The sequence below is a fragment of the Schistocerca americana genome, chromosome 5 (genome assembly GCF_021461395.2).
Source record: "Schistocerca americana isolate TAMUIC-IGC-003095 chromosome 5, iqSchAmer2.1, whole genome shotgun sequence".
In the NCBI taxonomy this organism is placed as follows: Eukaryota; Metazoa; Arthropoda; class Insecta; order Orthoptera; family Acrididae; genus Schistocerca; species Schistocerca americana.
The window spans coordinates 318,481,606-318,553,694 of NC_060123.1; positions in this window are offsets into that span (position 1 = coordinate 318,481,606).

Genomic DNA, 72,089 nt, shown 5'->3' on the forward strand with positions numbered 1-72,089 from the left:
CTGCATCCTCATTTCACTGATCGTTGCTGATTCTTCCGCATGTTAGGGGCAGTTTCCCGTCGCAAGGGGAAAAAGTGTGCCCTGAACCTCTGTCGCTCCTCCGTCCTCTTATCGTCGGAACTGTGGTGGTTCAAATGGTTCAAATGTCTTGAGCACTATGTGACTTAACTTCTGAGGTCATCAGTCGCCTAAAACTTAGACCTAATTAAACCTAACCTAAGGGCATCACACACATCCATGCCCGAGGCAGGATTCGAACCTGCGACCGTAGCGGTCGCTCGGCTCCAGACTGTAGCGCCTAGAACCGCACGGCCACTCCGGCCGGCGAACTGTGATGGGACCCACGGGCTGACACAGACACTTGTCAAAATTTGTTAATGATGACGAGCAAGCTGAGGTTTAAGAAACTAGTCAGATGGAATAATGGCATGAAGAAGTGGAATACGAAGTAATAATAAATGACGGGATACACTTAAAGCTCTCTGAAGCTACATATATTGAGATCACAAATAGCACAATGGGCAGTTCAGTTGATGAGGAATGGATGTCTCTAAAAATGGCAGTCACAGAAGTTGGAGACAAAGACGTAGGTACAAAGAAGGTAAGGAACCACAGGTTGAATAGTTCAGTTGCTGGATAGAAGAAGAAAGTACAAAAACGTTCAGGGAAACTCGGTACTACAGAAACACAAGGAAATTGGGAATGAAAGAAATAGGAAGTGCAGAGAAGCTAAGACGAAATAGCTACAAAAAATGTGAAGAAAACGAAAAAGAAACAATTGACAGAAGGACTGACTCAGCTTACAGGAAAGTCAAAACTACTTTTGCTGAAACTAAATCTACAGCGGTAGCGTTAACAGCGTAATGGTGCCAGAGTAGCCAGCTTAAGAAGATAAGAAAGTAAACGTGTCTTCCGCTTTGTCTAGATTATTGTTATCCAGCTTATTTACAACTAACATACCACTGTTAAATGTAGAGAACAAAGTGGAAAGTTGAAAAAATGCTTTGCAGGCCCCTATGAGTAGTAGGATTTATCTGCTAACGTGGTAGTATGGTATAAGAAGGAACAGTAGTCTACATGGAAGAGACAGGGGATCCAGTATTAGAATAAGAATTTACAAGACCATTGGAAGACCCAAAATCAGTTAAGGCAGAAGGGTAGATAACACTCCAGCAGAGTTTCTAAACGCACTGGGGAAGTTGCATCAAAACGACTACTCACGATGGTATGTAGAATGTATGATACTGGTCAGATATTCGTAATAACATCGTTCCACATAATTCCCAAGATTTTAAGAGGGGAGAAGTGCAAGAATTATCGCAAAATCAGTTTGATAGTCATGTAGCTAGGCTGCTGTCAAGAATAATGTACAGAAGAATGGAAAAGAAAATTGAGGATGTGCTAGATTACTATCAGTTTTGCTTTAGGAAAAGTAAAGGCACCAGAGAGGCAATTCTGACGTTGCGGTTGATAATAATGGAACCAACACTGAAGAAAAATGAAGACATAGTCATAGGATCTGTCGACCTGGGAAAACCGTTCGATTATGTAAAATAATGCATGATGTTCGAATTTCTGAGATAATAATACTAAAGCCGAAGTTTTAAATTTCACGTTCGAGAAATCGTTCACGCAGGAGAACCGTGCAAATGTACCGTCATTTGACCGTCGGACAGACTCCCGTATGGACGACATAGAAATCAGTATACCTGGCGTAGAGAAGCAACTTAAAGAAATGAAAACACGTAAATAGCCAGGTCCGGATGGAATCCCAGTTAGATTTTACAAAGAGTACTTTTCGGCGTTGGCCCCTTAACTAAGTTGCATTTATCGTGAATCTCTCGCCCGGTGCATAGTCCCAATTGGCTGGAAAAAAGCGCACGTGACTCCAGTATATAAGAAAGATAAAAGAACGGACTCGCAAAATTACAGACAATATCACTAACTTCTGTTTTCGGAAGAATTCTTAAACACATTCACAGTTCCGATATAATAAACTTTCTTGAGGCTAAGAAGCTTATGTCCACGAATCAAAATGGTTTTAGAAAGCAACGCTCTTGCGAAACTCAGCTTGCCCTTTTCTTACATGACATACTGCGAACTATGGATGAAGGGCAACAGGCAGATTCCATATTTCTCGATTTACACATTACCCCGCTGCAGGCTGTTAAAGAAGGTACAAGCGTGTGGAAGGTTCACAGATTTGTGGGTTCTAAAATATCTTACCCCAGTATGTTGTCCTCGACAGCGAGTGTTCATCGCAGGCAAGGGAATCATCAGGAGTGCCCCAGGGAAGTGTAATAGGACAGGAGGGCAGCAATCTGTCGTTGTTTGCTGATGATTCTCTGGTACGCCGGTACACAGTCAGATGTCGAAGTTGAGTAACTGTTGGGGGACACGAGATGACCTAGACAAAATTTATAGTCGGTGTGATGAGCGGCAGCTAGCTCTAAATGTAGAAAGAGGTAAGTTATTGCGAATAAGTAGGTGAAACAAACCCGTAATGTTCGGATACATGTTCGGCGCAGTCACATCGTTCGTATATCTGGACGTAATGCTGCAAAGCGATGTGAAATGGAACGATCGTGTGAGGACTGTGGTAGGAAAGGCGAGTGGTCGACTTCGCGTTCTTGGGAGAATTCTGGGAGAGTGTAATTCGTCTGTAAAGGAGAGGGCATGTACAACGCTAATGCGACCTGTTCTTGAGTTCTGCTCGAGTGGTACGATCCTTACCAGTCGGATTAAAGGGAGACCTCGAAACAATTCAGAGACAGGCTTTTAGAATTCTTACTGGTAGATCTGAACAACCAGCAAGTGTTACGGAGATGTTTCGGGAATTCAATCGGGAATTTATAGCGCGAAGGTGACGTTCTTTTCCAGGAACACTATTGAGAAACCGGCATTTGAAGCTGACTGCAGAACGATTGTATTGCGCGTAAGGATCGCAAATATACGAGAAATTAGGGCTCGAACAGAGGCATGTTGCCAGTAATTTTTCCCTCCGTCTGTTTGCGAGTGGCACAGGAAAGGAATGACTAGTAGTGTGTGGGGTACCCTTCGCCACATTTGCTAAGGTGTATTGCGGAGTATGGTCGACTTTGGTTTGCTGGGATAATTTTAGGAAAGAGTGGTTCACCTGTAAAGGAGATCGCATATAGGACGCTGGTTCAACCAAGTCATGAATACTACTCGAGTGCTTGGCATTCGTAGCAGATCAAATTGAAGCAAGACAGTGATGCAATTCAGATGAGGGCTGCTAGATTTGTTACCAGTAGTTTCGAACAAACCGCGAGTGCTTCGGGAACGCAAATGGGAATCCGAAGAAGAAAGGAGGCATTCCGTCCGGGAAACACTATTAAGAAAATTTAGAGAACCGGCATTTGAAGCTAACTGTCCAACGATTCTGCTGCCACCAACAAACATCGCGCGTAAGGACCACGAAGATAAGATATGAGAAATTAAGGCCCATGCGGAGGCGTACAGACAGTCGTTTTTCCCTCGCTCTGTTTGCAAATGGAGCAGGAGGGGAAATGACAAGTAGTAGCAGATTACTGTGGCTTGCGGAGTGTTTATGTAGTCAGAGATGCAGATAGGCGGATAATACGCAACATGTGTGAGAACCAAGACGGAACAGTAACAGTGGTGGACCACGAATGAAGTTCTCGGATCGAAAAGGGAGGAAGACGGGGACGTAGTCTTTCACCCCTGCTGTTCAATATACAGGGTATTTTCATAAGAGCGTGCAAAAATCTAACAGGACAGCGAGAATGCTCCACTGAACAATTGGAGGTAGTGAACCTGTGGTCGGAGAAACCAGCTCAGTCTAAGGCGTCGCAGTCATGGACTGTGCGGCTGGTCCCGGCGGAGGTTCGAGTCCTCCCTCTGGCATGGGAGCGTGTGTTTGTCCTTAGGATAATTTAAGTTAATTAGTGTGTAAGCTTAGGGACTGATGACCTTAGCAGTTAAGTCCCATAAGATTTCACAAACATTTGAACATTTGAAACCAGCTTAGGGAGATATGGAAGTAAACTTGTCTACTGCTTTGTCTAGCAATACTGTTTTCCAGCTTATTTACAGCTAACATGTGTGCAAGCTTACACGTACTGTGTTCTTACTTACATGTACATTCTTGGCCGGCAATGTATTTGGGCCGCATCTTCTGCCTGGCCGCCTGAAATGCCACCTGTACTTGAGGTTCAGCGAAGAGTTCTAGCTGAGTTGTTGGAGAACTTACCCTTCGCTGTTCCCGATAGGATCTGAATACAACATGCCGGTGCACCTCCTACTTCACTGTGGATATCCACAACCATCCCAGTGCTCTATTTCTTGGTCTCTGGACCCAAGAGGAGGTCCTATTCCATGACCTGACAGGTCATATGACTTGAATTCCCTTATTTTCTATGTGGATGTCTACAGTCACTTGTGTATGAGACCTCAGTGCATACGGAGATGTGGCCAGAACTTTTTTTACCTGTGATGTGATTCGAAACACACCAGGGATATTTCTGAGGATGCCTCAGAATCATGTTCACCGATTTCATGCTTGCATTGAGGTCGATGGCCATTAGTTTTAGCACATTTTGTAAGATACAGTACAAATTGTAGTCATGGTATTTGCAGTTAACTGTAACTAATGTAAATAAAAAAGTACATAGTAATGTGATTTTATTCCTATTATCTCGTTAAGCTGGATCTATCTCAAATCGTTCAGTGGAGCATCCTCAATGTCCTATTACATTTTTCCGCGCTCTTACGGGAACACGCTGAATATGCTGAAGAAGCAATGACGGAAATAAGTGAACGGTTCAAGAGTGGGATTAAAATTCGATAAGAAATGACAACAATGTTAATCTTCGCTGATGACGTTGCTATTCGCAGTCAAAGTGAAGATGAATTACGGGATCTGTTGAATCGAGTTAACAGTCTATTGAGTACAGAATATGGTTGTAGAATAAATCGAAGAAATATGAAAGTAAAGAGAAGTTGCAGAAATGAGAACAGCGAGAAATCTAACATCAGAACTGGTGACCACTAAGCAGCTGAAGTTCAGGAATTTTGATAACTAGCCGGCCGGAGTGGTCGAGCGGTTCTAGGCGCTTCAGTCTGGAACCGCGCGACCGCTACGGTCGCAGGTTCGAATGCTGCCTCGGGCACAGTTGTGTGTGATGTCCTTAGGTTAGTTAGGTTTAAGTAGTTCTAAGTTCTAGGGGACTGATGACCTCAGATGTTAAGTCCCATAGTGCTCAGTGCCATTTGAACCATTTTTTTATAACTAGACGGCAAAATAACACATGACGGATGGAGCAAGGAGGACATAGAAAGCAGACTGGTACTGGCCAAAAGCGCACTCCTGGCCATGTGAAATCTGTTAGCATGAAACATTGGCCTTACTTTGAAGAAGATATTTCTGGAGATGTGCTATTGGAGCTCAGCATTGTCATATAAGTTGTGTGTATTTAATGCAATTGTTTCCATTGCCTTCTGCATACCGTTGATGATTGCTGATTATTTTAAGGGCAGTTTCCCACTCGAAGGGCACGAGTGGGTCCTGAATCTCTGTCTGTCCTCTGCCCTCTTTGACAACGCAGTTGGCAGACTGAGGGTGACTTTCTATGCCACTGCTGATGATTTTTCCTCAAAATTTAAGCAGTGGCAGGTTTCGAACCCAGAACCCAGTACGTTTTTTGATTGCTAACCAAAGACGCTATCCCTAAACTACGAGTAACCTCTGTCTGCCTGTATGCCTATATTTACGGGTTTGGATCCAGTAATAGTCAAATTATATGTGGTGCTGGGCACATAGCTGAGTCTAAATGAGTGGTGGCGCTTCTGCGAAAGATAGCATGTCCTGCTCTGAAGTATCCACACGTTGCTGTGACACGACGAGCGACACCACATCAGAATAATGTTGTGCTGTTGAATAAAAGCAAAATCGTAAGTATTTGTGAAATTATACACATTTACACAATGAATACTGATGGAAAGAGAAGTGCATTAATCTTTAAATTTTAGTTTTCGTCTCTCATTCTGCTTGATCTCATATGATGCTTGATGACGATGTTGTCACTAAGCGAACAGAATACAAGTGACACGAACTTGTTTTATACACAGAGAGGTGAGGAGGTGTGGGAAGGGGGAAAAACGATTACCACTATATTTGGACAACGAACCATTATAACTTGGTGTTAAATAACGATAATAGACCAATAATACTTATGATACATATTTTATGTCGTTAATAACGCTAAATGGACAGTAAATTATGGCACATCATTAATAAAAGTAAGGACAAGTGGCTGAAAGATGGACCTGGAATTCGACCCATGGCCTTGAAGGAGGAGGAGAACTGGTTCAGGACCGTAATACTTCACCTTGACCTTAGATCTTGACCTATGGCTGTCACCATACGGCTTTCCTCCATTACTCAAGCATTTGCGTTTCTCTTGATTTAGGCTATGGTATGTGGCTTTTGTGCTCATATTCTTACAAAGAGGGGGTTCCGTTTGCCTCTTAAATGGGAAATTGTTTCAGCCCTAAACACAATATGTGAAATGGGTTTCTTCTCGTCTCTACATCAAGAATGAACTGGAACAGCTATACATGCGATTGCTTACTGATGTGTTGGCAGAAGACCCAACACCGTGTTGCTAGAGGAGGCCGAAATGCACGCGTTTGAGCTCACGCAGACTGGCGTGAGGTCTGGAACAATTAAAGGAGTTGAGTCTAATAAATAAAGAACGTAGTTGATTGAATACTTTAATCCATAATTGGAGAACATCGCTCTTGTTGATACATTAATAACAATCTCAATATAAACTGGTAATGGCGCCTTGCTAGGTCGTAGCAAATGACGTAGCTGAAGGCTATGCTAACTATCGTCTCGGCAAATGAGAGCGTATTTGTCAGTGTAGCATCGCAAGCAAAGTCGTCTGTACAACTTGGGGCGAGTGCTAGGACGTCTCTCTAGACCAGCCGTGTGGCGGCGCTCGGTCTGCAATCACTGACAGTGGCGACACGCGGGTCCGACGTATACTAGCGGGCCGCAGCCGATTTAAAGGCTACCACCTAGCAAGTGTGGTGTCTGGCGGTGACACCACACTTACCATCTTCATCAAGGGTTTGTTGCAACAGAATCCCGTGTATTTTGGAAAACAAATACACGAGGCAGATACACGATGTATGGATAACTTTCGTGCGCTATACGGGCGGGAGGTGGACTGCCGACGGTACACAGAACCTGCTCTTCAGCCAAGGGACCAGTAACAAAGACGAAAAAACAGTAAGAGAAAGGCGAGATATTTACAAATGAAATTAAAAATTATAGCTGAAACTAGTTCGCGTAAAAGAAACTTGACTTCGTTTTCAGAGTAAAAAAGGAATAATGAAACCGTTAAGCTGAAACAATAATAACACATCTAAATTATTTAGAAAACGATGTAAAACACTGATCTTAAACAGAAGCTGTCGTTGAAACTAAAACAGGAAAGATTGCCCTGGGATTGATTGTCTGTTATTGAAGTGGAAAAATTTTGGGTGGGGAAGAGCGAAGGAGGATTGGGGTATAAGTACAGAGGACTGATCCGTAGTATCCATGGAGTAAGAGTGGATGTTAGGAGGGCACTGGGGGAGTTCGTAAGGTCGCAATTTGAAAGGGAAAAAGCGAGTAGCGAAAGGAGGGGGAAGGGGAAAAGGGATAGAGAAATTTGTGAAGAGAAGGGCAAGGGAGCCTTGATGAGACGGACAAATCAGTTTCTTGAAATTGCGACAACCATCGTCGATAGGCTTTGGCGGAAGAAGTTACAGTGTAGTACTCTCGACAAATATCACTCTACAGTTGTTGCTGAGTTCCAACTGAGGAAACGGAGAAAGCAGTATTCTTTCCGTTGATTTGTTGTCGCCATCTGTACTCGACGAACATTCAGTCATGGACGAGCGAGATAGTGAGCTGCTCCAGGGATACATCCTGGATAAGACTTTTTAAGTACCCTTAATCACAGAGATAAATTTATACTCAGTTTACAGTGGCAATCCCTTCGCTGCTGTAATGTCTAACTCAGCGGTCAGATACCGAGGGTTAAATGTCAGGTTGTAATGGACGAAAACGTAAGCCAGAGATTGTGGGTAATAACTTACTTCACTTCTAGCAGTAGTTTATCGTCGGACACTGGAGCAACGCAGAATACCTAAGAGTAGGAAAAAAGCGCAGGTCATTCCAGTTTCCAGGAAACGCTGCCGCAGGACAGACTCGCGTTATTATAGGCTAATGTTGGTGGAACATGTTTTATGCTCACCCATTATGGCGTTTTTAGAGCGTCTCCTCTACGTAAATCAACGTGGATTTAAGAAACCAGAGACCTTTTGAATAAAATATGAGCTACCGATTACCTCAGCAGATTTATTACGACAAAACTTCCTTTCGGATAAAATTCTCACGTCGTTCTTACCAACACAGAATTGGCGAATATAAAAGTAATTTTAGTAGCCCAGAGCCGCTACTGTTTATAATTTATAATAATGATATACTGGATACCGTTGGAGGCTTCTTGCAGCTATTCTAAAGCGAAGCTGTTATCTGTACGATGGCTGCAACGCGAGAAGTCTAGCAAAATGCGGGAAGGCGCTCAGAAGGTCGATGATTGTAACAGCTACTGACAGTTGACCACGAACGGGAACAGATGTAATGTACATCGCATCCATGACTGTTGGATTATACTGTTGACAACAAATCATTGGAAAACAAACAGAAGTGTCGAATAGTTCAAATGGCTCTGAGCACTATGGGACTTAACTTCTGAGGTCATCAGTGCCATAGAACTCAGAACTACTTAAACCTAACTACCTAAGGACATCACACACTTCCATGCCCGAGGCAGGATTCGAACCTGTGTCGGATAGTACCCGTGAGGAACCACCCGGAATAGCCTACAGTGGAGTGACCACATAAAACAAAGAGTAGGAAAGAGAGGTGCGAGACTGAGATTCATCAGCAAAACTAATTTAATTTGTCCAACAACGACACGGCTCACAAAACACTTTCTCGACTGATTCTTGAGTACTTTCTATCACTCTGGCACCTCTACCAAGAAGAATTACTAGAAGAGAGAGAGAGAGAAAATCGAATGAGCGCTGCGTTTGGTAACGGCATCTTCCGCTGACATGTTACTCCACACACAACGTTCTCCACAGACATATTTTACGAAACAATCGCTACGAGGAAATCGGAAAAATTAGACGTAATACGGAGTCTTCCAAACGCCGTTCGTGACTGGGTCGTTGCGAAGAGTTTGTGGCTCCTAAACTACCCTCCGCCACATAGCGTGATGTGAAAATGACGGCGCACTAGACTTTCTGTCACTGTTCTTCGCGCAGAGGCCGCCCGTCAATGAGGCTCGGACGTGTGAGTTCTGCGAACTAATTTTAATTTCAAGTCGGCGACGACACACGCACTACCAAAATTATACATATTCATCATTAGGGAGTGTCCACGATCCTCATTAATATTAAACAGCACAGTTTTTTCTGCAAACCGCTTCTCTTAAGTTTTGTAGTACTCGTTTCTTGCCGGCTGCCCATCTTCAGACAATTTGTTACAGCTACAGAGTATTTGGAAATAAAGAGGACCAGTACAGACCGTAACTCAAGGCGAAAGTAAAGCTTCAGTACCAAGAGGTTCCGGCTGAACCTCAGCGTCGTCATGAAACTACGTTTCTCCATGGCAACGCGCAGCAGCCTTCATGGATCACAGCGGAGGGCGACAGTGTGAGCGAAGTCGGCTTTGACAGAACCACTGTGCCTCCACTTGGGCCTACGAGACTCGTAACAGGCGTCGTTTGGGGGACGCACGTTCACGTCGCGTCTCAGATGAGTCTCGTTCACCACACAAAAGTCCACTGCTACTGCTGCGGTTGCCTCTGCGTTACACTCAAAAGCAAACGTTGGTTAATCATTATATGTCACACACGTATAGTTGTAGCTAACGAAACTCAGCGCTAATGACGTCACCATAGGCAGGAACGGGCCGAACGATTTAGAAATATCCACTCAATATGTCATTCATACGTTTGATCTTTCAGCAACCTCCCTCGAGAAGAAGAAATCGTTACAATATTTGCGCGCTCTCTGTTATTGCAAGTCTACATGTTTACATGCATTGATTGCGCAGTACACCAAGGCTTCATTTCGTATTGAATTTTTGAATTTAAAGATCAAATATATTCGCGTAATCCTAAGCCACTTGTATATTACCCCGAACATAACAAGAGGTGCAAAAGACCCATTTATGTATTCATACGTAAAGACATCTTGGTGTTCCATTTTCTTTAATGCGAGTGTTTGCACGGGAAACTAGACGATTTCAGCATGTAAAATCTCGCTAGAGTATTGTAAATACTGGAGAATGTTTGTGACCACGTCATTAGGTGCGAAGAAACAGGACAAGTACAAATCATCAGTAAGCCAACGCTCAATCTGTAATCGGAGGCATATTTTAGCTTACCTGTGACTGCAGCTCAGCTTGGTACGTACTAAATTTTACTATTGTTAATTGTTCAGAATCATTTAATTCAAGTTCGAAGTTAAATCTCTTACTTCTAAATTGCGTAGATTCAAGTAGCTTTTGAAATGATTGTTGAGGTAGTCCAAGACTAACCGTATTTTACTGAATTTCGATGTGCTTAAGAAAGAAAGCTTCTTATTAATAAATTAACTTTCAGTTTTCCGGTTTTATTAATTCTTTTGCTAAATTAAGTCAGAGTGCAGCGAAAGTTATTACTTCTGACAAACTTTCAGTTTTCACACTACACGTGTCAACCTTCAGTTGCCACGCTTCTAGTGCTAATTATATGTGTAATTACCTTTCTTTTTCAGTTACTATAGTAATTGTCCTTAGGACTGGCGACCGTAATTTCCCCCAAATCTCAAATATCTAATTACCGCTTGTTAATTGTTAACGTAACGGCCGCACATTTACTTTCTTCATTAACTTTACCCCGTTTCAAAATTAATTTCCACCAGTTTCATTTGCATTTTTCCTTTCATTTAGATGTAACCCTTTCCTCCCTCTTTACCGACAGATTAACTTCGGTGACGATTGCTTTTCCCAAATTTCCATTAGGTACACGCGGTTTAATTTTTCACTGTCATTAAGGTCGATAAGTGAGGGGGAGGTTACACGTGGCGACCTGGTGACAGGACAATCTTCAGATTTGAGGTTGTTCTGGACACGAATTTTGCATTGTGCAAATCTCGTAACAAAGTACTGGCTACGAAATGGTCGATACGTCGGCGAGAATATTAGTGTGAGGAATCCTAATTAGATTTGAGATTTGGCATTTATATTGAAAAATATTAAAATGAGTGAAGGCAACAATTGCCAAAATTTGGTAGACTTGGATACGGAACAATCGGTCGAACAGTGGGAAACGCGCACCACGGTACCCATTGTTCAGGGGCAGGCGGCTAGCATGAAAGACGCGACCGCCGAAACGCAACAAAGAGCAGAAATAGAATTCCAAACTTTAGAAGTTGTTTCGGAATCGGAAGTGAAAATCAAATCTGAATCCCTTGATGACGAATACGGGGGGACAATTAAAGAGGAAGCCGCTGCGGAAGTAAAACCGGTAGTTTCCGGGAATTTAACTGATTTATTGAATGTTTTGATTAACGAAATCAAGAGTCAATCGGCAGAAATTAAGGCTCTGTCTGCCAAGCAAGACGATCAGGCTGCCAAGCAAGAAGCTCAGGCTGCCAAGCAAGAAGCTCAGGCTGCCAAGCAAGAAGCTCAGGCTGCCAAGCAAGCAGCTCAGGCTGCCAAGCAAGTAGCTCAGTCTGAAAAAATTGAACGAATGCTAGACAATCAGAACAAAGCTATTAATGTTGTTAACAACAATGTTGAAGTTGTTAACGCAAAAGTTGATAAAATCAAAGACGATATTGTCGTGATTAATACCGAAATCGGTAATCTTAAACAGGAAATGATAGGCGTTCAGGCGGAAATTGCGAGCATAAATACTCGTTTTGATTCCGAAATTAGCAGAATCGAGAAAAGTGTAGGAGACGCAGTTGCTCCGATCATCGAGAATAAGGTGACGGAACAAATTCAATTAGTGAGAAAAGAGGATCAAAAGAAGGTGGAAACTTTAAAGGCTTTAGTATCCGAAGTAGATACCAAAGTGACGAAGCAGGCTAATACCTGCGAAGAGAAAAAGAGGGAAGTGGAAACGCTTGCGACAACCACTTGCCAAGTGATTACGAGGGTGTCGGAATTAGAAAGGAAACTTGACGAAAAACAGAGCTATGTGCCAATCTGTGCACATAGTTCGGAGTTGTTGACGAAAGAGGAGCGGTTCGACCCCTTGAAAAAAGGCGGTATGCACCCGACGGATTTCATTAAAAATTGTGAAAGAGTTTTACGCAGATCATGGACTAATGAGAGAAAAATTAATGCGGTTATTGATGTGTTGGCTGGTGATGCCAAGCGTTGGGGCTTAAACCTCAACATTACGAACCTGACTTTTGACGAGTTTAAAAATTTGTTTCTGGCTGAATTCTGGTCAGAGTAGAAACAGCAAGGTGTCTGGCGCGAATTTGTCGTATCGAGGCCTTTCGATGCGAATTCGCGCGGCTCGATGAAGGAGTTTTGTGAGGGCTGGATCCGCAAGTTGGAATATTTGCGTGATCGCCGCACGGAATCCGAAATAGTCTGGGAACTCTACAAGAAGCTTCCAGATGATACAAAACACTACGTAGGAAGCAATTACAGGACAATCAATGATTTCCTGGAAAGAGTTGAGGACGAGGACAATTGGCGCAATAATCGCGACAGTGGTAGAGGCCGTGGTAACAACAATGGGTACCACAACTACGATAACCATGGGAATAATGCATACCGCAACCATGGCAGCAATAACAATAATGGTTCGGACCGTAATAACAATCGGTACAATGCAAATAATAACCAGAATGACGGAAACCAGTATCATACTAGCGTGATACGGGCTGCGCAGAATAATAATAACGCCAGAGGGTGTGACCAGCCGCCTCAGCAGTATCCGGGGAGCGTATCTGCTGGGACGAGACAGGGAAACCATTAGCCGCGCCGGTGAGGGGCCGACCGGGCGTGGAGAAATTTTGGCGGCCCAATAACAGGAGAAAACCCAGGTGTCGTCGTTATGAAAATTCCGTGTGGAATAATCAACGGCGGGAGAGTGTGCCAGTGTTAAGAGAAAGGAGTGCGCCCACAAGTAGTAGATCAGCTGTAGACACGGCAGTAGAAAATACATTCACTGTCAGTGAGAACAATGTAAGTAGTGTTCCGGAAATAGATTATAAAGTGGCAGCTGTAATACCCACTGCGGAACTGGAGATTGAGTTTAAGAATAATTCGCAAGTGTTGAGAGAAGATCAGATGTCGGATAAAACGTCCGTCATCGAGCGAGGGGATGCAGAGAGGGATGAGGTGTGGTTAAGGCAGTTCAGTCGCTTATACGACGAACTAAGAGATTATAGGGGCCTGTACGGGAGAAGTGTTTATGGGGAGCGCGGGCAGGATTTGCCGCGTCTCGTCCCGCAGGAAGATAGTGTTTGTGAAGTGATAGAAAGTTCTGGCCCTAACCGGCAGACTTTACTAGAAATAGTTGATGTTAAGGGGGAGCACGAGCAAGATGCGTCGTGTTTCGTCCCGCAGGAGTTGAATGTTGAAGTAGTAACGGAAAGTTCTGGCCCTAACCGGCAGACTTTGCCGAAAGTTATAGTGTTAGAAGTGGCCGACCCACCCGACGCAAAGCCCCAGTTTAAACATTGCGAAAGTATTGAGGAGAAAGATTACGAGAATTTTAGTGACAGCCGGACACGATTGGTAGAAAAGCATGTGGATTACAGCGTGTATAAGGTTAGAGCTGACGTTATACGGCCAGACGGTAGCAGTGTGGGTTGCGCAGATCCAGAGGAAGTAATTTTAGATGCTACTGGGCACATTCTTCCAGGTAGATTGGCAGATGAGATCAATCTGACCAAAGTGGAATCAACGAAGGTGACAATTAGTGAATTGATAGCAAAGCAACACTCACTAGTTGACGAGTTACAGGAAAAGGTTTCGGTATTGGAGGCGAAGCTACAGACTAAGCCTCAGGACAGACGTGTTGAAATTAAAACTGTATGTGAACAGAGGCTGAAAAAGCCGCCAGATAAGCCGAATTTAGGGTCAAAGCCGGATGGTTTTTTCTGGAATGACCTGGATATAGACGAGGATTTACTGTGGGAAAATAATGAAACAGTCGAGGACAAGTGTAGACAGATAGTAGTGTCTGTTAATATGCACGACCTACAACAAAACGTGTTGATTGACAACGTTGCAGAATTGAGTGCTGTATCTGGGAAAATATTTGAGTTACTGAAAGACAGACCTGGCATCGTAGTTATGCCAGTAACAGGAGTGAAAATTATCGGTGCTACTGGGAAGGCCAGTAAACCGGTCACAAAACAGATTTTTGTCAACTTCGAGATATGTGGGGCACGATTTGAGCAAGAGTTTGTCGTCGTGCCAGTCTTAACTACGGAAGTAATTATCGGGTTAGATTGGCTATTAAAGTACCGTGCAGTGATTAATTGCGAAAGCAAAACTTTGACATGTACGTCACAACATAAAACAATAGTAGTTAGCTTTGACGAGGCAGGAGACGGTGTGCATAGGAAATACCAGCCTATACACATTGTTAACTGGCCGAATGGTATTGATGTAGGTATGAATTTGAACTACTGTAATGTGAGGAATCTCGGCATTGACAATAGTGTAGAAACTGAATTGGAAAGTATTGTAGACGGTACGTCAAACGTAACACACGAACAAAGACGAGGCCTGTATGAAGTGATAATGAGGAATAAGAGTGTGTTTTCAGACAAACCGGGTCTTGTGGAAGGATATAAATGCAAGTTGCATGTAATTCCGCACGAACCATTCTTTGTGAGACCGTATGCTATACCGCTGTCCAAAAAGGAAGCAGTGCAACGGGAAATAGATAAGATGATCGAATGGGGAGTGATTGAAAGAAGTACAAGTCCATACAATAACGGTTTGGTCATTGTAGCAAAACGGGATGGTAGTGTGCGTATTGTGATTGACGCACGCACGTTGAATAGGGTCGTTCAACGTGAAACAGACAGACCAGAGAGTATGGAGGAGATTTTGCAACGTTTTCATGACTTTAAGTTCATGACTAGCCTCAATCTGACGGCTAGTTACTGGCAAATAGAACTCGAAGAAGAATCTAGGCCATACACCGCCTTCTTGTTTGCGGGCAGGTGTTATCAGTATAGAGTACTGCCGTTTGGACTTAATATATCTGTGTCTGTATTCATCAGGGCCCTAGATAAAGTGCTAGGACCGGCTTTGAGTTCAAGATTAACTGTATATGTTGACGACCTATTGTTGGCCAATGCCACTTGGCATGACCATTGTGACCTGTTAGATGAAGTTTTTAGAGCATTGCGCCGTGGCGGAATGACTCTAAAGCTAAAGGAATGCGAATTTGTGAAGCAGGAACTGAAATTTTTAGGGCATGTAATTACCACTGCCGGTATTACGAAAGACCCAGAGAAACTAGAGGCAATAAGGAATTGTCCTCCACCCAAGTCTAGGAAACAGTTAAAAAGTTTTCTAGGGCTCACAGGATTTTACCGTAAATTTGTAAAAGGACAAGTGTTTAATGATGAAAATTTGAATAACCTCTTAGGCAAAAATGTTCCGTTTGTGTGGACTGACGGGTGTCAGACCGCTTTCGAGAGATTAAAAGACGAGTTGTTAAGATCTAACATACTATTTCATCCTGATTTATCGCTACCCTTCCATCTGGGAACGGATTCGTCGAATTACGGGGTGGGGGTAGAACTGTTCCAAGAAGTTGGTAAAGGAGAGGATAAGGAACACCGGACGATAGCGTTCGCGAGTCGAACTTTATCAAAAAGTGAGCGAAACTACACGATTTCTGAGAAAGAGTGTCTCGCTATCGTGTGGGGATTCAAGAAGTTCAAGCGTTATCTATGGGGCCGTAAGGTGATTATTCATACGGACCATAAGGCGCTCACTTACCTGAAGGATTGTAAACTACTTCACGAAAGACTGACTAGGTGGTCACTGTATTTACAGCAATTTAACTATGACATCTGTTACGTAAAAGGGACCGACAATTGCGTAGCGGATGCGCTGTCGCGGTTGCCCGAGTCTAATCAAGGTCTATTGAAAGATGAGGCAGATTGAGTGGTCAAATTGTACTATTTTAAAGAAGTTGAGGGACGTAAATTAATAATGAACATCTGTAAGTATCTACGTCGTCATCAGAACGAGGATGGTTATTTAAATATGGTGAAAACCCGATATGACGAAAGGAGTCCAGAAGGAGAGAAATTAAGGAAGTATTACAAGATATACGATCATATCTTGTACATACGTAAGGGTGAAGATAGTAATATTTGGCGGGTATGCTGGCCCACCAAATACGTCACGGAAATAATAGACTACTACCATTTGGCGTATGGTCACTGTGGACCAAAGAAATGTACGGAAAAGCTGAGTGAAGTAGTGCATTTTAACAACGTGTTAAAACGAGTTACTGACAGAGTGAAAACTTGCGATTTATGTCAGAAGGTGAAGGTTACCAACTGTACGAGTCGTGGTCCTATGCAAAGTATAAGGCCTAACGACACCTTTGAATTACTGTGCGTGGACTTGTACGGATCTTTGCCCAAGTCATCAGGAAACTTTGCCTACATTTTAGTAGTGCTAGAAGCTTTTTCCAAGTTCATCAAGCTATACCCGATTAGGAAAGCTACAGCCAAAGCGGTCTAGAGCAAGCTTGTGAACGATTATTTTGTTCATATTGGTAAGCCCAAGGCGATTCTATCAGACAATGGGGCACAATTTACTTCTAAGTTGTGGAATGAAGGCATGGAAAGTAATGGGATCGAGGTGATCCATATTTCAGCTTATTGTCCGGCTGGGAATCCCGCTGAGAGGTATATGCGCGAGTTAGGCTGACTTTGCCGTACCTATTGCCATCACAACCATAGGGCATGGGGCAAATATGTAGCAGTATTTGAGAGAATTATGAACACCTTGAGACATGAATCTACGGGATTTTCTCCAGAGGAAATCCTGTTGGATGACAGAAGTAAAAGTTTAGTGGAAGAGATAATCAAATTCCCTCCACGGATTGACATTAGTATTGGTGTGAAAAAAGATCGTTTGCGAGAAGTAATGAAGCTAAAAGCTGATGCTCGCATACGTCGTCATGACGCTAAAGCGCGTTTTGCTAAGTTTGCGATCGGAGACTTAGTACTTGTAAAAGCTCATGAGAAATCGAGCGAGATAGACAACGAAATCTCTAAATTTAAGTTTGTTTATAATGGACCATATAAAGTCATTGGTATACCTCACACAAATGCTTATTGCTTAGAAAAATCCAAGCTCTGGAAAACTATTAGGTATACGGAACATTGTAGACTTGAAATTGTACCAACCTAGGATTGATTAATACCACAGAATGGGTAATTTGTACAGTATGTGAATATAGAGTGTAAGATTTAAACGATTTGCTAGCTTGTCATGCTTTTGCCTGACCAAGAGGACATTAAAGAAGTTGTAATTAATAAGTAATTAAATTTTACTAAATGATTTAAGAGAGAGTGAGTATTAATCAATCGAAAATCCAAGCTGCTAGCTTAAGTTTTCAGCTGAGTCACAGTAGATGAAGCATTGTAAATATGATTTTGTAACTAGCTGTAAGATTTCATGAATGTGTGTTTCACTAGTCATTGCCGATGTACTTAGACGCTGTTTTAAGTTTCAGGCTAGTACATGCTTGTGATGATGGACAGTGTTGAGTTATCCACTGTGGTAGTGTTAATGGACTCCTTGAGATTACTCGGGAGTGAGTTTTTCCGAAAGAATTCAGTGAAACGGACGTTCTGGAAATGCCGTTACACAGGGCGAGTGAGATCAAGCGTGCCGCACAGGCGGGCGCAACAATACTGGCGAGGCGGAGTCGCTGTCGGCTCTTGTGCCGTTGTCTGCTCTTGTGCCGCTGTCGGCATTCTTTGTACTTGCGAGTACGGAAGGCGGAGTTGTTTTTCTTCCCGGACAGCTGATGTAAAAGAATTCTGCTGTCAATATTTATGTTTTTTCGATCTGATGTGTATCATTTTCTCGTTTACCGTTTAAGTGGACTCTCATGGCGAGAGTATTAATTATGAAAAGGTTATATAAAATGTGTATTCTATGTAATCAATTATTAATTTGCATATTTGATATACCTGTTTTTATGACCATGTACTCTGATTGATTTTGTATATAGTATTCCATTTCTTGATAGTGTTACGAATTTTAATGATTTTGAAGTAGCTAAACCATTTTCTATGCTTTCTATGAATTTTAATATATTGTCAACCTGTTTTATTTTGTGCAAGATGACAGAGTGGAATAAGATTAGGACTGTCTCCACTCAAATTTTATGGTCTAAAAATTGATTTATGCTTAATTAGACGAATGCTAAATTTTGATGATGTTTTGAGCATATGCATTTCCGCTGTTTCTTTTTTGGGACATTTTCTGAGTCTGTTTAGGTTACACGAACATCCTCAGACAATGTGGGGCACGTGTAACGCCGGAAATGCATATCCTCCTATTTCCATCTATTGTACTGTAAGTTTTTTCCTTATTTTGTTACCTGAATATACGACATTTCTGTGCCTTTATATATTGTAATTGTTTTACTATTTGTATATATATATATATATATATATATATATATATATATATATATATATATATATATATATATTTATGCATTTATGTCGATGTATAATTGGTTTGTTTCGTAAATATTATTTGTATTTTTACGCTGGGTCTTGCCTAGGGGAAACTGCTATCGAACGATTACATCGATAGGTCGTGTGAAGAATCAAAGTGTGTAGGATCTTTGGTAGTGTGAACTCTGCCGGGTGGAGCGCGGGCAGAGAGGGGGTCTGGCTGGAGTAGCGAGTGGAGCAGGTGTGTTGTGTGAAGCTCCCGCGAGTTGCCGCGCTTTCGGGGTTTGGCAGCATTTAATTGCGCTCGACTTGCGATGATAGTTTCTGACATGGTGCCGCGGACGGGAAGCATTAGCTGGCGCACATCAAGAGCCCGTTTCGTCTGGTGACCGTGTCGAGAAGAAGGCGCGCCAACATCCAGCTTCTGCAACAGCGACGGCCGACAATGAGTGACTGTCGCCACCTCCTCGATCGACGGCTTCAAATCTTCAATTAACCAACAAGGAAGACTGGAAGCACGTAAAGTTTTAGAACTGTATGGCAGACCTCAGCTTTTAAAACTGTTCAAATCACAAAATTACAGCAACGTAGCATGAACATTTGTTGCTCATTGTCCCAATTGCATTACCAAGCAGGGTCCCTTCCTTTTCCGGAATGAGCCCGAGTGTCGTTGAAATTCAAACGCCAGCATCATTCAATTTCACTGCCTTAATTTCAAAGTTCACTTGAAGTATTCATAGCTGGCCACAATATTTAGGTTACACGAGCACAAATTAAGAGTGCGAGTTTTGTTAGCATATTTTAGCTTACCTGTGACTGCAGCTCAGCTTGGTACGTACTAAATTTTACTATTGTTAATTGTTCAGAATCATTTAATTCAAGTTCAAAGTTAAATCTCTTACTTCTAAATTGCGTAGATTCAAGTAGCTTTTGAAATGATTGTTGAGGTAGTCCAAGACTAACCGTATTTTACTGAATTTCGATGTGCTTAAGAAAGAAAGCTTCTTATTAATTTCAGTCACTAAATTAACTTTCAGTCTTCCGGTTTAATTAATTCTTTTGCTAAATTAAGTCAGAGTGCAGCGAAAGTTATTACTTCTGACAAACTTTCAGTTTTCACACTACACGTGTCAACCTTCAGTTGCCACGCTTCTAGTGATAATTATATGTGTAATTACCTTTCTTTTTCAGTTACTATAGTAATTGTCCTTAGGACTGGCGACCGTGATTTCCCCCAAATCTCAAATATCTAATTACCGCTTGTTAATTGTTAATGTAACGGCCGCACATTTACTTTCTTCATTAACTTTACCCCGTTTCAAAATTAATTTCCACCAGTTTCATTTGCATTTTTCCTTTCATTTAGATGTAACCCTTTCCTCCCTCTTTACCGACAGATTAACTTCGGTGACGATTGCTTTTCCCAAATTTCCATTAGGTACACGCGGTTTAATTTTTCACTGTCATTAAGGTCGATAAGTGAGGGGGAGGTTACACGTGGCGACCTGGTGACAGGACAATCTTCAGATTTGAGGTTGTTCTGGACACGAATTTTGCATTGTGCAAATCTCGTAACAAAGTACTGGCTACGAAATGGTCGATACGTCGGCGAGAATATTAGTGTGAGGAATCCTAATTAGATTTGAGATTTGGCATTTATATTGAAAAATATTAAAATGAGTGAAGGCAACAATTGCCAAAATTTGGTAGACTTGGATACGGAACAATCGGTCGAACAGTGGGAAACGCGCACCACGGTACCCATTGTTCAGGGGCAGGCGGCTAGCATGAAAGACGCGACCGCCGAAACGCAACAAAGAGCAGAAATAGAATTCCAAACTTTAGAAGTTGTTTCGGAATCGGAAGTGAAAATCAAATCTGAATCCCTTGATGACGAATACGGGGGGACAATTAAAGAGGAAGCCGCTGCGGAAGTAAAACCGGTAGTTTCCGGGAATTTAACTGATTTATTGAATGTTTTGATTAACGAAATCAAGAGTCAATCGGCAGAAATTAAGGCTCTGTCTGCCAAGCAAGACGATCAGGCTGCCAAGCAAGAAGCTCAGGCTGCCAAGCAAGAAGCTCAGGCTGCCAAGCAAGAAGCTCAGGCTGCCAAGCAAGCAGCTCAGGCTGCCAAGCAAGTAGCTCAGTCTGAAAAAATTGAACGAATGCTAGACAATCAGAACAAAGCTATTAATGTTGTTAACAACAATGTTGAAGTTGTTAACGCAAAAGTTGATAAAATCAAAGACGATATTGTCGTGATTAATACCGAAATCGGTAATCTTAAACAGGAAATGATAGGCGTTCAGGCGGAAATTGCGAGCATAAATACTCGTTTTGATTCCGAAATTAGCAGAATCGAGAAAAGTGTAGGAGACGCAGTTGCTCCGATCATCGAGAATAAGGTGACGGAACAAATTCAATTAGTGAGAAAAGAGGATCAAAAGAAGGTGGAAACTTTAAAGGCTTTAGTATCCGAAGTAGATACCAAAGTGACGAAGCAGGCTAATACCTGCGAAGAGAAAAAGAGGGAAGTGGAAACGCTTGCGACAACCACTTGCCAAGTGATTACGAGGGTGTCGGAATTAGAAAGGAAACTTGACGAAAAACAGAGCTATGTGCCAATCTGTGCACATAGTTCGGAGTTGTTGACGAAAGAGGAGCGGTTCGACCCCTTGAAAAAAGGCGGTATGCACCCGACGGATTTCATTAAAAATTGTGAAAGAGTTTTACGCAGATCATGGACTAATGAGAGAAAAATTAATGCGGTTATTGATGTGTTGGCTGGTGATGCCAAGCGTTGGGGCTTAAACCTCAACATTACGAACCTGACTTTTGACGAGTTTAAAAATTTGTTTCTGGCTGAATTCTGGTCAGAGTAGAAACAGCAAGGTGTCTGGCGCGAATTTGTCGTATCGAGGCCTTTCGATGCGAATTCGCGCGGCTCGATGAAGGAGTTTTGTGAGGGCTGGATCCGCAAGTTGGAATATTTGCGTGATCGCCGCACGGAATCCGAAATAGTCTGGGAACTCTACAAGAAGCTTCCAGATGATACAAAACACTACGTAGGAAGCAATTACAGGACAATCAATGATTTCCTGGAAAGAGTTGAGGACGAGGACAATTGGCGCAATAATCGCGACAGTGGTAGAGGCCGTGGTAACAACAATGGGTACCACAACTACGATAACCATGGGAATAATGCATACCGCAACCATGGCAGCAATAACAATAATGGTTCGGACCGTAATAACAATCGGTACAATGCAAATAATAACCAGAATGACGGAAACCAGTATCATACTAGCGTGATACGGGCTGCGCAGAATAATAATAACGCCAGAGGGTGTGACCAGCCGCCTCAGCAGTATCCGGGGAGCGTATCTGCTGGGACGAGACAGGGAAACCATTAGCCGCGCCGGTGAGGGGCCGACCGGGCGTGGAGAAATTTTGGCGGCCCAATAACAGGAGAAAACCCAGGTGTCGTCGTTATGAAAATTCCGTGTGGAATAATCAACGGCGGGAGAGTGTGCCAGTGTTAAGAGAAAGGAGTGCGCCCACAAGTAGTAGATCAGCTGTAGACACGGCAGTAGAAAATACATTCACTGTCAGTGAGAACAATGTAAGTAGTGTTCCGGAAATAGATTATAAAGTGGCAGCTGTAATACCCACTGCGGAACTGGAGATTGAGTTTAAGAATAATTCGCAAGTGTTGAGAGAAGATCAGATGTCGGATAAAACGTCCGTCATCGAGCGAGGGGATGCAGAGAGGGATGAGGTGTGGTTAAGGCAGTTCAGTCGCTTATACGACGAACTAAGAGATTATAGGGGCCTGTACGGGAGAAGTGTTTATGGGGAGCGCGGGCAGGATTTGCCGCGTCTCGTCCCGCAGGAAGATAGTGTTTGTGAAGTGATAGAAAGTTCTGGCCCTAACCGGCAGACTTTACTAGAAATAGTTGATGTTAAGGGGGAGCACGAGCAAGATGCGTCGTGTTTCGTCCCGCAGGAGTTGAATGTTGAAGTAGTAACGGAAAGTTCTGGCCCTAACCGGCAGACTTTGCCGAAAGTTATAGTGTTAGAAGTGGCCGACCCACCCGACGCAAAGCCCCAGTTTAAACATTGCGAAAGTATTGAGGAGAAAGATTACGAGAATTTTAGTGACAGCCGGACACGATTGGTAGAAAAGCATGTGGATTACAGCGTGTATAAGGTTAGAGCTGACGTTATACGGCCAGACGGTAGCAGTGTGGGTTGCGCAGATCCAGAGGAAGTAATTTCAGATGCTACTGGGCACATTCTTCCAGGTAGATTGGCAGATGAGATCAATCTGACCAAAGTGGAATCAACGAAGGTGACAATTAGTGAATTGATAGCAAAGCAACACTCACTAGTTGACGAGTTACAGGAAAAGGTTTCGGTATTGGAGGCGAAGCTACAGACTAAGCCTCAGGACAGACGTGTTGAAATTAAAACTGTATGTGAACAGAGGCTGAAAAAGCCGCCAGATAAGCCGAATTTAGGGTCAAAGCCGAATGGTTTTTTCTGGAATGACCTGGATATAGACGAGGATTTACTGTGGGAAAATAATGAAACAGTCGAGGACAAGTGTAGACAGATAGTAGTGTCTGTTAATATGCACGACCTACAACAAAACGTGTTGATTGACAACGTTGCAGAATTGAGTGCTGTATCTGGGAAAATATTTGAGTTACTGAAAGACAGACCTGGCATCGTAGTTATGCCAGTAACAGGAGTGAAAATTATCGGTGCTACTGGGAAGGCCAGTAAACCGGTCACAAAACAGATTTTTGTCAACTTCGAGATATGTGGGGCACGATTTGAGCAAGAGTTTGTCGTCGTGCCAGTCTTAACTACGGAAGTAATTATCGGGTTAGATTGGCTATTAAAGTACCGTGCAGTGATTAATTGCGAAAGCAAAACTTTGACATGTACGTCACAACATAAAACAATAGTAGTTAGCTTTGACGAGGCAGGAGACGGTGTGCATAGGAAATACCAGCCTATACACATTGTTAACTGGCCGAATGGTATTGATGTAGGTATGAATTTGAACTACTGTAATGTGAGGAATCTCGGCATTGACAATAGTGTAGAAACTGAATTGGAAAGTATTGTAGACGGTACGTCAAACGTAACACACGAACAAAGACGAGGCCTGTATGAAGTGATAATGAGGAATAAGAGTGTGTTTTCAGACAAACCGGGTCTTGTGGAAGGATATAAATGCAAGTTGCATGTAATTCCGCACGAACCATTCTTTGTGAGACCGTATGCTATACCGCTGTCCAAAAAGGAAGCAGTGCAACGGGAAATAGATAAGATGATCGAATGGGGAGTGATTGAAAGAAGTACAAGTCCATACAATAACGGTTTGGTCATTGTAGCAAAACGGGATGGTAGTGTGCGTATTGTGATTGACGCACGCACGTTGAATAGGGTCGTTCAACGTGAAACAGACAGACCAGAGAGTATGGAGGAGATTTTGCAACGTTTTCATGACTTTAAGTTCATGACTAGCCTCAATCTGACGGCTAGTTACTGGCAAATAGAACTCGAAGAAGAATCTAGGCCATACACCGCCTTCTTGTTTGCGGGCAGGTGTTATCAGTATAGAGTACTGCCGTTTGGACTTAATATATCTGTGTCTGTATTCATCAGGGCCCTAGATAAAGTGCTAGGACCGGCTTTGAGTTCAAGATTAACTGTATATGTTGACGACCTATTGTTGGCCAATGCCACTTGGCATGACCATTGTGACCTGTTAGATGAAGTTTTTAGAGCATTGCGCCGTGGCGGAATGACTCTAAAGCTAAAGGAATGCGAATTTGTGAAGCAGGAACTGAAATTTTTAGGGCATGTAATTACCACTGCCGGTATTACGAAAGACCCAGAGAAACTAGAGGCAATAAGGAATTGTCCTCCACCCAAGTCTAGGAAACAGTTAAAAAGTTTTCTAGGGCTCACAGGATTTTACCGTAAATTTGTAAAAGGACAAGTGTTTAATGATGAAAATTTGAATAACCTCTTAGGCAAAAATGTTCCGTTTGTGTGGACTGACGGGTGTCAGACCGCTTTCGAGAGATTAAAAGACGAGTTGTTAAGATCTAACATACTATTTCATCCTGATTTATCGCTACCCTTCCATCTGGGAACGGATTCGTCGAATTACGGGGTGGGGGTAGAACTGTTCCAAGAAGTTGGTAAAGGAGAGGATAAGGAACACCGGACGATAGCGTTCGCGAGTCGAACTTTATCAAAAAGTGAGCGAAACTACACGATTTCTGAGAAAGAGTGTCTCGCTATCGTGTGGGGATTCAAGAAGTTCAAGCGTTATCTATGGGGCCGTAAGGTGATTATTCATACGGACCATAAGGCGCTCACTTACCTGAAGGATTGTAAACTACTTCACGAAAGACTGACTAGGTGGTCACTGTATTTACAGCAATTTAACTATGACATCTGTTACGTAAAAGGGACCGACAATTGCGTAGCGGATGCGCTGTCGCGGTTGCCCGAGTCTAATCAAGGTCTATTGAAAGATGAGGCAGATTGAGTGGTCAAATTGTACTATTTTAAAGAAGTTGAGGGACGTAAATTAATAATGAACATCTGTAAGTATCTACGTCGTCATCAGAACGAGGATGGTTATTTAAATATGGTGAAAACCCGATATGACGAAAGGAGTCCAGAAGGAGAGAAATTAAGGAAGTATTACAAGATATACGATCATATCTTGTACATACGTAAGGGTGAAGATAGTAATATTTGGCGGGTATGCTGGCCCACCAAATACGTCACGGAAATAATAGACTACTACCATTTGGCGTATGGTCACTGTGGACCAAAGAAATGTACGGAAAAGCTGAGTGAAGTAGTGCATTTTAACAACGTGTTAAAACGAGTTACTGACAGAGTGAAAACTTGCGATTTATGTCAGAAGGTGAAGGTTACCAACTGTACGAGTCGTGGTCCTATGCAAAGTATAAGGCCTAACGACACCTTTGAATTACTGTGCGTGGACTTGTACGGATCTTTGCCCAAGTCATCAGGAAACTTTGCCTACATTTTAGTAGTGCTAGAAGCTTTTTCCAAGTTCATCAAGCTATACCCGATTAGGAAAGCTACAGCCAAAGCGGTCTAGAGCAAGCTTGTGAACGATTATTTTGTTCATATTGGTAAGCCCAAGGCGATTCTATCAGACAATGGGGCACAATTTACTTCTAAGTTGTGGAATGAAGGCATGGAAAGTAATGGGATCGAGGTGATCCATATTTCAGCTTATTGTCCGGCTGGGAATCCCGCTGAGAGGTATATGCGCGAGTTAGGCTGACTTTGCCGTACCTATTGCCATCACAACCATAGGGCATGGGGCAAATATGTAGCAGTATTTGAGAGAATTATGAACACCTTGAGACATGAATCTACGGGATTTTCTCCAGAGGAAATCCTGTTGGATGACAGAAGTAAAAGTTTAGTGGAAGAGATAATCAAATTCCCTCCACGGATTGACATTAGTATTGGTGTGAAAAAAGATCGTTTGCGAGAAGTAATGAAGCTAAAAGCTGATGCTCGCATACGTCGTCATGACGCTAAAGCGCGTTTTGCTAAGTTTGCGATCGGAGACTTAGTACTTGTAAAAGCTCATGAGAAATCGAGCGAGATAGACAACGAAATCTCTAAATTTAAGTTTGTTTATAATGGACCATATAAAGTCATTGGTATACCTCACACAAATGCTTATTGCTTAGAAAAATCCAAGCTCTGGAAAACTATTAGGTATACGGAACATTGTAGACTTGAAATTGTACCAACCTAGGATTGATTAATACCACAGAATGGGTAATTTGTACAGTATGTGAATATAGAGTGTAAGATTTAAACGATTTGCTAGCTTGTCATGCTTTTGCCTGACCAAGAGGACATTAAAGAAGTTGTAATTAATAAGTAATTAAATTTTACTAAATGATTTAAGAGAGAGTGAGTATTAATCAATAGAAAATCCAAGCTGCTAGCTTAAGTTTTCAGCTGAGTCACAGTAGATGAAGCATTGTAAATATGATTTTGTAACTAGCTGTAAGATTTCATGAATGTGTGTTTCACTAGTCATTGCCGATGTACTTAGACGCTGTTTTAAGTTTCAGGCTAGTACATGCTTGTGATGATGGACAGTGTTGAGTTATCCACTGTGGTAGTGTTAATGGACTCCTTGAGATTACTCGGGAGTGAGTTTTTCCGAAAGAATTCAGTGAAACGGACGTTCTGGAAATGCCGTTACACAGGGCGAGTGAGATCAAGCGTGCCGCACAGGCGGGCGCAACAATACTGGCGAGGCGGAGTCGCTGTCGGCTCTTGTGCCGTTGTCTGCTCTTGTGCCGCTGTCGGCATTCTTTGTACTTGCGAGTACGGAAGGCGGAGTTGTTTTTCTTCCCGGACAGCTGATGTAAAAGAATTCTGCTGTCAATATTTATGTTTTTTCGATCTGATGTGTATCATTTTCTCGTTTACCGTTTAAGTGGACTCTCATGGCGAGAGTATTAATTATGAAAAGGTTATATAAAATGTGTATTCTATGTAATCAATTATTAATTTGCATATTTGATATACCTGTTTTTATGACCATGTACTCTGATTGATTTTGTATATAGTATTCCATTTCTTGATAGTGTTACGAATTTTAATGATTTTGAAGTAGCTAAACCATTTTCTATGCTTTCTATGAATTTTAATATATTGTCAACCTGTTTTATTTTGTGCAAGATGACAGAGTGGAATAAGATTAGGACTGTCTCCACTCAAATTTTATGGTCTAAAAATTGATTTATGCTTAATTAGACGAATGCTAAATTTTGATGATGTTTTGAGCATATGCATTTCCGCTGTTTCTTTTTTGGGACATTTTCTGAGTCTGTTTAGGTTACACGAACATCCTCAGACAATGTGGGGCACGTGTAACGCCGGAAATGCATATCCTCCTATTTCCATCTATTGTACTGTAAGTTTTTTCCTTATTTTGTTACCTGAATATACGACATTTCTGTGCCTTTATATATTGTAATTGTTTTACTATTTGTATATATATATATATATATATATATATATATATATATATATATATATATATATATATATTTATGCATTTATGTCGATGTATAATTGGTTTGTTTCGTAAATATTATTTGTATTTTTACGCTGGGTCTTGCCTAGGGGAAACTGCTATCGAACGATTACATCGATAGGTCGTGTGAAGAATCAAAGTGTGTAGGATCTTTGGTAGTGTGAACTCTGCCGGGTGGAGCGCGGGCAGAGAGGGGGTCTGGCTGGAGTAGCGAGTGGAGCAGGTGTGTTGTGTGAAGCTCCCGCGAGTTGCCGCGCTTTCGGGGTTTGGCAGCATTTAATTGCGCTCGACTTGCGATGATAGTTTCTGACATGGTGCCGCGGACGGGAAGCATTAGCTGGCGCACATCAAGAGCCCGTTTCGTCTGGTGACCGTGTCGAGAAGAAGGCGCGCCAACATCCAGCTTCTGCAACAGCGACGGCCGACAATGAGTGACTGTCGCCACCTCCTCGATCGACGGCTTCAAATCTTCAATTAACCAACAAGGAAGACTGGAAGCACGTAAAGTTTTAGAACTGTATGGCAGACCTCAGCTTTTAAAACTGTTCAAATCACAAAATTACAGCAACGTAGCATGAACATTTGTTGCTCATTGTCCCAATTGCATTACCAAGCAGGGTCCCTTCCTTTTCCGGAATGAGCCCGAGTGTCGTTGAAATTCAAACGCCAGCATCATTCAATTTCACTGCCTTAATTTCAAAGTTCACTTGAAGTATTCATAGCTGGCCACAATATTTAGGTTACACGAGCACAAATTAAGAGTGCGAGTTTTGTTAGCATATTTTAGCTTACCTGTGACTGCAGCTCAGCTTGGTACGTACTAAATTTTACTATTGTTAATTGTTCAGAATCATTTAATTCAAGTTCAAAGTTAAATCTCTTACTTCTAAATTGCGTAGATTCAAGTAGCTTTTGAAATGATTGTTGAGGTAGTCCAAGACTAACCGTATTTTACTGAATTTCGATGTGCTTAAGAAAGAAAGCTTCTTATTAATTTCAGTCACTAAATTAACTTTCAGTCTTCCGGTTTAATTAATTCTTTTGCTAAATTAAGTCAGAGTGCAGCGAAAGTTATTACTTCTGACAAACTTTCAGTTTTCACACTACACGTGTCAACCTTCAGTTGCCACGCTTCTAGTGATAATTATATGTGTAATTACCTTTCTTTTTCAGTTACTATAGTAATTGTCCTTAGGACTGGCGACCGTGATTTCCCCCAAATCTCAAATATCTAATTACCGCTTGTTAATTGTTAATGTAACGGCCGCACATTTACTTTCTTCATTAACTTTACCCCGTTTCAAAATTAATTTCCACCAGTTTCATTTGCATTTTTCCTTTCATTTAGATGTAACCCTTTCCTCCCTCTTTACCGACAGATTAACTTCGGTGACGATTGCTTTTCCCAAATTTCCATTAGGTACACGCGGTTTAATTTTTCACTGTCATTAAGGTCGATAAGTGAGGGGGAGGTTACAAACTTCTATATGTTCTAGTGTTTCGTCCCACACTGCTAGCACATTATCAGATTCCCGCACAGCGAGAGAAAATTTTTTGCTCTTGAAAAGTGGGAAATCCGAGTTCGAGTCCCAATCCAGCAAAAATTTTCACGCGCGTCTAGTAAATGGCAGAGCTGGTGTACACTGAAGCGTTATAGAAACTGATACAGGCTTGTGTATTCAAATACAGAGAAGCAAACAGGCAGATTACGATGCTGCGGAACGACAACGCCTATATAAGACAACTAGTGTCTGGCACAGTTGTTAGATTGGTTACTGCTGCTACAATGTAAGGTTATCAAGGTTTAAGTGGGTCTGAATGTGGTGTTACAGTCGGCGGGCGATCGATGGGACACAGCGTTTTCTGAGGTTGTGATGGAGTGGGGATTTTCCGGTACGACCATTTCACGAGTGTGGCATGAATATCAGGAATCCGGTAAAACATTAAATCTCGGACATCGCTGCGACTGGAAAAAGATCCTGCAAAATGGGAACAAACGTCGACTGAAGAGAATGGTTCAACGTGACAGAAGTTCAACTCGTCCGCAAATTGCTGCAGATTTCAGTGCTGGCGTGTGTTAGCGTGCGAACCATTCAACGACACATCATCGATACGGGCTTTGGGAGCCGAAGGCCCACCATGTAGCCTTGATGACTGCACGACACAACGCTCTGCGCGTCGCCTGGACCTGTCAGCACTGACATTGGACTACTGATAACTGGAAACATGTTCCTTGTCGTCCTGAAATGTAACCCCTTGCAATTTTTTATTCTGCTCCCACTGTCAGTTAAGCTATTACATGTCATCCATATTATTCCGTCGACCTTCTCATTTCAGTGACCCCAATTACAACTATCTGCCGCTATAGGACTCCGAATTTCAGGATGTAACATGGCGGTGTGTAACGGAACTACGTCACTACATGAGAAACTGCGTGCAGCTATCGAGTTTCTGATAGCAGAAAATGTGCCTCCAATTGAGGTCCATCAATGAAAGCTGTGTACGGCGATTATTGTATCGACATAAGTAATGTGCGATGTTGTGTTGTTCGTGGTCGTATTGAATTAAACGCCGGTGTTAACCTCAACTTCGGCCTATCTGATTTTCATTTGATTCCGAAGCTTACTGAACGCCTTAGAGGACTTTACTGTGATAGTGATGAAGTGGTGCAATCAGAGGTGCGGTGATGACTCCGTCGTACCTTCTAAAGTGATGATATCTCCAAACTGGTTTCTCACTCAGAGAAATGTATTAGTCGCCATGGTGACTATGTTGATAAATGAATATGTACACACGAAGAATGAAGATGGAGAATATAAGTAAAGTACGCATTATTCAAAAAGGCATTAAAAGTTTACACACACAAAATTCGTGGCATTACTTTTCGGGACGTCCTCGTAATTGATAACGCGAGTGCTACACAAAATTTTGATTTCTGTAACATTTGGTGCATTAATACGATCAACGTAAAAAAGTATAAAAATATGATACACTGTTTCATGGTGGATGGCTACAATAGACTAAGAATAATCATGTACACCTCAGATTTGTGCAAATTTTTATTACGTATTAATGAAACAATGTTTAAGATATTTTTACTAATTCCACGTCCGTGACGAATATACCACGTAGGATCTCGGGAAAGAACATTAGTATATGTCTATCTTTGTGTATATGTATTACTTATTCTTGTTTTATGACATCCTTGAGGATATATAATCTAATGTAAAGAGAGTGATCGCTATAGCCTACACTGAAGGCCCAAAACACTACGATAAACGGTTTCGTATCTTACTGATCCACTTTACGAACGCGATACTATAGCGAGTCTGTGCAGCATGCACAACGAGTCCTTAGTAGCTTTCCATAGGTATGTGGTATTAGATGTCTACGCACAGGTTACATGGTCGTGATAAATTACGAGACGCTGTTTTATGGAAGCGGAGCTTGGGCCCGTTACCGTGCTAAAACTGTTCTATTGAATGTTAATATAAGGTGTATTAAGTGGCCTACAGACCTACACGAGATCACTACCACTCTCCTCAAACTAACGTAGCATGATTCTGACCTTGTCACCCAGTTATTCTGCTGGAAGATGCTACCAGTGTTCAGGAAGACGTCAAGCATGTAGGTGGTCCGCAATAATGTTCACGTAGTTCACAACTGACATGGGGCCTCCGATTAAAACCACAGGTCCCATGAGAGCCCAGGTGAATGTCCCCTATCGCCTAACTCTGCCCCAAGAGGCCTTCGTTCGGGGCGAGCTGCATGTTTCGAGTATCCTTTCGTCTGGATTTATTATGCTGCAGAAACTGGAGTTCAACAACGTGTGCTGAACGGTGTGCTACAATGTACTTATACAAGCACTGTACTGCCATATAGCAGCTTATACTGCTTTACAATGTGGGCAAGTCCCCGACGTCCAAGTCTGATGAGGTATAAGTTCGAAACCCACCACCGCTTAAATTTCGATAAATAATCAGCATTCGCGGCCGAAGACTTCTTTCTCCCAACTGCCTTGTCAAAGAGGGTGGAGGAGCGGACAGAGATTCAGGGCACTCTCTTGTCCTTGGCGTAGGGAACTGCCACTAAAATATGGAGGAATCAGCAATGATCAACGATATGATGATGCAGAAGGCAATGGAAACCACTGCATTCTGCATTAAAGACACATAACGTGTATCCACAGGAGATGTGGCCTGTAATTTACAAAGTTACATGATGATCTCTCCATTCACAAAAGATTCCAGAAGATTCCCCCATTCGGATCTCCAGGGAAATTGGGAGGGGGGGGGAGGGGTTGGGGGGACTGCCAGACAGGAGGTGACCATAAGCAAAAGCCTGGATAATCAACGAAAGTATAACGTTCTACGTCTCGGGGCGTGGAATGTCAGAAACTTGAACGTGGTAGGGCAGCTAGAAAATCTGAAGACGGAAATGCAAAGGCTCAATCTAAATATAGTAGGAGTCAGTGAAGTGAAATGGAAAGAAGACAAGGATATCTGGTAAAATGAAACAGCACCAGAAAATCGTATAAGGGGAGTGGGATTCATTATGAATAGGAAGGTAGGGCTGAGACTGTGTTACTGTGAACAGTTCCGTGGTAGGGCTGTTCCTATCAGAATCGACAGCAAACCAACATCGACAACGATAGATCACGTATACATACCGATGTTACAAGCTGAAGATGAAGAAATACAGAAAGTATATGAGGATATTGAAAGGGTGGTGCAGTAGATAAAGGGAGATGAAAATCTAATAGTCATTGGGAAGTAGAATGTGGTTGTAGTTGAAGGAGAAGAAGAAGAGGTTACTGGAGAATATGGGCTTGAGACAAGGAATGAGAGAGGAGAAAGACTAATTGAGTTCCTTATTTATTATTTATTTATTTACACGTCACGTTCCGTAGGACCAAATTAAGGAGCAAATCTCCGAGGTCATGGAACGTGTCAGTATATGAAATTACAACAGAAAAGTAGTAACAGATAAATATAAAATGTTTATGAACCCGAAAAATGTCAATCCATAAGTTTAAGTAAATGCAATCAAAAATACAAGAGGAATCAGCTTAATTTTTAAGGTACTCCTCGACAGAATAGAAGGAGTGACCCATGAGGAAATTCTTCAGTTTCGATTTGAATGGGCGTGGATTACTGCTAAGATTTTTTAACTCGAGTGGTAGCTTATTGAAAATGGATACAGCAGTATACTGCACAACTTTCTGCCCAAGAGTTAAGGAAGTCCGAAACAAATGCAGGTTTGATTTCTGCCGAGTATTAACTGAGTGAAAGCTGCTTATTCTTGGAAATAAGCTAATATTGTACGACTTAAGCGAATGAAAATAAGCAAAGTATATTAATTTTCGTGTCGAACGATCACTCACTGCAGATACCGTTCGAGTAGTAAAAATTGCAGCATTAAATCTTTGAACAAGATTCAGAACGTGGGCTTTCCGTGACAGTCTACTATCTATCTGAACACCTAGAAATTTGAACTGTTCAGTTTCACTAATCGTATGCCCATTCTGTGTAATTAAAACGTCAAGTGTTGTTGAATTATTTGTTAGAAACTGTAAAAACTGAGTCTTAGTGCGATTTAACGTTAGTTTATTTTCTACAAGTCATGAACTTATGTCATGAACTGCACTACTTGAGATCGAGCCAATGTTGCAGACAACGCCCTTCGCTACCAAGCTAGTGTTATCAGAGAACAGAAATTTTTTATAGTTACTCGTAATACTAGAGGGCATATCATTTATATAAATAAGGGACAGAAGTGGCCCTAACACTGATCCCTGGAGCACTCCCAACTTGACTGTACCCCACTCAGATCCCACATCACAGCCATTCCCAACATTGTGAATAATGATCTTTTGCTGTCTGTTGCTAAAGTAAGAGGTGAACCAATTGTGAGCTACTCCCCATATTCCATATTTTTCCAACTTCTGGAGCAATGTTTTGTAATTAACATAATCAAACGCCTTAGTTAAATAAAAAAACTACCTATCGCTGGAAACGTTTTGTTTACCCCATCCAGTACCTCACAGAGAAAAGAGAATATAGCATTTTCGCTTCTTAAACGACTTCTAGAGCCGAACAATACATTTGATCGCAAATAGTGTGATATGATATGATCAGTTATCCTTGCACACACAGCCTTTTCAATAACTATAGCAAACACTGATGCCATAGAAGTAGGTCTAAAATTATCTACATTATCCCTTTCTCCCTTTTTATGAAGCGGCTTTACTACTGAGAACTTTAATTGTTCAGGAAACTGACCATTCCTAAAAGAAGAATTACAAATATGACTAAATACAGGGCTAATATAGGCAGCACAGTACTTTAATATTCTGCTAGGCACTCCATCGTCACAATGAGAATCCTTAGTCTTCAGTGATTTAATTATTGGCTTAATCTCCCCCTTGTCTGTATCACAGAGGAGTATTTTAGACATCAATCTCGGAAAGGCATTTGCCAAGAAAGTTATATGATTCCCTGCAGAAAATAAATTTTTATTTAATTCACCAGCAATGGTCAGAAAATGATTTTCACATACTGTACATGTATCTGATTTATCAGTAACAGAAATATGTTTACTGCGAACTAACTTTATGTAGTCGACCTTGTGCTGCTGACCAGACACTTCCTTCACGACTGACAGTATGGTTTTAATTTTATCCTGTGAATTAGCTGTTCTATTGGCATACCACATACTCTTTGCCACCCTAATAACATTTTAATCACCTTACAGTAGTGTTTGTAATGCGCTACTGTAGCGTGATTGTGACTGCTTCTAACATTCTGATATAATTCCCGCTTTGTTCGACATGATATCCTCATCCCAATTGTCAGCCACCCGGGCTGCCTACTACTGCTAGTACCCCGTACAGAACGTTGTAATCGAAAGCAATTCTCGAAGAGCGTGATAAATGTGTTAAGGAAAGCATTATATTTATCATCTATGTTATCGTCACTATAAACATCCTGCCACTCTTGTTCCCTGAAAAGGTTTAAAAACTCTCTATTTCTGTTTTGTTAACTTTCCTACATAGTTTGTAATTATATGTGACATTCGTTTGACTACGAAAGCCTTTTAGTGTTAAAATTTGTGCATCATGGTCAGGAAGGCCGTTCACCCTTTTACTAACAGAATGCCCATCTAGTAATGAAGACTGAATAAAAATAGTGTCTATGGCTGTACTACGGTTCCCCTGCACCATAGCTGGAAAAAAAAACAGTCTGCATCAGATCATATGAATTTAGGAGATCTACCAACATCATTTTTCCGTAATAAATTGCAGATAGTAATGGCGAATACTCTGTTCAAGAATCACAAGTGGAGGGGGTATAATTGGAAAATGCCTGGTGTTATATTCCATCATGGTCAGACAGAGAATCCGAAAGCAGATGCTGGATTGTAAGGCATACCAGGGATCAGATATTGACTCAGACCAAAATGTATTAGTGATCAAGCGTAGGCTGAAGTTTAAGAAGTTAGTTAGGAAGAATATATGCCATAAAGTGGGATATGGAAGTACTAAGGAATGGCGAGATACGCTTGACGTTCTCTATGGCTATAGGCACAGCAATAAGAAATAGCTCAGCAGACAGTACAGTTGAACAGGAATGGACATCTCTAAGAAGAGAAATCACGGACGTTAAAAAGTAAAACGTAGGCACAAAGAAGACAACTGTGAAGAAATAATGCGTTTGATCGATAATAGAAGGAAATACGAAAACATTCAAGAAAAATCAGGTCTACAAGAATTCAGTTCGTTGGGGAACGAAATAAATTTGGAGTGCAAGAAAGCTAAGACGAAATCGCTGAATGACAAATGTCAACATTTGTCTGATATGATAGAAGAAGAAACAGGAGTCGATTTAGAAGAGATAGGGGATCCAGTATTAATTTAAGAGAGCTTTGGAGGAGTCAAGATCGAATACGGCAGAAAGGATGGACAATATTCCCTCAGAACCGCTAAAACCATTGGGGGAAGTGGCAACAAAACGACTTTTCTCGTTGGTGTGTAGAATGAATCAGTCTGGCAACATAGCATATGACTCTCCGATAAATATCACCCACACAATTTCGAAGATAGCAAGAGCCAACAAGTGCGAGAATTTCACACAATCATCTTAACAGCTCGTGCATACAAGTTTCTGAAAGGAATAATACAAAGAAGAATGGAAAAAAATGGTTGTGTGTTAGATAACGGTCAGTTTGGCTTCAGGAGAGGTAAAGGCACCAGAAAGGCAATTTTGTCGATAGCGGTTCATAATGGAAAAATGGAAGCAAGAATGAAGAAAAATCAAGACACCTTCATAGGATTTGTCGACCTGGAAAAAGCATTCGACAATGTAAAATGATGCAAGATGTTCGAAATCCTGAGAAAAATAGGGGTGAGCTATAGGTAGAGACTGGTATTATACGAAACGTACAAGAACCAAGTAGAAATAACAAGAGCGGACGACCAAGATCGAAGTGAGCGAATTAAAAAGGGTGTAAGACACAGATGTAGTGTTTCGGCCCTGCTGTGCAATCTGTATATTGAAGAAGCAATGATGGAAGAAAGGAAGATTCAGGAGTGGATTTAAAATTCAAGGTGAAAGGATATCAATGATACGATTCGCTGATGACATTGTTATCCTTAGTGAAAATGAAGAATAGTTGCATGATATGCTGAATGGAACGAACAGTGTAATGAGTGAAAAATATAGATTGAAAATTAATCGAAGAAAGACGAAAGTAATGAGACGTAACAGAAATGACAATAGCCAGAAACTTAACGTCAGAAATAATGGTCACGAGGCAGACGAAGGTAAGGAATTCTACTACCTAGGCAGCAAAATAACCAGTGACGGACGAAGCAAGGAGGACATCAAAAGCACACTAGCAGTGTCAAAAAGGGCATTCCTGGCCAAGATATGTCTACTAGTCGATCATAGGTCTTAATTTGAGGAAGAAATTTCAGAGAATGTATGTTTGAAGCACAGCATTGTATGGATAGTGAAACATAGACTTGGGGAAAACCAGAACAGAGGAGAATTAAAGCATTTGTGACGTGGTGCTACAGACGAATCTTGAATATTAGGTGGACTGATAAGGTAAGAAGTGAGGGGGTTCTGGCAGATTCGGAGAGGAAAGCATTATGTGGAAATTACTGACAAGGAGAAGGGACAGGATGATAAGACATCTGTTAAGACATCAGGGAATGATTTGCATGATACTGGAGGGAGCTGTAGAGGGCAAAAACTGTAGAAGAAGACAGAGTTTGGAATACATCCAGCAAATACTTGAGGATGTAGGTTGCAAGTGCTATTCTGAGATGAAGAGACTGGCCCGGGAGAGGAATCCGTGGCGTACCACATCAAACCAGTCAGAGGGCTGATGACTCAATGAAATGAAAATGTTGGCGGAGATTATCGGCGGTTACCTGTCTTATGACAGGTTGCATCGTGATGCTGATACCAGCAATCTTCATGTCCGAACTGTTTCTGTACATATCGTTGCAAATTAATTATGCGGTACATAAACGAGAGATCGGTACTACGCAGTCTGGCTACAAAAAATATGTAAATCATTTCTTATTTCTGTAAGAGGATATGACATTTTTGTTCTACGAGCGTATTTCACCTGTAAATTTCGGAATTTTGGATGCATATATACGCCTGTATCTAGGGGATTACTATTGCCTAAAAGACGGGTTCCTGATGTTAAACAAGTGGCAATAAGTCTTGAGACTACAACAGCGTAAAGAATTCTCTTACCAGCAAAGAAATTTCTCACAAGAAAAAGGTTATATGTTAATTAAAAGAGACGTAGATGGGTTAGATGGAAGATGGAGACATTTAATTAGTCTAATATGGTGTCGTGTTATAGTCCTCACTGGAGTACAACGTTACTACGGATGTAAACAAGAACACATTAGGTTGTATAGAAAGCAGTAATGCTTTTGCGTTGTCAGTTGCACCTTCTTCCAAAACTTTGGTGAAATTTCCACTTTCTTGCCCCCTCTACAGTGCCCAGGAACTTCCGATTGGTGACACGAAGGCTGACTTCCAAATTCTGAGGCGGGGACAGGTGTCCATGTCTGTGTGCTGTCGTTTTGTCCCCACTCAAGCAACACATACGCCTCCATTACCCCCTCCCCCTCCTGAGGTGTATTATGGTTCTAAAAGTTACCACAGTACCGTATCGAAAAGAGAGGTGCACTTGCACTTCACTGTTTTGTGTACTCTCTTGGTACAGAACGAACAATATTGTGGTATTCATTCTGCCGAAGATCGGTATGTCCGAACCACATTTTTATGAAGCGCTGAAAGAGAAGTTTTTGGAAAATACACAGACAGAAATGTCATTATCAATGTCTTAAAAGAAATAAACCGATTCCCCTTCTGACAAATGCGAACGTCCAATGAGTTCGTCATACACATTGCTCTGCACTTCTTTGGTTTCCATGAGCTGTCGTCCCAAGTGACGCACGACTGGTGAACTAATGAATTCTTCCACGCAGGCACCACACAAGATTTTCATACACTCACGGATTCCGTGCTTCGGAAACCGGAAGACTGAGTGCAATTCACATAGGATAATCTGTATTTTTCTAATGTCGCAACGCACTCATTTCCAAGCACAGCGGTAATTTGCCACCAAAGACTCACGACAGAAGTCAGGTGCTGCCCAAATATATACATTAGTTTCCGAGGTCTAAAATTTACTTTGACGTACCAATCACAACAATTCAGTACAAAGTCAAATAGGTGGAGTTTTTAGTTCATTCCACAAAATTGTTTGATGGAGTAAACGACGAAGGAAAGTACCAAAGTTGAGGGTCGTGCATAGAGCTCTGCATTTCGATGAAAACAACCGCTCGAGCATTTCCCATTTCGTGCCGCTGCTCGACGGCTGAGAAAGGCCCAAGCTGCGATACGGCTGTGGCCGTCTAATGCACCATGTGGCCGGCTTTCCTCCACCTCTCGGTTATCTGTTGGGCTGTCGAGCACTGCCGGGCGCTCGAGCGTACTCACAATCTTGGCCGGTGACAGTACAACCGCCGCGCGCTCTACAGTGCCGAATCGCATTAGAAACCGTGTGTAAACGCAGTTGACAACCTGGTTTTGAGCAGCGCAGACAGCGTTATGGATAAACCAAGTATAGGTCGTAAACGTTCCATTCAAGAAACGAAGAGAAGTATTATGGAGAGAATTAGGAGCGGCTCACTAGTACTGAAGAAGAAAGACATGTCGGATGAGAAGGCGAAAAGTGAAGCTTGGAAATCGTTTGCACTTGTAGTGGATCCTGTCACGCAGGCTTCTGCTGGCTTTGTGCAATGTACCACATGTGATACCATACTTTCTGTTGTGACTTGGCAAGACAGCCAAGTCACTATGCGAGGATGCCGAAATGCACGCGTTTAAGATCACGCAGACTGGCGTGAGGTCTGGAACAATTAAAGGAGTTTATAGTAGCAAATAAAGTACGTAGTTGATGTAATACTTAACTTTAATCCATAATTGGAGAACATCGCTCTTGTTGATACATGAATTATAATCTCAATATAAACTGGTAATGGCGCCTTGGTAGGTCGTAGCAAATGACGTAGCTGAACGCTATGCTAACTATCGTCTCGGCAAATGAGAGCGTATTTGTCAGTATAGCATCGCTAGCAAAGTCGTCTGTACAACTGGGGCGAATGCTGGGAAGTCTCTCTAGACCTGCCGTGTAGCGGCGCTCGGTCTGCAATCACTGACAGTGGCGACACGCGGGTCCGGCGTATACTAATGGACCGCGGCCGATTTAAAGGCTACCACCTAGCAAGTGTGGTGTCTGGCGGTGACACCACACTTTCGTACCAGTCAAGCACTTCAAAAGTAAATGCGGAGCAGAAGTCCATCGGTCACTTGCAGTACCAAGTAGCATAAAGAAAGTTGTTGTTGATAGGTTGGTCGATATGAGTCGTATAGATTTGCTACCGTTAAATATTTCTAGTAAGATTGGCTTCAAGCATTATTCGCAGGTGATGACTGGGTGTTGTATGATGTCCTTAGGTTAGTTAGGTTTAAGTAGTTCTAAGTTCTAGGGGACTGATGACCATAGATGTTAAGTCCAATAGTGCTCAGAGCCATTTGAACCATTATTCGCAGGAGCTCATCAATGTTGGCTCCACTTACGGCAAAGTCAGTATAGAAGATGTTCTTCCGCACCCTACCACTGCATCGCGGCATATGAAAGAAAAGGCAAACAAAATACGGCTGACAATTTTGCCCAAGCTAATATGTGCCTTAAAGAACAAAATGTGCGCTTTAGACGCTGATCTGTGGTCTGATAATTACAAGAAGAGAAATTTTTTGACTGTGACGTCGCATTATGTGAATGATGAGTGGCAGCTAGAAACGCTTGGTTTGATAACAACCGAGTTTCCAGTCCTACCTAAGACAGGAGAGAACGTACGGCACGAAATGGGAGGGCGGATGCTTGAGTTAGGAATTAACAAGAATGATCTTACGAAATGTTACTTTGTCACCGACCAAGGAGCTAATATGAAGGAGACCGTTTGCCTTGCTTTGATTACTGCTTGATGACAGCGCTTCGTCACACATTTCAAGAGACGTTTTTAGAAGACGAAGCCCCTGAAATCCTGTCGTGTCTACTATCAGCAAGAGCTATAGTAGGCTATTTGAAGAGATCGGGTCACTCGGGGCGTCTGCGGCACTCTGTGAAGCAAGAAGCTGTAACTCGGTGGAACAGTATACTGTTAATGCTCAATTCCGTCATAAGTCAAATCGACGATATTCGAGATCTACTAGAATCCCGGGGGCAATCGACACTCCCGGGTGCGTACGAGACGTTTTTGCTTTTCTAACCCCCTTTAAAGAAGCGAGTTTGGATTTGGAAACTGCAAAGATAACAACGTTGGAACGTGTGCTGCCGTGGTACAAGAGTCTGTTACATCATTGTGAACCAATAGACAGTGACAATGAGGTAAGAACACTTTCTATGGGTTACGATCCTTTATACAACTGTTGAATTATCAGAGTGCAGTTATGTATATTGGGTTTCCTTTTCAGCTCATGGCCAAAATAAAAAGGAGATCAGCATACTTCATTACAGAGAAGTGCAAAATTGAGGCTCTCCATTACGTTGCCACGGTTCTATGGCCATCACGGCGCCATTTGAAGAAACTCACAGCAGACGAAAAACAAGCCGCGTATGCTGAAATTCGACGATTGTACCCGGAACTGCCCGTAAATGGTAAGGTTCATTCGCTGAAACCAATTAGTAAACGAATGTTTGTTTGTCTAATCTGCCATCTTTCGTTAGATCAACATTTATTACGTCTACAATGTGATATTTGGGAAAGCTTTCGCAGCTTAAACATCCCACAATGCGTTATGATGTAATTTGTGCGATATATATATAAAATGTCACCGTAAACATAGTCGTTTAGTAACCAGTAATTCTAACTACGGTTTATATATATTTGAAGGTGACAGGAATATCTTACGGATGTTTTCATTCATGTTTAGTGTTCATTCAAGCAAACAGTGACCAAGTTCTTCCCATGAAAAAGTCCAGGATGGACTGGAGTTCGAATGAGGACGACGAAGATGGACACCCAGTTACTGCCAATGAACTCGAAAGCTACCTTTCGCTCTCGAAATCCGACTGTAGCTGTGCCGAAGGACAAATTTTGCAGCGGTGGAAAACGGACGCGGGGTTATTTCCAAGGCTGTCGGTAGTAGCCAGAAGAGTTCTCTGTATTTCTGCCACTAGTGCTGCCAGCGAGAGAAATTTTAGCCAGGCCGGTCACCTGCTGTCCAGAAAAAGATCGTACCTGGAATCAGACAAGGTGGATGATCTCTTATTGATCCATCACAATTACATAAGTATTCACAACATACCACGTAATCACAAGGAAGGAAACATTCCTCAAACTCTATAAATGTATGATTCCACTTTCATTGACTTCACAGGAAGAAGTTCAAAACGCCAGCTGTAGTAACAGCTCCAAGAACACAAATGACGCCTGTGTATCAGGGAGCACCAATGACGAAAAACGAATTGTATAGTCATGATTCACTTGTGACGTTATTTACAGGTCATAATTTGTTCAGAAATTAACGTTTGTGCAACAAAATTTCGTGAGTATTACTTTTAACTTCGTCTTTCCTTCCCGATCCTGCTTCAATATTAGTACAACGTATACGTGGCCGAGTTTGGAGATAGGCTTCACATAGTCCACGATTAGACTACTGTGTTTCCGTTTGTCTACCGAACGGAACAAAATACTAAATACAGACATTACAGTTTTTAACATTACAATTACTGGAATACATGATAACCTCAAAGGCGAAACTCCAGTAGTCTGCAACATATTAACAAACGTCAAATGTAACATATACAAGTGTATTATGTAGGTCATAGAACTGGTAGTAAACAACGAAAGACATTTGTAGAAGAAATAAGTGGGTGGTTAATGTGAAGCGGTGGCCTCTGATCTCAAGGAGTGTGACGAAGCGCCGCTCGCTGGCACTGAGTCCACCGGTTACTGGCGACCGGCCGAGCGTTTGACGCACTCGGCCGAGCGCTGGCGATCGGCTGCCCACAGCCGGCGGAAGAGGACGCTCGGCCGCGTACTCCCGAGAACCACAGGGGCGTGCGGGACTCGCGGGTAAAAATCGGAGATAATGCAGACCTCTAGGCGTGCACCAGTCGGAAACATGACAAATATTCGTGAGCGGAATGTTGCAGGTTCTTACACGCCGGGGTTGTAGCCTTCTCTGTCAGAGTGTAAGAATCAAACCGGTTTGCTCTCTCCCCCCATTTCTCGATAGTTGAAACGTGCTGCCATTCTCTCAACATTTCAACGTACTCCGTTAACATTATATGGGAAGAACCCCACACCGCGCATCAGTACTCCAAAAGAGGACGGACAAGGATATTGTAGGCAGTCTCTTCGTACACCTGTTGCCTCTTTATAAGCGTTTTGCCAATAAAACGCAGGCTTTGATTCACCTCCTCCACGACATTTTCTAAGTCTTCTCTCCAATTTAATTTGTATGTAATTGTAATTCATAGGTATTTAGTTGAATTTACGGCCTTCACATTTGATTGATTTATCGTGTAACCGAAGTTTAACGAAATCCTCACAGTTCTCATTATTTAGGGCCCACCGCCAATATTCGCACCATACAGATATTTTTTCGGAGTCGTTTTGCAATTTATTTTCATCTTCTGATAACTTTACTAGGCGGTAAACGACAGTCATCTGCAAACAACATAAGACTGCTGCTGAAATTGTCTCCTAAATCGTTTACATAGATAAGGAACAGCAGAGGGCCTATAAAGCTACCTTGGAGAACGCAAGAAATCACTTCTGTTTGACTCGATGATTTTCCGTCCGTTACAACCAAGTGTGACCTCTCTGATAAGAAATCACGAATCTAAGTGCCTGACAGACGATATTCAATAATCACGCAATTTGATTACAATCCGCTTGTAACGTTCACTGTCGAAATATTTTAGGAAATGTAAAAGTATGAATCAATCGAAAATTCCTTATCAGTAGCACTTAACATTTCGTGTGAGTAAAGAGCTAGTTATGTTTCACAAGAACGATGTGTTCTATGTCCTTGTTGTCTGTCCGTCAATACACGATTCTCTTCGAGGTAATTGATAATGTTCAAACACAATACATGTTCAAAAATCCTGCTGCATATCCATGTTAATCATATGGGTCTGTAATTTGGTAGATTGCTCCAGTTACCTTTGCCGGCCGGGGTGGTCGAGTGGTTCCAGGCGCTACAGTATGGAACCGCGCGACCTCTACGGTCGCAGGTTCGAATCCTGCCTCGGGCATAGATGTGTGTGATATCCTTAGGTGAGTCAGGTTTAAGTAGTTCTAAGTTATAGGGGACTGAAGACCTCACAAGTTGAGTCCCATAGTTCTCAGAGCCATTTGAACCAACCTGCTACATTTCATGAATATCGGTGTGACCTATGCAACCTTCCAGTCTTTCAGTACAGAGCTTTCTTCGGGCGAGCGGTTGTACATGATTCTTAAGAATGGAGTTCTTGTATCGGCATACTCTGAAAGGAACGTAACTGGTATACAGTCTGGACTGGAAGACTTGCTTTTATTAAATGATTTAAGTTGCTTCACTACTCCGAGGATATCTACTTCTAATTTACTCATGTTGGCAGCTGTTATTGATCCGAATTCTGGAAAATTTACTTCGTCTTCTTTGGTGAAGGTATTTCGAGAGACTCTGTTTCGTAACTCTTCCTTAGCAGCACTGTCGTCGATAGTATTTCCACTGCTATCCGCAGAAAAGGCATTGATTGTGTCTTCCTGCTAGAATACTTTACTTACAACCAGCAGCTCTTTGGATTTTCAGCCGGGTTTCGAAACAAAGTTTCGTTGTGGAAACTGTCATAGGCATCTCGCATTGAAGTCCGCTCTAAATTTCAAGCTCCTGTAAAAGATCACCAGTGTAAACGATTTTGCGTTTGTTTAAATTTGGCATGCTTTCTTTGTTATTCCTGCAACAGTATTCTGACATGTTCTGTGTACCTCGGGGGAACAACCCCTCCATTCATTAATTTATTTGGTATAAATCTTTCAATTATTGTCGATGTTATTTGTTTGAATTAAAGCCACAACTGATCTACACTTACATTGTTAATTTGAAAGAAGCGGAGATCGTCTCTCAGGAAGGCGTCAAGCTTATTTTATCTTATTTTTCAAACAGATATATTTTTATCGAGCGAGGTGGCGCAGTGGTTAGCACACTGGACTCGCATTCGGGAGGACGACGGTTCAATCCCGTCTCCAACCATCCTGATTTAGGTTTTCCGTGATTTCCCTAAATCGTTTCAGGCAAATGTCGGGAGGGTTCCTTTGCAAGGGCACGGCCGATTTCCTTCGCAATCCTTCCCTAACCCGAGCTTGGGCTCCATCTCTAATGACCTCGTTGTCGATGGGACGTTAAACACTAACCTACATATATATTTTTCATATTTTTCTGAGATTAATCCCTGTACTCCTTTGATGCTCGTTATTATAGCAAGATTATTTGTTGCAAAGAGATCAAGTGTGTTTTCACATCCGTTTACTATTCTAGTGGGCTCATGAACTAATTCTTCGTAATAATTTTGAGACAATTCGTTTGGCACAATTTCAGGTGATGCTTTATGCGTACCTCCGGCTTTAAACACGCATTTTCGCCATCATATGGAGGTTAAATTAAACTGTATTAAACTGTAAGAGTTGGCTGCATGTTTGAAATTAAATTAAAATTTTCTTTGAACCTACCGGCAATTGTTTCATCTAAGTTGGTAGGTCGGTAAAGAGATCCAATTACTATTTTATTTCGGTTGCCAAGAATGACCTCTTCCCATACTAACTCACAGAACTCCTTCAAATTTCTACAAGATAACTACTTCCAGAAGCAACAAATACGTCACCGCCAACTATATTAGCCTATGCTTTCTGAACACCATTAAGTCCTTCGCAAAAATTTCGTCTGTATTTATCTCGGCCAGGTTTCATTGCTGTAACAATTTGAACATCAGTGCTTCCTATTAGCTCACGGAGCTCTAGAACTTTCCCAACACAGCTATCACAATTTACAATTGTTATACAAATGGCTCCTGGATCTACGTTCTTCCTTTGTTTGACCTGCACCCTCTGTGGCTGAAGCCCGTTTTGTGTTTCCCCGAGACCCTCTAACCTAAAAAACCACCGAGTCCGCACCACTCAGCCCCCTCTGTGTTCCGGTAACTAGAGCAAACGTCACGGACATGATACTGGATATGGAGTGGACACCACCAAAACATTTCAATCGCCAACTTTCTCCTCCGAATGCGAAAGTATTTGGTTGACGCTGACCTACACAGAGAGAAGCGATCATCCTAATAAAATAAGGGAAATCAGAGCTTGCACGGAAAGTTTGGTGTTCGTTATTTCCGCGTGCTGATCGAGAAAGGAATAACAGAGAGTTATTGTGCGGCCTCGTTCGGTGAAACCTCTGCCAGGCGCTTAAGTGGGATTTCAGTTGTATCCATGTATATGAAGAGGTGGATTCGTACTTCACACAATTGAGCCAAGAGGTCATCTCGCGGTGCTGGAACGGTTGCTCCAGCAGAGGGTCAGACGGTCTAAAAATGGTTCAAATGGCTCTGAGCACTATGGGACTTAACATTGTAGGTCATCAGTCCCCTAGAACTTAGAACTACTTAAACCTAACTAACCTCACACAAATCCGTGCCCGAGGCAGGATTCGAACCTGCGACCGTAGCTGTCGCGTGGTTCCAGACTGAAGCGCCTAGAACCGCTAGGCCACCACGGCCGTTTGAGACGGCCTCTACTGACTAGGCCGGTATACAGTTGCAGCCGCAGAATTCACAGAGAGTTCTTTCTGTGCGAAGCACCCGCAGTAGTAGACCTGTAAATAGATCCAGAAGAGGAAATTCCGCTGATCTGTCAGAGACTGCCTGATTGCGTATCAAGACAGTCACTGACCATCAGTATGGCCGGTATAGAGCAGTACTTGGAAATCCACTCTACCTCGGACGATTTCCGAGCGGAGCATATGTGTCGCAAACTCCTTAATGAAAGACATCGCAGTAACAACAGATCAATGGCCTTCAACAGTCTAGCATAGGTCCAGCGGAATGAATAAGCAGTTGGGTCGAAATTGAAATAATAATTATCGTCCACCTAACCAAAATAGGACACATGTTATGTCAGCGCAGTTAGGAAAGATTAGGGGCAGAGAACACTAGTAGAAACGATGGCTGCACGAACACCTACAAAACACTGTGTAGTTGTGTTACAATCAGTCTTGGCTTGTGCTGCTAATGTTAGTTGAGCAGCTACTCGCAAAGGCGTCCTGGGATCTGAGAAGGGTGTGGTGCTGTATACACTATCCAATAGCAGCCCTGTTGGTTGAAGAGGATGATGTTCCTTATCTACCTATTATTAAAGGATTATGTGCTGAGACAGTCACTTGGTTTTGCCTTGGCATAAATATATCACATTTACATTCTTGTACTCTGTCGCACTCATGGAATGAAGCCTGTTGAGGCTGTTATCTAAGGTTTTGCACAGACCAGAGACACCCCCTTCCCCCCTCCTCTTCCCGTCACCTATCCTACTTCCGGTGCAGGCTTTACAAACACGTCATGCGCTGGAGGTACCTAGCACTAGCGTTTTGCTAACGGGAAAGCCATCCTGTTTTTCCTAGAATAGACTCTCCTGCTCCTAGGCCTACCGGAATGGTCACAGCGTGGGAGAGTGCGGGAAGCCAATTATACCCTCGCAGACAGAACTCAGCGGAATTCCATTGTCAGACTATGGCCCACAGCTCGTCTCCTGCTTCGATCATTCATATCCAGCAGCGTGGAATACCATCCATCGGACCAGCATCTACCATGCAGTCACGTATCCTATTAGGGAGATACTTCCGCGAAATGGGAAAAGTGGTTAGGACACACTATTTTGTGAAACATACAAAATGGTCCAATACATTCCTCAATTTGAAGAGATAATCAACAGTGTTGTGCATGACGCAACTGTTTATGCCGCAAGTTAATGCGAGAGAAGCAAGTCATCACGCCAGTCATAGAAGCAGCGACGCTGCATCCTTCTCCTGTCGCACATTTAGAAACCACGTTAGAACCAACGCTAAGCAGAATTAGGAGAAAAGAAGTTTTGAGAGAGTATAAAATCGTTAGTTAAGTCCTCCCCCTTTCTCTTTGTATTGTTTTTGTAACGAACTGATTTGCTACATTAAATTTAAGGCCAGTTAACTTTCGACACGTTATAGTTCTGAGAGTGAGTCAAAGATTTTAATTTTCTTTGGGTTTTGTGAATGGTCTACCTTCTGTGGTTTTTATTAAGATTTATGTTGTAACAAACTGCTCCAGTGCTGTTGAATCCTCTGTGTGAATCTAGAACAACGAAAGAAATAACCGTTATTTATTATAAGTAGTTGAAATAGCTAGGAGCGACATGTCATCCAGTAGAGAGAGAGAGACAGGAAGCCACAAGCAAGTGGGTGTGTCCTAGTGTAGGCTAGGTTCTTGACAAGAGTGGAAACAGTATGAGGTGCTGTGGCAGGAGGCACATTTCAACAGACTGACGCGCATGACTGGACACCGCTCCCAATTGTCCCCTCCCCCCACCATCCCACCCTTCCCCCACGGACCTCAAATACTTTACCAAGAGAGATCAGAACAGCGGATCCATCTGTGAAACAGAAGTTCTCCACCCAAGTATACCTGCTTAAGCTGACCCCTCTGACCAGCTGCTTTGACTCTCACAGATAGCGATAGGAATACATCTTCACTGTATGTCATCAGCTACAGAGAGGCGAAAACTATAAGACATCAGTCTGACTACCAGTGTTAACAGTACCATGTTAAGATTGAGGAAAATGGCACAGACTAGGGACTGGTTGAGGTTTCATTCCTCAAGGGCTTCCATGTATCTATCTTGTTCTACACCAAGACGGCTGTGCATCCAGTAATCCAGGATTATGGACTGATTTCATTCCAATTAAGTAGCAACGCAGCCACACATTAAAGAGTTTTAATGAACAATACACATTGATATATTTCAAAATTTTTATCTTTTATTGATCTGTTCTTCCTCTCTGTCCTCTTCGTTCTTAATAGTTACTCTCGCAATTGAAACACTTAACAGCAAGAGAAAAGTCTGATATCTCCACAGTGAGCATGAAACCGGCCGAAGTAGCCGACCGGTTCTAGGCGCTACAGTCTGGAACCGCGCGACCGTTACGGTCGCAGGTTCGAATCCTGCTTCGGGTATGGATGTGTGTGATGTCCTTAGGTTAGTTAGGATTAGTAGTTGTAAGTTCTAGGGGACTGATGACCTCAGCAGTTAAGTCCCATAGTGCTCGGAGCCATTTGAACCATTTGAACCGTGAAGGAGACTGGCAGGAAAAATACTTGTATCTGCTACTAGGGAAACACTGCAGACAGTAACGCAGGTTTCTTCCATTATCTCAACATCTGTAGACTTAACACTATAAACAGACTTGGCGACCGTTACAAGACTAGACAGGGTTTCAGTTATTGCCAAATCGGCAACGCAATCCTGATCGCAAGTAACTTAAAATCTCAGCAAAACGTTTCGCCTTAATTCACTGTTAGCTTAATTTGACCATACCCTTAGCATCGACAGGATGCTGAAGATAAAAAATTTGCTGCTTTAGTAAAGGCGGAAGAATCAGCAATGATCAACGGCATGAGGATACAGAAGGCAATGGAAACCACTGCATTAAAGACACGTAATGTGTATCCACAGGACATGTGGCCTGTATTTGACGAAGTGTCATGATGATCTCTCCATTGGCAAAAGATTCCGGAATAGTCCCCCATTCGGATCTCCGGGAGGGGACTGCCAAGGAGGTGGTTACCATGAGATAAAGATTGAATAATCAACGAAAGGATAACGTTCTACGAGTCGGGGCGTGGAATGTCAGAAGCTTGAACGTTGTAGGGAAACTAGAAAATCTGAAAATGGAAATGCAAAGACTCGATCTAGATATAGTAGGAGTCAGTGAATTGAAGCGGCAGGAAGACAAGGATTTCTGGTCAGATGAGTATCGGGTAATATCAACAGCAGCAGGAAATGGTATAACAGGTGTAGGATTCGTTATGAATAGGAAGGTAGGGCAGAGGGTGTGTTACTGTGAACAGTTCAGTGACCGGGTTGTTCTAATCAGAATCGACAGCAGACTAACACCGACAACGGATAGTTCAGGTATACATGCCGACGTCTCAAGCTGAAGATGAACAGATAGAGAAAGTGTATGAGGCTATTGAAAGGGTAATGCAGTATGTAAAGGGGGACGAAAATCTAATAGTCATGGGCGACTGGAACGCAGTTGTAGGGGAAGGAGTAGAAGAAAAGGTTACAGGAGAGTATGGACTTGGGACAAGGAATGAAAGAGGAGAAAGACTAATTGAGTTCTGTAACAAGTTTCAGCTAGTAATAGCGCATACCCTGTTCAAGAATTACAAGAGGAGGAGGTATACTTGGAAAAGGCCGGGAGATACGGGAAGATTTCAATTAGATTACATCATGGTCAGACAGAGATTCCGAAATCAGATACTGGATTGTAAGGCGTACCCAGGAGCAGATATAAACTCAGATCACAAGATAGTAGTGATGCAGAGTAGGCTGAAGTTCAAGACATTAGTCAGGAAGAATCAATATGCAAAGAAGTGGGATACGGAAGTACTAAGGAATGACGAGATACGTTTGAAGTTCTCTAACGCTATAGATACAGCAATAAGGAATAGCGCAGTAGGCAGTACAGTTGAAGAGGAATGGACATCTCTAAAAAGGGCCATCACAGAAGTTGGGAAGGAAAACATAGGTACAAAGAAGGTAGCTGCGAAGAAACCATTGGTAACAGAAGAAATACTTCAGTTGATTGATGAAAGGAGGAAGTACAAACATGTTCAGGGAAAGTCAGGAATACAGAAATACAAGTCGGTGAGGAATGAAATAAACAGGAAGTGCAGGGAAGCTAAGACGAAATGGCTGCACGAAAAATGGGAAGACATCGAAAAAGATATGATTGTCGGAAGGACAGACTCAGCATACAGGAAAGTCAAAACAACCTTTGGTGACATTAGAAGCAACGGTGGTAACATTAAGCGTGCAGCGGGAATTCCACTGTTAAATGCAGAGGAGAGAGCAAATAGGTGGAAAGAATACATTGAAAGCCTCTATGAGGGTGAAGATTTGTCTGATGTGATAGAAGAAGAAACAGGAGTCGATTTTGAAGAGATAGGGGATCCAGTATTAGAATCGAAATTTAAAAGAGCTTTGGAGGACTTACGGTCAAATAAGGCAGAAGGGATAGATAACATTCCATCAGAATTTCTAAAATCATTGGGGGAAGTGGCAACGGTACGACTATTCACGTTGGTGTGTAGAATATATGAGTCTGGCGATATACCATCTGACTTTCGGAAAAGCATCATCCACACAATTCCGAAGACGGCAAGAGCTGACAAGTGCGAGAATTATCGCACAATCAGCTTAACAGCTCATGCATCGAAGCTGCTTACAAGAATAATATACAGAAGAATGGAAAAGAAAATTGAGAATGCGCTAGGTGACGATCAGTTTGGCTTTAGGAAAAGTAAAGGGACGAGAGAGGCAATTCTGACGTTACGGCTAGTAATGGAAGCAAGGCTAAAGAAAAATCAAGACACTTTCATAGGATTTGTCGACCTGGAAAAAGCGTTCGACAATATAAAATGGTGCAAGCTGTTCGAGATTCTGAAAAAAGTAGGGGTAATCTATAGGGAGAGACGGGTCATACACAATATGTACAACAACCAAGAGGGAATAATAAGAGTGGACGATCAAGAACGAAGTCCTCGTATTAAGAAGTGTGTAACACAAGGCTGTAGCCTTTCACCCCTACTCTTCAATCTGTACGCCGAGGAAGCAATGATGGAAATAAAAGAAAGGTTCAGGAGTGGAATTAAAATACAAGGTGAAAGGATATCAATGATACGATTCGCTGATGACATTGCTATCCTGAGTGAAAGTGAAGAAGAATTAAATGATCTGCGGAACGGAATGAACAGTCTAATGAGTAAACAGTATGGTTTGAGAGTAAATCGGAGAAAGACGAAGGTAATGAGAAGTAGTAGAAATGAGAACAGCGAGAAACTTAACATTAGGATTGATGGTCGCGAAGTCAATGAAGTTAAGGAATTCTGCTACCTAGGCAGTAAAATAACCAATGACGGACGGAGCAAGGAGGACATCAAAAGCAGACTCGCTATGGCAAAAAAGGCATTTCTGGCCAAGAGAAGTCTACTAATATCAGATACCGGCCTTAATTTGAGGAAGAAATTTCTGAGGATGTACGTCTGGAGTACAGCATTGTAGGGTAGTGAAACATGGACTGTTGGAAAACCGGAAGAGAAGAGAATGGAAGAATTTGAGATGTGGTGCTATAGACGAATGTTGAAAATTAGGTGGACTGATAAGGTAAGGAATGAGGAGGTTCTACGCAGAATCGGAGAGAAAAGGAATATGTAGAAAACACTGATAAGGAGAAGGGACAGGATGATAGGACATCTGCTAAGACATGGAGGAATGACTTCCATGGTACTAGAGGGAGCTGTAGAGGGCAAAAACTGTAGAGGAAGACAGAGATTGGAATTCGTCAAGCAAATAATTGAGGACGTAGGTTGCAAGTGCTACTCTGAGATGAAGAGGTTAGCACAGGAAAGGAACTCGTGGCGGGCCGCATCAAACCAGTCAGTAGACTGATGACCAAAAAAAAAAAGTCGAAATATTACATATACAAAATGCTATAGTCGCTGCTAGATGAGGGATACAAACTCAAGCGTTGCAAGCAGCAGAAAACTCGTTGCTGAAGTCCCTCAGACTCACAGAAATGGAATCTGCAACCGCGTACAGGCTCAGGCCCTAGTTTTGAAGAAACAGGGGTCGGTATTAGACAAGGTGCATGTAGAAAACAAGGTGGCCTGACATCTATCAACGCCAAAACGAGTTTTGTGAATTTAAATTTTACAGGTATAGACGTACATTTCACAACATTCAGATGGTCAAAAAACCGCGCTAGAGTCGCTGAGTATAACAGGTGGGAGAAGTTGGCGTCGGTATTCGTGGGCATACCGAGCTGCTGTGCACCGTTGAGACTCAAGTAGACTTAACTGATGGACACTTAAAAGCATTTAAAATGGCGGATACAAAATTTTCAAGTTACTTATGTGAAGAAGTTATGATTGTCACATGATCGTCGAGTTTCCAGAATTGGTGTGATTATGACTACATTATTAGCCCCTAACGTAGGTCCCAACGCAGAGGACGCCGTTTCAGACAGCAACAACATGGAACTTGGTGGCGTATAGAAAAAATGGTTCAAATGGCTCTGAGCACTATGGGACTTAACATCTATGGTCATCAGTCCCCTAGAACTTAGATCTACTTAAACCTAACTAACCTAAGGACAGCACACAACACCCAGCCATCACGAGGCAGAGAAAATCCCTGACCCCGCCGGGAATCGAACCCGGGAACCCGGGCGTGGGAAGCGAGAACGCTACCGCACGACCACGAGATGCGGGCGGTGGCGTATAGAAAGTGACCGCTTACAAGGTGCCCTTTTGTACGATCCTGAAGCGCGCACTCTGCAGCTAACGCCTATGCACACGGCTGCATCGTTTAATGTAGTTGCCCTCCTGTGACAAGTACAGAGGCAGGTAGAACAAACCAGACCGTTGCTGATACTTCAACGAGGGGGCATTTCAGAAATCCACCAAGCTGACTTTGTGTAAACTTTTAGTCTCCAATATGATAGCAGCTGCATCATACTCCTCGGCCACTGATGAATTAATTTGGCCAGCACCTAACACCCCAGAGAGTCTATAGCACTACCACTCCTGCTGCTACACCATAACCTTGAAGTTGGAGGCAGATCGTATAATGAAACTATCTTGTTAAAGCTGTTACGGCATAAAGCAACAGTGCAGTGTTACCCTCTGAAAGGAATTTTGTTGTGTTGACCGTGATGTACCTAATGGAGGTGACTTGTCGGAAGTGAAAGTCAGAATTACGTAAATATTTAAACAGTAAAAAACAATATTTTACCTATCCACGATGTTCAAAGGATAATGGAAACGGTCGCCAGCCTAATTAGGCATGAGAATGGTTAACATTCATGTTCCATAAAATAGATATGAGTAACTTTAATGGACAGACACAGCCTATATTTTGTCACACGGGAGTGCAATGAACTCTGTCACTAGCAGATGTCGATGTTAAAGAAAGTGCTAACAGTAAAGTGCTAACAGTTACAGAAGAACAAAGCTATTTGGATAAGTACAACATATAATGACATTCACTTTTTCCTTCAAGGCTTGGTCAAACCGAAAGGTTTCAATAATATTACTATAAAAGTGCCCTTTAGAATCATAAATTAGAAGTAGATTTAGTATCACTTTTCAAACACTTTCTTATATAACAAATGAATAAAGTTCACTGCAAAATTATAAATTTGGAATAGATTTACTCTCCAAATGAGGCAAAGAATTTAACTAATAAAGACATTACATCACACTATTTTATTGAGACATCAAAGTTTTTACAAAGAACGAAGTATACAATATCTGTTATCGATTCAAATCAACATTTACAGAAACTCAACGATAGAACATAAAATAAAACAAAAGGCAAAATCAATCAGTAGAGCAATAGAGCTTTCGTGTTACAAGTCTTTGGTGAAATATTAATGGAAGATACTGCCTGAATTTGTACAAGCATGTTTTTCGCAGAGTACTGGAGGTGGGCGTGCCTGTAGTATGTCAGACGCTATCTAATGACTTGCCTGGTATGCAGTTTGAGGGGCAGAACCCCCAGAGAGTTATTTCTGTCCGAAGTGTCCACAGTAAGGCACCTGGAGCTACCTATAGATCTGGAGGAGATGATTCCTCTGATCTATCAGGGAATGCTTCAATTGGAAAGGAGGCAGTTGCTGGCCATCCATACTGAACTGTCCATCTATTTCACCTCTTTCAGAACAAGCAAATGCGAAATTTCTTTCAGAATGTATGTATCTATGTGCAATCGTACAGGAAATAATTAAAATCGCAACTGAAGGCTTCAAGAAATCATTCTATATATATATATATATACATAGACCACACACACACACAGATATATATATATATATATATATATATATATATATATATATATATATATATCTGTGGTCGTCAGTCCAGAGACTGGTTTGATGCAGCTCTCCATGCTACTCTATGCTGTGCAAGCTTCTTCATGTCCCAGTACCTAATGCAGCCTACATACTTCTGAATTTGTTTAGTGTATTCATCTCTTGGCGTCCCTCTACGATTTTTATCCTCTACACTGCCCTCCAATACTAAATTTGTGATCCCTTGATGCCTCAGAACATGTCCTACCAAACGATCCCTTCTTCTAGTCAAGTTGTGCTACAAACTCCACTTCTCCCCAATCCTATTCAATACCTCCTCATTAGTTATGTGATCTACCCATCTAATATTCAGCATTCTTCTGTAGTACCACATTTCGAATGTTTCTATTCCCTTCTTGTCCAAACTAGTTATCGTCCACGTTTCACCGTTTCACAGCCATACATGGCTGCACTCCATACAAATACTTTCAGAAACGACTTACTGACACTTAAATCTATACTCGATGTTAACAAATTCCTCTTCTTCAGAAACGCGTTCCTTGCCATTGCCAGTCTACATTTTATATCCTCTCTACTTCGACCATCATCAGTTATTTTGTTCCCCAAATAGCAGAACTCCTTTACTACTTTAAGTGTCTCATTTCCTAATCTAATTCCCTGAGCATCACTAGACATAATTCGACTACATTTCATTATCCTCGTTTTGCTTTTGTTGATGTTCATCTTATATCCTCCTTTCAAGACACTGTCCTTTCCGTTCTACTGCTCTTCCAAGTCCTTTGCTGTCTCTGTCAGAATTACAATGTCATCGGCGAACCTCAAAGGTATTATTTCTTCTCCATGGATTTTAATTCCTACTTCGAATTTTTGTTTCCTTTTCCTGCTTGCTCAATATACAGATTGAATAACACCGGGGATAGGCTACAACCCTGTCTCACTCCCTTCCCAACCACTGCTTCCCTTTGATGTCCCTCGACTCCTAGAACTGCCATATGGTTTCTGTACAAATTATAAATAGCCTTTCGCTCCCTGTATTTTACCCCTGCCACCTTCAGAAGTTGAAAGAGAGTATTCAGTCACCATTGTCAAAAGCTTTCTCTAAGTCTACAAATGCTGGAAACGTAGGTTTGCCCTTCCTTAACCTAGCTTCTAAGATAAGTCGTAGGGTCATTATTGCCTCACGTGTTCCGACATTTCTACGGAAACCAAACTGATCTTCCCCGAGGTCGGCTTCAACCCGTTTTTCCGTTCGTCTGTAAAGAATTCGTGTTAGTATTTTGAAGCCGCGGCTTATTAAACTGATCGTTCAGTAATTTTCACATCTGTCAACACCTGCTTTTCTTGGGATTGGAATTATTGTATTCTTCTTGAAGTATGAGGGTATTTCGCCTGTCTCATACATCTTGCTCACCAGATGGTAGAGTTTTGTCAGGCCTGGCTCTCCCAAGGCTATCAGTAGTTCTAATGGAATGTTGTCTACTCCTGGGGCCTTGTTTCGACATCGATCTTTCAGTGCTCTGTTAAACTCTTCACGCAGTATCATATCTCCCATTTTATCTTCATCTACCTCCTCTTCCATTTCCATAATATTGTACTCAAGAATATCGCCCTTGTATAGACCCTCTGTATACTCCTTCCACCATTCTGCTTTCCCTTCTCTGCTTAGAACTGGGTTTCCATCTGAGCTCTTGATATTCATATAAGTGGTTCTCTTTTCTCCAAAGGTCTCTTTAATTTTCCTGTAGGCAGTATGTATTTTACCCCTAGTGACATATTCCTCTACATCCTTACATTTGTTCTCTAGCCAACCCTGCTTAGCCATTTTTGAGATATTTGTATTCCTTTTGCCTGCTTCATTTACTGCATTTTTATATTTTTCTCCTTTCTTCAATTAAATTCAATGTCTATTCTTTTAACCATGGATTTTTATTATCACTCGTCCTTTTACCAACTTGATCCTCTGTTGCTTTTCCTATTTCATCTCTCAAAGCTACCTATTCTTCTTTTACTGTATTTCTTTCCCCAATTCTTGTCCGTCGTTCCCTAATGCTCTCCCTGAGACTCTCTACAACCTCTGGTTCTTGCAATTTATGCATGTCCCATCTCCTTCAATTCCCACCTTTTTGCAGTTTCTTTGGTTTTAATCTACATTTCATAACCAATAGATTGTGGTCAGTGTCCACATCTGCCCTGGAAATGTCTTACAATTTAAAACCTGGTTCCTAAATTCTGTATCAGCATTATATAATCTATCTGACACCTTCCAGTATTTTTAGTCTTCTTCCATGTATACACCCTTCTTTCATGATTCTTGAACCAAGTGTTAACTATGATATAGTTATGCACTGTGCAAAATTCTACCAGGCGGCTTCCTCTTTCATTCCTTACCTCCAATCCATATACACTAATGGCCATTAAAATTGCTACACCACGGAGTTGACGTGCTACAGACGCGGAATTTAACCGACAGGAGAAGATGATCTGATACGCAAATAATTAGCTTTTCAGAGCATTCACACAAGGTTGGCGCCGGTGGCGACACCTACAACGAGCTGACATGAGAAAAAAGTTTCCAACCTATTTCTCATCACAAACAGCAGTTGACCGGGGTTGCCTGCTGAAAGGTTGTTGTGATGCCTCGTGTAAGGAGGAGAAATGTGTACCACCACGTTTCCTACTTCGATTAAAGGTCGGATTGTAGCCTATCGCGATTGCGGTTTATCGTATCGCTACATTGCTGCTCGCGCTGGTCGAGATCCTATGACTGTTAGCAGAATATGGAATCGGTGGGTTCGGGAGGGTAATACGGAACGCCGTGCTGGATCCCAACGGCCTCGTATCACTAGCAGTCGAGATGACAGGCATCTTATCTGCATGGCTGTAACGGATCGTGCAGCCACGTCTCGGTCCCTGAGTCAACAGATGGGGACGTTTGCGAGACAACAACCAATTCACGAAATGTTCGACGATGTTTGCAGCAGCATGGACTATCAGCTCGGAGACCATGGCTGCGGTTACCGTTGACGCTGCATGGCAGACAGGTGCGCCTGCGATGGTGCACTCGACGCCGAACCTGGGTACACGAATGGCAAAACGTCATTTTCTCGAATGAATCCAGGTTCTGTTTACAGCATCATGATGGTCGCATCCGTGTTTGGAGACATCGCGGTGAACACACATTGGAAGCGTGTATTCGTCATCGCGTATGGGGTGCCATTGGTTACACGTCTCGGTCACCTCTTGTTCGCATTGTCGGCACTTTGAACAGTGGACGTTACATTATGTGTTACGATCCGTGGCTCTACGCTTCATTCGATCCCTGCGAAACCCTACATTTCAGCAGGATAATGCACGGCTGCATGTCGTAGGTCCTGTACGGGTCTTTCAGGATACAGAAAATGTTGGACTGCTGCCCTGGCCAGCTCATTCTCCAGGTCTCTCACCAATTGAAAGCGTCTGGTCAATGGTTGTCGAGCAACTGACTCCTCACAATACGCCAGTCACTACTCTTGATGAACTGTGGTATCGTGTTGAAGCAGCATGGGCGGCTGTACCTGTACACGCCATCCAAGCTCTGCTTGACTCAATGCCCAGGCGTATCAAGGCCGTTATTAAGCCCAGAGGTGGTTGTTCTGTGTACTGATTTCTGAGGATCTTTGCACCCAAATTGCGTGAAAATGTAATCACACGTCAGTTCTAGTATAATATATTTGTCCAATGAATACCCATATATCATCTGCATTTCTTCTTGGTGTAGAAATTTTAATGGCCAGTAGTGTATATACTAGATTATGTTCAAACTCGTAAGTGCATAGGAACATAACCCAGAGGCAATAATTTTCATTCACAACACTTTATTACAATATTTTACATCAAATAAGTAGCTGCAATCAGAAGACATTAATATAAATTCAAAGCCTTTTACAATAGGCCAAACCCGCCCCCAAGCCTACATTAGGCCAACAGCGGCCGCATGCCTTATTGTGAACAACCTGATTACAGAGTGGTACAGAAAATTTCTAAACAGGAAAGGAACATATATATAACAACAAACATAACAATTTCACAATCCCAAGACTCATCCTGAGCTCGAGATTGTGTAACACAAAGCCAATGAGTATAAATATGTAAACTTTAAAACCCAACTTTAAAAATATATATTTATACACAGCGTATGTTAACGGCTCCGCAAAATTACTCAGCAGTTACTTTACTTGAAAAGGTTAATAAACTCTGGCAATATCTGTCCAATAACAGACAGTTAGTAAATAGTTTCTGCGATAAGCTAACGGGCCAATGATTACAAATTTAAATTATTAAACAAGAGTGCGCTTCCATAAAGTCGGCCGGCTTAAGATAACACAGTAAAATGTAAATCACACAAAAGCTTTAGAAGGAACTTCCTATCTTCATAAGGCTGATAAAGTTCATTGATGAAAGGTACAAGGTAAAACACACCAAACCTTTAAGTACAGGCAATGGAGATAGACTTACAGATGCTCACTCATAATAGAATCCAGCAGCGCAAAACGCCTTCCCAATATAGTAGTGACTAAACTAGCTTAGCACTGACCGTATTCCACCCTAGCGAGCCACAAAAAGACCCACCACCCAGTACTGTTGTAACAGCCAACCCAACCGAATGCAACGAGGAACTTCCTTCATAACGAGTGGCGCATCCGCATAAAACCCGCACACGACGGCTTAATAACAAGTCACAACTTTGCTTAACTTCCACAGCAGTCTGCAAACAGCTTTAAAGTATGCTTCGTCATCTTGCCATCTCGTGCTTGCTGTAAACTCAGCCTCAAAGAAACGCTGAAATCCGCTAGATGGCAAATCGCCACATTTAGCTGCTTGTCCACAACTGTCTCCAACTATTCCGCGCTTTCCCCCTTAAACTCCGGTACAGTGAAGTGAAATGCGAAGAAGAGAACGATTTGTCTTCGGATGAGTATAGCGTAATATCGACAGCAGTAGAAAAAGTGTGACGGGAGTGGGATTCATTATGAAAAGGAAGGTAGGGTAGAGACTGAGTTACTCGTATGAACAGTTCAATGATAGGATTTTCTCATCAGAATCGACACTGACAACGATAGTTAATGTATATGTGCCGGCGTCGTAAGCCGATGGCGAAGAGATAGAGAAAGTATATGAGGATACTAAACGGTTAATTCAGTACGTAAAGGGAGCTGAATAGATAGTAGTCGTGGGGGACTGAATGCTGTTGTATGAGAAGGGGTAGAAGAAAGAGTTACAGAAGAATATACGGGGGGTAGAAAGACTAATTGAACACAGCAAAAAAATTTCAGCTACTAATAGCGAATACACTCTGTTCAAGACTAACCAGAGGAGCAGGTAAACTTGGGAAAGGCCGGGAGATAAGGGAAGAATTCATTTACATTACATCATGGTCGGGCAGGGATTTTGAAATCTGATGCTGGATTGCAAGGCATACCAAGGAGCTGATACAGACCGATCGCAATAGTAGTGATGAAGAGTAGGCTGAAGTTCAAAGAACTGGTCAGGATAATCAATGCGCAAGGAAGTGGGATACGGAGTTAGTAAGGAATGAGGAGGTACGTTCGAAGTTCTCTGAGATGCAGATACTGCGTACTGAATAGATCGGTAGGCAGTGCAGCTCAGGAGGAATGGATATTTCTAAAAAAGGCATTCACAGTAGTTGGAAACAGAGACACACCTACAGAGCAGGTAACTGTGAAGAAACCATGGGAAATAGAAGAAATACTAAAATTTATCGATGAAAGAAGGAAATACAGATATGTTCAGGAATAGTCAGGAATACAGAACTGCAAGTCACTTAGTAATAAAATAAAGAGGAAGTGCAGGGAAACTAAGGCGAAATGGCTGCAGAAAATATGTAAACACGAAAAAGAAATGATTGAAGGATGGACTCAGGATATACAAACGTCAAAACAATCTTCGGTGAAATTAAAAGAAAGGATGGTATCAGTAAGGATATAATGGGAATTCCATTTGCCAAATGCAAAGAAGAGAGCGGATAGCTGGAAAGAGAACACTGAAGGCTTCTGTGACGGGGAAGGTTTGTCTGATGACGTGATAGAAGAACAAACAGAAGAGACATCGGATACAGTATTAGACTCAGAAGAACGTTGGAAGAGTTAAGATCGTGTAAGACATAAGGGATAGATAACATTCCAGCGAAATTTCTAAAATCATTGTGGGAAGTGGCAATAAAGCGACTATGCACGTTGGTGTGAAGAATGTATGAGTCTCATGATACGACCACCGACTTTGGGGAAAACATTATCCACATAAATATCAAGATAGCAATAGATGACAAGTGCGGGAATTATCGCACATGTCATTGGCAGCTAATGCATCCAAATTGCTGGCAAGAATAATATACAGAAGACTGGAAAAGAAAATTGAGAATGTATTGAATGACGATCAATCTGACTTAAAGAAAAGTAAAGGCATTAGAGAGGCAGCTCTGACGTTGCGGTTGATAATGGAAACGAGACTGCAGAAAAATCAAGACACGTGAAATGCCCGCTAAACCCGCTGTGCAGAACAGATAATTAGGAATGTGGAAAGGGCCAAAAGAAGGTTGGGGCCAGATTCACCTTCTACTTGTAATTTATTGTAATTTAATAACACATTTTCAACCAAAGCGGTACATAGTAGAACCTTTACCAAATGCAACTCTTTCACGGCTCCAAACAAGAAATCTTAAAAAACAACTAGATGAATCTGCAGTTAAAGTAGCAAATAAAATAATTAAAAAACATGTATCACAGTTAGGTGAAAAGCCTCAAGGCAAATTAGACAGAACAAACATACGCAAGGTGCAATACAAATGGCTGAAAGCCAGAATTAAATTTCAAAATTTTAATATATATTACCAAAAATGTTTAAAGGCAGAAGGCCGCAATGTTTAATCTTGAAAGATAATTTTAAGAATAAAGTTGCAAGGCTGACAGAACACAATTAAATTTCCAAAATTAAAAAAAATAAGCATAAGCCTTAAATTTTAAATAGCTGAAAACAGATAATTAAATACCGGTGGGAAACACAATACAGAAAACGGCACTCAGAAGCCTCCAGGGAGATCGGTCTACCCTCGTTCGCTAGGGTGAGACAGGTGGTGAGCCCCAATACACTTGATCTGTTGGAACCCAACCAGGGGACAGCCACGGACCGACCGACACAACGACTTGCTTGGCATCAGTCAGTACATGAGAACTCAAACACAAAAGGTTACGAACGTGATAATCTACAATGTTGTATGTATTAGCTGTCAAAATTATACACCATGTTGGACAGCGGCAACAGGTGAGGAAAGGACGCTGCCTAAAATTACGTTAGTGGCCAGGGCAGGTAACTGGAACACTAACGGCCACAAGACAGAAAATTCCACTGGTGCACTCAAGTCGTAATCGACCACATGGTGGCAATATTTCAGCAATAGAAACACTCAGTTTTGCTCACAGGAAAACCTCCTCAACAGCGAATCACCCAAACGAACCACCACAACATGAATGGACGTGGCTTGGGTAGTTGAAACCACTACTCAACTTCCGCGTCCTGGGTCGGTGAACCACGATGCTCGTAGCGATCGGATAGCTCCACACACGCTCCATCACTGCACGGGGACCGCCAGCTGACCCAGCCGACTGCACCGCGCGGAGATAATTCCCAGGTCAGCAGCAACCGACTGACTCTCTGCCAGTACGTCGACAACATTTAAAACAAGTTGTCAGTGGATATAACACCAGCTACACACACGGTTTGACAAACACTCGCACGAAGACCTGAACGATACCCAACAGTAACTAAGCATGCACGATGAAAAATCGGGAGTCCATGCACACACACACAGCTGACTCATGAACGATGGGCGAGCCAAAACGTGTCGATCCACCAATACCGTGGCCGCGCTCAAGTGATGCATGGCGGCAATGGTCGGGCGAGCCATGTCGACGCAGACTTCACAGTTCCAACCCGACTGCACTAGTGCGGGATCGCAACTCCCCAACTGGCAGGTCCGGACTGCGCTCCACATGCGTTCCAACTGATTGGGAGCCCGAATTCGTGAGCCGAACTTGCAACCCCCAACTCTCTTACGACAGACATGACCGGGAAGTAACAGCATTCGATCAAAAGTTATTACGAGAGGGGACGTATCGATACACGCAGCTAGCGCCGCTCATGGTCAGGCAAAGCAGCAACTCAGTGACAGTAGTAATTAAAATTAACGTTGTGAGGTGGAAGTACGGTAAAAATAGGGTGTAAAATATATGATGGCGGGAACATGAGCCACGCATGGCTCAACACGTTCATAGGATTGTCGATATGGAAGGAGCGTTCAACAATGGCAAATGGTGCACGATGTTCGAATTTCTGAGAAAAATAGGGGTAAACTATAGGGAATGAAGGGTAATATACAATATGTAGAAGTATCAAAAGGGGGCCAACATGAGTGGTGCACGAAGAATGGCACCTACTTTCAGTCTGTATACTGAAGAAGCAATTACGGAAATAGATGAAGGCTACAATAGCGGAATTAAAATTCAGTATGAAAGTGAAGAAGAATTACAGCATCAGCTGAATGGAATGAAAATTCTGATGAGTACAGGAAATGGATTACGAGTAAATCGAGGAAAGACGAAAGAGACGGAGCAGAAATGAGAACAGCGAGAAACTTCACATCTGGATAGGTGATCACGAAGAGATTATGTTGATCACTCGAATACCTCTTCACGAAATTGTACTGGTGAATCAGCATGCGTTCTTGTTGCGAGATGCTGTGGGCCCAGACTTCGTATTGATGGACAATAATGCTCTAGCTCATAGAGCATGACTGGTTCATATTTTCTGGGAAACGGAAGATAATGCATGCATGATATGGACTGCTAGCTCTTCCGATTTTAATCCCATAGAGTATTTCAGGGATGCACTACGGAGAAGGATTTAATCACATCAGCATGCACCAACCACTCCCCGAGACTTGCTAGCAGCTCTGCAGGAAGAATTGGCGTTATTGCCTCAACAAGAGACTGACGACATCATACACAGCATGACCCATCGTTGTCAGTCCTATATTGCTGCAAGATCTGGCCTCACCCGATACTGAACATATTAATCAGTTGTCGGAACGTGTGTGGAAATGCGTAAAGTTGAAAAAATAAGAAACCGGAAAACATCTTTGTCTATCATTATGCAAATTGGAATTACTTGCGTTCTGTATTGTTTACATTTTTTTTCTACTGCACTATCACCTGTTTATACAGTTTTCGGACATAATAAACGCAATCTTGCACAATCTCCGTTTGTTGCTTTAATTTCGGACGCCAATGTATATTATTTAATTCAAGACAACCTGTTTCAACAGTCTTACCAGTCATCTTCAGGCCTTGAGCATTTTGGACAAAGTGCTTTGTGTTTTTAAATATTTCATCGATGACAAACGTCTATAATATGCTGCGTTTTATCTACTTGACATCTTGTGCATAAGGTTCAGCTTAAAATGAACATATCTTATTACAAGAAATATTTAAGATCTGAAGACGACAGCTAAGACTGTTGAAATCAGTTGTCTTGAATTTAAAAAAATATTTCGAGCGATCTTGGCTTTTGTATGGTTTTTAACACTTATACCCGGACAGGATGAAAGGATGAAACTCGTGGTTGCAGTAAGTGACTATGACTGGAGAAGGAAGAAACTTTTCTGTAGTCGAGGAGAGTATAATAACTACCCAGTACTGCAGAGCCTTCAAGGGTATGCACGGACAAGGAATAACTGGCGCCCCCAACCCCTCCCCCCCCCCCCCCAACCCCCCGCCGTCCTTACCCCTTTTTTCCGTCAGCTTAGATAATGCTAGAAAAGCCTGTAATCATGCCAGACTGAGAAGTAAAGAGGGAAAGTAAGTCACCAGGTTATGAAAAAGCTCATCCTCAGTACAAAATAAACGAGTAATGTCTTCAATTATGTTGTTCCCAAACCCATAGCATTTCTCATTTCACCACCTATCAATGGCCCTTAAAAATTTCATTCTTTCACTGAGAAAGTCTGTCGTTAATGGAATAACACGGTAGATGATGAAGTTTTGCATAATAAACGTATGGCAAAGTATTCTCCTCTTTGCATTCTACCATTTGCCAAAATCTCTTTTCGATATCCAAATCGTTTATGAAATACGAGGAATGTTGTGAACATGTCACTCTGGTTTTATCGCTGGCGCAGCGCGATCTCCGATGAGTGTGCTACATCAGATAAATTTTGTCAATATTGGTGACAGCTAGAGACTTTCACCCAAGTCTAAAGAAAAATTCTGTATCTTAGGTAAATTTCATACACAGCAGCATATTATTTCAAAAACGGTTCAAATGGCTCTGAGCACTATGGGACTTAACATCTAAGGTCATCAGTCCCCTAGAACTTAGAACTACTTAAACCTTACTAACCTAAGGACATCACACACATCCGTGCCCGAGGCAGGATTCGAATGTGCGACTGTAGCGGTCGCGCGGTTCCAGACGGTAGCGCCTAGAACAGCATATTATTTAATATCCACCAAACGCAGAAACATAGTGACCCCTAATGCAAACTTCTTAGAGTTTCTCGCAGTGTCTTACTTGCGTGTAAATATCACGATAACTATCACCATTAACGAAATGATGGTCGCATCACCATGTACCTTACATATAAAGCTATAAGAAACACAAAAATGTAATTTTTTTCAAGGAGTATTTTCCGTAAAATCGTTCGAGAAACATTGCACGACGTGCGCCTGGATTCTGTCATCGCCGACCATCCAGAAGGTGGCTAACACTGTTGACCTTCCCTTCTGAGGAAACGAACGAACTCGCCCAGCGCTCTGGACGAAAACTGGTCACTACGGATCGGCCACCGTTTCCTGCTTGGACTCTTAACAGTGTCTCGTCAACGACCGTTCAGCCAAAGTTGCTACTTGTGGACCTGTGCAGCAGACGCCTGGTTCGTGCAGCTGTGATAACTGCCGTTCATTGGCAAAGAAGTCTAGAATCGCAATTACGAGGGTCACTCCAAAAGAAATGCACACTTTTTTTAAATCCATCTTATATTCTACATGTTTGAAAGTTTTACAGTGTGTAGATACATCCTTTAGGAACAATATTTTCATTTCTCCACGGACTTCAATGCGAGATGCCTTTAATAGGTTCCACAACGAAACCTTGTCTCGAAATTTGGTAGAAAATCCGAAGAAATTCTGGTCGTATGTGAAGTACACAAGCGGCAAGATGCAGTCAATACCTTCGCTGCGCAGTGCCGATGGTACTGTTACCGACGACTGTGCCGCTAAAGCGGAGTTATTGAAAGCAGTTTTCCGAAATTCCTTCACCAGGGAAGACGAATCGAATATTCCAGAATTTGAAACACGAACAGCTGCTAGCATGAGTTTCTGAGAAGTAGATACCTTAGGGGTTGCGAAGCAACTCAAATCGCTTTATACGGGCAAGTATTCAGGTCCAGAATTGATTCCGTATTTCTAGATATCTGGAAAGCTTTTGACACCGTTCCTCACAAACGACTTCTAATCAAGCTGCAGGCCTATGGGGTATCGTCTCAGTTGTGCGACTGGATTCGTGATTTCCTGTCAGGAAGGTCGCAGTTCGTAGTAATAGACGGCAAATCATCGAGTAAAACTGAAATGATTTGGGTGACAATCTGAGCAGTTCTCTTAGGTCGTTCGCAGACGATGCTGTAATTTACCATCTAGTAAGGTCATCCGAAGACCAGTATCAGTTGCAAAGCGATTTAGAAAAGATTGCTGTATGGTGTGGCAGGTGGCAGTTGACGCTAAATAACGAAAAGTGTGAGGTGATCCATATGAGTTCCAAAAGAAATCCGTTGGAATTCGATTACTCGATAAATAGTACAATTCTCAAGGCTGTCAATTCAACTAAGTACCTGGGAGTTGAAATTGCGAACAACTTCAGTTGGAAAGACCACATAGATAATATTGTGGGGAAGGCAAACCAAAGGTTGCGTTTCATTGGCAGGACACTTAGAAGATGCAACAAGTCCACTAAAGAGACAGCTCACACTACGCTAGTTCGTCCTCTGTTAGAATATTTCTGCGCGGTGTGGGGTCCTTAACAGGTGGGATTGACGGAGGACATCGAAAGAGTGCAAAAAAGGGCAGTTCGTTTGGTATTATCACGTAATAGGAGAGAGAGTGTGGCAGATATGATACGCGAGTTGGGATGGAAGTCATTAAAGCAAAGACGTGTTTCGTCGCGCCGAGATCTATTTACGAAATTTCAGTCACCAACTTTCTCTTCCGAATGCGAATATATATTTTTGAGCCCAACCTACATAGGGAGGAATGACCGTCAAAATCAAATAAGAGAAATCAGAGCTCGAACAGAAAGGTTTAGGTGTTCGTTTTACCCGCGCGCTGTTCGGGAGTGGAATGGTAGAGAGATAGTATGATTGTGGTTCGACGAACCCTCTGTCAAGCACTTAAATGTGAATTGCAGAGTAATCATGTAGATGTAGTTGTAATTTCCATCCCTCTCAACTGCCTTACGCCATCTTGGAACCAACTCCTGTATACCCGCACGGTAAAATTCTGGACCAACATGTTGTAACCACTCTTTGGCAGCGTGCACAAGGGAGTCATCAACTTCAAATCTTGTTCCACGAAGAGAGTCTTTCAGTTCCCCAGAGAGATGTTAGTCACATGGGGCCAGGTCAGGACTGTAAGGCGGGTGTTTTAGTGTTGTCCATCCTAGTTTTGTGATCGATCCATAGTTTTTTGACTGACATGTGGCCGTGCATTGCCGTGCAACAGCAAAACATCCTGCTTTTGCCGATGTGGTCTAACACGACTCAGTCGAGCTTGAAGTTTCTTCAGTGTCATCACATATGCATCAGAATTTATGGTCCTTCCACTTGGCATGATGTTCACTAGCAAGAGTCCTTCGGAATCGAAAAACACTGTAGCCATAACTTTTCCAGCAGAAGGTGTGGTTTTCAAGTTTTTTTTTCTTGAGTAAATTTGCATGATGCCATTCCACTGATTGCGTCTTCGTCTATGGTGAAAAATGATGGAGCCATGTTTCATCACCTGTCACAATTCTTCCAAGAAATTTATCTCCACCATTCTCGTACTGTTCCAAAAGTTCGCTGCATACCGTTTTACTTGTTTCTTTGTGAGCCACTATCAACATCCTGGGAACCCACCTGGCGCAAACCTTTTTTAACGCCAACACTTTCAGTATTCTGCATACACTTCCTTCCCCTATCCCAAGTAAGCGTGACAATTCGTTCACTGTGATACGTCTGTCAGCAGTAACCAATTCGTTAACTCTCTGCACATTGCCTGGGGTGTAAGCAGTAAGAGGCCTGCCGCTGCGAGGACAATCCTCAATATTGCCGTGACCGCTTTCATCACGTAACCTGCTTGTCCACAGACTACCTGTACTGCTATCGACAGCAGCATCTCCATACACCTTTTTCAACCCCTTGTGGATGTTTCCCACTGTCACGTTTTGGTTCAAATGGCTCTGAGCACTATGGGACTCAACTGCTGAGGTCATTAGTCCCCTAGAACTTAGAACTAGTTAAACCTAACTAACCTAAGGACATCACAAACATCCATGCCCGAGGCAGGATTCGAACCTGCGACCGCAGCGGTCTTGCGGTTCCAGACTGCAGCGCCTTTAACCGCACGGCCACTTCGGCCGGCACTGTCACGTTTTCACAGCACAGGAATTCTATGATATCACGTTGCTTCTGACGAACGTCAAGTGTAGCAGCCATCTTGAAGACATGCTATGACAGCGCCACATACGGGAACAGGTTGAAATACGTTTGAAAACAAGCGGGAAGGACATATCTACACTCTGTAAAGCTTTCACACATGCAGAATGAAAACTATATTTTTACAAAAATAGTGTGCATTTCTTATGGAGTGACCCTCGTAGATGCCAACCAACCGGTAATAGGTAACCTTTTCAGATTAACCACATGTTATGCTCCACTGGCGTGAAACGTCTAAAAACAAACACCTTACAACAATAGCTGGAAGGGTCAAAGCCAGACGAGGGAGTGCTACGGTCTGGTGAATGTTTCTGCAGCATTCTCTGGAAGGCATTTGGATCAACAAATGTATGCATCTATCTTTGGAGACCATGACGACCCCTACATGCCGTTTGTCACGTCGCGAGGACATTTACCAGCATGGCAGTGCGACTTGTCATACAGCTCACCGTGTACTTTCGTGGTACACAGAGCACCAAGATGAGTTTAATGTGTCCCCCTGTCCACGAAACATACCTGGACTTAAACCCGTCGAGAATCTGTCCGACCACAGTGATCGGGTTAATTGTGCTATGAATTCTCAAACAAAGAACCTAGCACAGGTAACCACGCGAATGGATTTAGCATGGCTCCATATTCCTGTCGGTACCTCCCAGAACCTCATTGACTCTCCTTCTGAAAGTCTGGCAGCGTTTCACGCTGCAACATGTTGTGACTGAGACATTTGACAGGCGGTCACATTAATGTCACTGGATAGTGTGTTATGTCTCTCTGTACAGGGAATGAGTAAACTGTTTACTGATGCACACTGGGTTATTCCAGCAAGTAAAGCACCGGACCTGCGTCCTGTAGCCAGCTGGCAGTGGCTTACTCCGGCCATGAGTCGGTCTGTTTGACTGACTGCACCTGTCCTGTAGCGAGTGAGACAAAACAAGAAATCGTAGCTTCCTACTAGGGCCCACCATTTACTCAAGAAGGCAAAGTGGTTTTAAATACTCACCAGTTTCCCAAGTTTAATTAGTTTCGCTCAATTTGACCACGTACGCACGTCTTTTGTAATGCAAATAAATCATGTAGGGGGACCACCGGCAAGAATAGGCTCCAGGTTAATTTAAATTTCATTTGTGTACATGTCACTGTGTTTAGTTTGTAGTTTATTGGGGAGGCTTGAGGATACACAATTCTTGCCAGTTTATAGAAACTGAAAGAACAATACTAATTTCTTAGTTCATTAGAGTGTTTAATTTAGCATATAATATCAAACAGTAAGTAAGTTACCTTATATTGATTTAATGTGCCCATTTTGTATAGTTCCACATATGGAAACATCTAAATTTCTAAATGAAAGGAAAAGAAAGCCTGTCTTGAGGTAGTCTTTCTGGGAACAACATTTTAATTAATCATTAAACTTATTGTTGAATATGTATTTCTCTCTTTTGTTCAGTCTATATAGTCCATATTTATTACTTCAGTGAAAGTTTTTGATAGTGCTCTCATGTTTAAGAAGGCATTCTGTTTCCCAGAAGGACAGCTCTCTGTCAAAGTCCTTGCTGAGGGGAGTTGTAACTCTGAAATTTTCAGAGACGTACAAACGAAATGCTATCTAGTCCAGCCAATACGACGAAAAAGAGTATAGATAAAGGAAAATCATGTTTAAAGTTGCAAAATTATACTGCATGTATCACAATCTGAGCGATAGTAATCACAAGCATATTGCTAAACTGCACTACGTTTATTTATTTGTTTCCACCTACTTAACATTTAATTAATTTAATTTATTTATTTAATAGTTTCCCAATGTACGCCTCGCGTTATTTGTGTAAGCAGTACCCACCTGATAAAACCGTCTGTAAACAGCGTGTGTTGCTATTGTGTCACAAGCGCTGCGGCGTGGGCCCCACTTCTGAGACAATAGGGCCACACTGTCTTCAGGGTCGTACATTAGCCCAGTCGCAAGTAAAACTCTGTCATCAACTTGAGAAAATTTATGACAGACGTGTTTCTGTTCCTAAAGAGGGAAAAACCAACAACCTTCCTTTCCTACATTCGCTGCTAAAAGACATCTAAACGGATTACTCTATGTGGTGAACAAGGATCAGATAATCTGCGATCAGAAGACAGAAAAGGCCTTTAGCTGATTGAAAGCATTTTACAACCATGCTTACACTGCATTGGTGGCAGATGATAAATAACTACTATATACAGTCTATCATTTGTTACAAAACATGTGTTGACCTACAAATACGTCTGTGAATATCAGCAAGGCATGCGCTAAGAAGACTATGATTGATGTGAATATCCCCGAAAGGGATGTGCATGGAACGCAGTTTTTCCTGCGAAAATTGTGGATCCAGAATGCCGACATGTTATTACGAAAGACAAATAATATAATCAAAATTTCCAATCAGGAACGCTTCTATAGAGGGCACGCCCACACTGTGAATGTTCATCTCTACTCATCGAAAAGCTAATGCGAAAAAAATAATTGTAGGTAACTTCGGACTCATTTCGTAGGGCAGGGAGAAAATTAGGGACTAGTTCTAGACACGGGTATTGCATCTGTACGGGACGCTTAGTTACATTATAATTACTTAGATCGTCGCATCCGTTCGTACCACTACCTCAACCATTGTTTTCCCAGCTTGTTGTTAGTATGACAGCTATAGGATGATTAGGTATGGAACGAGAAGACTTCAGGAAGAAACGCGGATCTATCAAAGTTATTGAGAGATTTAAAGATACTGAAAGTTTTACACAGCCATCTGCAAAGTGTGCAACAAATATTAGGATTATAGCGTATTGTATTGGGCGATCTGTTTGTTACGTGGCGAATGGTTTTTACCGGTGTACAACACAGTCTCCAGTCTAAAGAAGAGAGTGAGCAATTTGCAGTCAGACACATTATTCAGCGAATTAACAGGGGAGCATGTAGTCTGTCGGGGCAGAAGGTTTCCCAATTAGGTAAAATCGGATTACACGTTGTGGCAAATGCCTGACTAATGAGGGAATCCTCTGCAAATCTTGGTTGGGACCAACGGATTGGAAGCACTTCTAAATTATTTTGAAACGATGTTGTCTGTTGTCTCACAAAAAATGAAACACTGTGTGTGTGTGTGTGTGTGTGTGTGTGTGTGTGTGTCAGTGAGTGAGTGAGAGAGAGAGGGAGAGAGGACGACAGATGAGTGTGTGTGTGTGTGTGTGTGTGTGTGTGTGTGTGTGTGTGTGTTCGTCCAAAATAAAATAAACAATAAAAACTTTCCAAATACATTTAAACCTCTTCTCCCAATGTACTTGAAGACTAGTCAGTCTGTTATCATGGTATCAATGTTAGACTTTATTTATGAAAAAATGTGTGTTGTGTAATTGCGTTGGCTTCCGCGGCCAGAATCAGTCGGCATAAAAGTTTTCTGGAACCAAAACTATTGGTGCTGGAGAAAAACCTACGTTTCGGCCACGGTTGCAACGGCCGTCTTCTGGGTCTACCGCTGCAATCGTGGCCGAAACGTTGATTTTTCTCCAGAAGAAGTAGTTTTGTACATTATGACGCGTTACTCTACCCTGAAAACTTTTAGTCGACTGTGTGTTGTGTGTTTCTATTCCT